Source organism: Arvicola amphibius, chromosome 9 (genome assembly GCF_903992535.2).
Source record: "Arvicola amphibius chromosome 9, mArvAmp1.2, whole genome shotgun sequence".
Lineage (NCBI taxonomy): Eukaryota > Metazoa > Chordata > Mammalia > Rodentia > Cricetidae > Arvicola > Arvicola amphibius.
In genome coordinates, this window is record NC_052055.2 from 112,981,001 (window position 1) to 113,053,089 (window position 72,089).

At 39.9% G+C, this 72,089-nt stretch overlaps 2 protein-coding genes across 2 annotated transcripts; both read left to right on the forward strand.

Moving 5' to 3' along the window:
* The first annotated feature begins 5,077 nt into the window (after positions 1 to 5,077).
* On the forward strand, positions 5,078 to 24,682 carry Zwint (ZW10 interacting kinetochore protein). Its single transcript, XM_038342678.1, has 8 exons — positions 5,078 to 5,224; positions 6,100 to 6,190; positions 6,307 to 6,430; positions 6,595 to 6,761; positions 6,884 to 6,940; positions 7,229 to 7,368; positions 7,462 to 7,577; positions 24,340 to 24,682. Exons 1-7 carry the CDS (start codon positions 5,187 to 5,189, stop codon positions 7,574 to 7,576), a joined length of 732 nt encoding a protein of 243 aa, XP_038198606.1. The 5' UTR covers positions 5,078 to 5,186; the 3' UTR covers position 7,577; positions 24,340 to 24,682.
* A 12,008-nt stretch (positions 24,683 to 36,690) lies between these two features.
* LOC119823286 (peptidyl-prolyl cis-trans isomerase A-like) lies at positions 36,691 to 37,377 on the forward strand. The gene has a single exon (XM_038343209.1). The coding sequence runs from the start codon at positions 36,711 to 36,713 to the stop codon at positions 37,203 to 37,205; it is 495 nt and encodes a 164-aa protein (XP_038199137.1). The 5' UTR covers positions 36,691 to 36,710; the 3' UTR covers positions 37,206 to 37,377.
* The last annotated feature ends 34,712 nt before the right edge of the window (positions 37,378 to 72,089 follow it).

Consider the following 72,089-nt stretch of genomic DNA (forward strand, 5'->3'; position numbering starts at 1 on the left):
GAAGTTGAAGGGCAAATTTTCATCAAATGGTCCTGAACCACTTGAAGAACAGTTTGTGCAAGGCTGAACCTCAATGCTTACCTCACGCGCACACTCAAAACCTTACTTACTAAGTCAGCGCTCTAAGTCCAGGTATAAGAAATGTGAACTTTCTGCTTCTCAACAGGAGAGAAAAATCTTTGTGTCCTGCTTGTATTGTTACAGTAAAATTAAGTATGTGAACATAGGAATCATAAATATAACTGTGATATACTGGGCTAAGATCAATTTCTCATTTAATTTTCTTGGAGTAATACCACTGGTAAAATGAAAATGAGCCTTATGTAGTGGCATAAACCTGCAGGGAAGACATCAGGGAGGTCAAAGCGGAAGGATTGCTTGAGCTCAAATTTGTGGTAAGCTTACGCAACACTGTGAGACATAGTTTTAAATACTATGTAAATTAAAGCTACACAAACAACTAATAGTAATACCCAGTAATTCATTATTTTATGCTATCCCAGTATATTATCATAATGAAATAATGAACACCAATATTATCACCATGCTTTTTCTTTGAGTTAGAATTGCCTGGAAAACTAGCACAACTGTCTAAACCAAATTGTTTTGGTAAACAGAGAAAAAGAAAGGGGTGAATCCTAACAAAAGACATTGCATTTTTTCTAAACTTTTAAATTAAATGGAACTATTACCTTACCCCCATTACTCACTGATTGTTTCTATTATGATGAAATAAAACTTCCCCAGGGGTATTAGCTACCTCTATAGGAATATTGCAATGCCATAGCAGAGAAAGACATGGATAAGATAGCTCAGGGGAACTGTGGATGGTCTTCTTGTTCTTTCTGTCTCTCCAGGGACACCTGTTTATGGGTCTCTTTTGATGACTGTGGAATGAGGTCAATCCACTTGGCATTTGCCTTGACTATGGAGATTAAGATAGGTCTTTTCCAAGTGATTGTGAGGATCTGTGGTGACAAGGCAGCACTAAATCCCTTTAAAAATAGATGGAAAACAACCAGAACAACCTCAACGTGATAGTAAGTATAACATGCATAACACTGAGTTTGGGGCCTAAAAGGAATTCCTCTGACTTTCACACTCTCCTGATGGTGTTTTGGCTCGTTTCTGCCAGACAACAGAGGAAGAAGCTGGAGGGCTAAACTGATTAGGAAGGATTCAGTGGGTTTGACAAAAGGATTTGCTTTTGGTAAATCATTCCTTTCTCACCAGGGCTTGCAGTTCAGGTCAGGTGGTCCGTGTCCAAATTGCATAGATGCTGAGCATAGCAAGAAGAATGATGGACTAAACAGGATATTGAACAGCGTGTGAGGCAGAATCTATTCATCTGGAACTAGCAACCCAAGACAAAAATTGCCTTAGGAACTGCAATTTAGATGCTAAGCATGAAGATCCTTTCGAAAACACGATGGAATATCTTGTTTTGGAAATTCCAGAAAACCATAGTTGTGGTTAATGTTACACCCACACTGACTTTCTGAGTAGTGGTTCTAGGCAGGACAGTGATATCATTTCTGAGACAAATATTTAGCATTTCGGCAGCTATTTCTTAATTGTGGTTTCAGTGAAACTCAAAATTAGAGCTCTAAGTATATGGCTCGACTTGACAACTGAAAAACTAGTGGCAGCAAACCCTAAAAGGGAAATGTTGTGAATCATCGCAAACTGGAAAACGATCTAATTCGTGTCTTACCTCCTTAAACATCTCCTAAGTTGTTATGTCAAAGATTCTTCCCAAGAAATTTAAGCAGTTTTTCATGTTCTGCTTCCATTGGCACACGACTGCTACAGGGAGCCGACAGGAGCAGAAACCAAAGTGTTAATTAACACTCTACGCTACTACTCGGCGTCAAAAGTGACAGAAACTTTTAAAAAGTACCTTTTATGGGTTTTCCAAAAGAAAATTTCTCCTAATTATTAAAAGAAACATTCTTATCCTTATTCTCCTTAATAAGTGACAAAATTAAATTCTCGATTAAGTAATTTATTCAAGGTCATCGATGTACTAGATGGTTGAACTCAGAATGAATTTAAATTCCTTTTATTTCAGAGTGTGTGCTTTGCATTGCCATGAATTGTGCAGCAAGGAAGCTAATTGAAGTCTTCTGTAATAGGGAAACCACACTCTCTGATGAGATATGCCTCTCTTAGCTAATATTGGGCTTTGAGGATGGGACATACATGGGGAATGTTAAGATCTAAAGTGCTGGTCATTTGGATGTTAAGATTAGAGCATATTTTAAAAATCTCTGTGTACGATGACATCCATTCTTTGTCTGAAATTATCAATACATATTTCATAAAAATTTAAATATTAAGAAGAGACATAGTTCCTCATATAGTTACCATGTCTGGTGCTTTCTACTCGTCTGTACATATTCATATCTTAATATGTCACTTTTTCATATGGCCAGTGCATTTTACCTCCCTTATATAGTGTGATCCGAAAAACCGCTTCCACTTCCACACTAAAAATACCTTTCATTAACCATCATTTTTTTTTTTTTTGAGACAGGGTTTCTCTGTAGTTTTGGAGCCTGTCCTGGAACTAGCTCTTGTAGACCAGGCTGGCCTTGAACTCACAGAGATCCGCCTGCCTCTGCCTCCGGAGTGCTGGGATTAAAGGCGTGCGCCACCACCGCCCGGCCTAACTATCATTTTGAAGGCTGTTTGCGGCTTCTAGAACTCAAGGCTGGCTCGCCTTCTTAAAGGGGACTTAACAGTTGTTGTCCCACTGCCTTTTCATTGCACTATATCTAACAAAAAATCCAAGTACTCATTATCTTTGCTTCTCTACATGTAACATTCTTCCTTCTTTGGTTGCTTGCTTATGACATTTTTCTTTTTATTAATGGTCTTGGATAAAGTGCAGTAATTATGGCATGCAATGGCAGTTTTATTCATGTTTCTTGTGTTTGGGCAGTAATTCTTAACCTACAGGGAGTCAAATGACCCTTTCACAGGGGCTGCCTAAGTCCATTGGAAAACACAGATATTAACATTAAGATTCATAACAGTAGCAAAATTATTGTTAGGAAATAGCAACAAAAATAATCTTCTGGTTGGGGGTCAGCACAGCGTGAGGAACTGTATTAAAGGTCACAGCGTTAGAACGGCTGAGAACCACTGAGTTGGGAGCTTTGGACGTGTTTGGATTTATAATAAAATTTCAATATGGGGGTTTTTGACAGTACTCATTTGTTTGCTTTTTTCTTTATTTCATTATCTCTCATTCAGGAACTCTATTTACAATTATATCAAGTTGGAAGAACTCGTGTCTCAGCTGACTGTTCTGCCTGTGTTATTTTATCTTTTTAATAAGATACTCAGCAGCTCGTTTTGGATGGTTTCTTTGTTTTGAAGTGTACTGATTTAATTTTCAGGTTTACTCTGCCATTGAGGCCATCTAAGTTCACATAGTACAATGCAGTACGCCCATCTCCACAAGGCTGGCTGGCCTTCCTTTTGTTCCACATCCCTAAATAATGACTTTGTGGATATTTGTTTATAGCATAAAAACGGCTTTTTGTATATGTTGTTCAACTTTCACCATAACCTAATTTTAGAACTTTTTAAAAATTACCCCCCCCCCATTTAAAAGAAACTCTTTTTTCCTTTCCAGTTCCTCTCATTAATTTATCTGTACCCCACTTCTGGTCCCCTCTCCCACCCCTTGGTCAAGTATTAATCTACCTTCAAAGATTTACCTTGTTTGGATATCTCATGTAAAAGAAATGATAAAATCTGTGGAAGTTTTCGGATACCTGGATACCTGGTTCCTTTTACTCCATTGTTTTCAAGGTTCTTTGCTAGTTTACCATTCGAGGGCCCCAGTCCTTGTTATTACCAATTTGTATTACCTGGGCGATATGTGCATTTCTTTTCATTCCCTATATCAGGGTGGTTTTGTTCTACTTTTGGTTCTTACAGACTTTGTGTATTGTAGGCATGTTGGGTTTATATCTTGATTTCTTTTGTAGTTATGCTTGGGAAATTCTGGCTCATTCCATAAGCCTATGTTTAGCACTCTGAGGAAATGCTTCATTGTTTTCAAAAGCACTGGCATTTTACATTCCCAACAGCAACGAGAACGAAGGAAGGAAGGAACAGACGGACGGACGGACGGACGTTCCCCCCTCCCACATTTCCACCACACCTTGTTTTCTGTTAACTCTGCTCAACCTTTTGGAACATAAAGATATGTTTTCTCACAAGCAAAGAGAGATTTCCTTGCTTGTCTACTGTCTTAAGATCCATTTCATTTCTCATCCTTGACTTATTTTTTTCTAGCCATGAATTTTGTTTTAGTCATGCCTGGTAATAATTAAGTGAAGCTCAGGTATTATAAAGGGAACAGAGTGCTTGGTAACTTGCTTCATAGTCAATGTTGCAGCTTAGTTGGTCACATACTTCAGTGATTGCTAAATCTCCTTCTTTTAATCTGCTAGGTGGCACTACACCCGTGCTCAGTCTAGGGTTAATTATCATTGCCCCTCGCAGGGCAACACTTCTTAGGAGTCTATCATCTTACCATAGACCATGCATCTTTCCATCCCAATTTGTGAAAACGGTAACCAATAGCGACTGCTTCATCTCCAAGCACCTTTAACAATCCCTTAGGAAATTTCCTTAGATGTTGCTCAGGATTTCTGAAGATTCCGGGTTCTCTAGGAGCAGCCTTCTCCCTCCCCTTCTGTACTCTGTTATTTCAGCTGTATCTTGTCAACACAGGAGAACCTGCTGGTTCTGCAGGGATCTGTGATAACATCTTTCAAAGCACAATATTTTGGACTCTTAGAATTTACATATAAGGCCAATATTCTTCAGGGTCCTGGAGGACAGCCACACCTCCTTTCTTTGGAAGTAGTAAGTTTTAAAAAGAAAATGTAAAAAAATAAATAAATAAATAAAATAAAATAAAAATAGCAGCCATTGCCGGAAAAGATACTCGTCGGCAGTACTGCCTATCGCGCAGGCGCAGAACCTGCAGCCCGCCCACAAGCTCCAGACACATCTGCGTGTGCGTCAAGGGCGGGTTCGGAGTCGGCCTATGGCCAATGAAAACGATCTTCCCTTCCCTAAAATCCCGCCCACCAACCCAGAAGCCAATCGCTTGCCTCGGCGCGCAGTTTAGGAGCATCCCAAGGTGCTGACCGCAGAGAGCTATGGCGGCTCCTGAGAAGCAGGCGGAGGCTACCGAAGAGTGAGTGGGGGGGCGTGGGGGGGGCGGTCGGGCGGCTGGGGACGGTGGCGGCGACCGAAGAGTGAGGGCTGGGGGCGGGGGCGATCGAAGAGTGACTGCGGGGAGGGGAGGGAACGGGAGACTGGGCTGACAGGGGCGCCCGAAGAGTGAGCGCGGGGGGCCGGGCGACTAGGCCAGAGGCTGGGGCCCTCCAGGGCGACCAAAGAGTGAGCGCGGGGGGGGGGGCAATTTTGCTGGCTGTTGCGACTGAAGAGTGTGTGCCGGGGGTGGGGGCGACTGGGCCGGCAGCTGGGGGGGGGGGCGGTGTCACTCTAACTCGGGAGTGCGGCCTTTAAGCGATGGTGTCACCCTGTTCCAGGAGTTCGACCTCTGAGGGATGTTGTTTATCTGTAGCCCTGACTGTCCTAGAATTCGCTCTGTAGACCAGGCTGGCCTCGAACTCACAGAGATCCGCCTGCCTCTGCCTCCGGAGTGCTGGGATTAAAAAAGGCGTGCGCCACCTCCGCCCAACAACAGTGGAATTTCTAGTCTCGTCTCTGCTTCAAAGTGCTAAGAGACCCTTTCTGTCAGCTAGTCTGAACCCTGACCCCTTTCTGTCAGAATCTGCGCCCTGTCTAAGCAGGGGACAAGGGGGCGTGGCATCAGGATAGCTGCTGTGAGGAGTCACACCTTCACCCTCACCCCCCCCCTCAGAAGGGAGTCTGAGCCCTGCAGCTCTTTCTAAGCAGGGGACTTGGGGGTGTGGCTTCAGGGGGTGTGTCATGATTTGGGAGCTACTTAAGGACTCAGAAGAAAGCCTGATGCGGTCCTTGACGTACGTGCTTGTGCGCGTGTCCTTTAGAGCTACTGTGCATGCCCTCACTTGTTCTCTACAGGGTCCTTGCTGAGGTGGAAGGCATTCTAGAACCCGTAGGCTTGCAGGAAGAAACAGAGCTGCCAGCCCGGATCATGGAGGAATTCGTGAGGGTATGTATTAAGGTGGGACCCAGCATTTCAGACAGTAGAGGCTGGTCCTAGGATTGCCTGTTGAGATAGTGGCCAAAGGTAAGGCTAGTCCCTGCTTCTCTCCCCGCTCTGAACAGAACTCCCGGAAGAAAGACAAGCTGCTTTGCAGCCAGCTTCAGGTAGTGAACTTCCTACAGAATTTTCTGGCTCAGGAAGATACCGCCCAGAGCCCAGACAATTTGCTTTCTGAAGATACAAGTCGTGAGTAGGCTCGGATTTGTGGTGGGGTCTGAGCTGAATGGTTGGAGAGGGAAGACGTGAGTTATGTCTGTGTCTAGCTCGTGGGAGGACTGTGGCCCAGGGTTATAGAAGGCCAGCTGCAGGCCATCCTCCCTCATGCGCTTGTTCTTTGTGGCCCATCTTAGGCCAGAAGGCCACTGAAGCAAAAGAGCAATGGAAGGAACTGAAGGCCGTGTACCAGGATCACGTGGAAGCCATAAAATGTGCCCTGACCCAGGCCTTGCCCCAGGCAGAAGAGGCTCAAAGGAAGTACACAGAGCTCCAGGAGGCGTACAAGCAACTCCAGGCTAAGGTACGCCTAGAACACCTACAAGACTTGAGAAGGAAAGACAGGAGGGAGGAAGGGGTAAGCTGGGCTGGACTTAGCACTGTCTCCAAACTCAAACATAAGAAGTCATCATTTTCTCCCCGCAGAAGCAAGTACTTGAGGAAAAAATGGAAACAGCTCAGAAGCAGTGGCAGCTGCACCAGGTGGATTCCTTTTTCCCGGGTCATCTCTGCCTCAGAGCAATAAGGGACCTTTTCTGTCAGCGAGTCTGAACCCTGACCCCTTTGTGTCAGGGAGTCTGAGCCCTGAACTTAGTCTAAGCAGGGGACATGGAGGGTATGGCTCCAGGATAGTAGCTGTGATGAGTCACCTACACCCTCACCCCCCCCTGTGAAGCGAGTCTGAGCCCTGTAGCTCTTTCTAAGCAGGGGACAAGGGGGTGTGGTGTCAGGACAGCAGCCTGAGTTACCTGTGCTCTCTCACCCCCTCAGAAGCGTATCCAGAGGCTGGCAGAGATTTCTGCAGAGGCCAAGGAACGTCAGGCGGGAACTCAGCAGAAGCTTGACCAATCGAATCAGGAACTTGAAACCTTGAAGCAGCAGGAGAGACAGGAAGAGGATAAGCTGGGCAGGTGGGATCAGGACCCAGGGCTGAAGCCTCAGGCAGTGTCCCCTCCCCCGCCCCCCCCACACTCCTGTCACTGCCCGCAAACTCTGTCCCTTAGGAACCAGACCTACCTCCAGCTGCTGTGTACCCTGCAGAACCAGCCGCAGGTCCCCGAGGCGAAGCCCGAGGACAAAGATGTCAAGGGAAGTGCCCTTCCACCTGAGTCTCTATAAGGTAAGCCATCAGCTGACCCGGAGCAGGACAGTCCTTTAAAGGGAATTCGAGAAAAGCCAGGGGACTTGATCTGACTCCTCACCCAGAATTTACATCAAGGCCTAAGGCCCACACCCTCCAGCGGGGGCTTTCTGGTTGATGGCAGTAAACACAAAGAAGCGGACTCAGAATTTGATGTCCTTTAACTCCAAAACTGAAAGGAAATCCTCAACATCAGAATTTTAAATGTGAGAGAACAGGAAGTGGGAGGGTAGGGAAAACATGATTGTCAAGATTTTTCTCTCGCGTTTATGAAAAGGTAATGTTAAGTGTAGTTTAATTGTTTTAGAGAATGCTATTCGTGATAAATGCCATTTTGTTTTATTGTGCCGGGAAAACAGCTGTAGCCTGAATATAGTCTTTGTTTAATGTTTCCTATGGGTTTGGAATTCTTTATTTTAGCATTGTGTAATGTTTTTTTTTCTACTGGATTATGTTTGTTTTTTTTTTTTTTCCATTTATGTGTTCTTGGTTTTCTGAGGTCTGAGAGAAGTGTGTTCAAGCTTTCAACTATGATTACTAATTTAGTTATTTTTCTTCATAGTTCTGTTGAGCTTGCTGGTGCATTAACACTCACATGTTTATACTTAGGTTTGTTTGTGCTCATCTTTTACCATTATGTATTTGCCCTTTTTATCACTGCACAAATACCGTTAAACGTGAAATACAGATTTTTTTTAATATTGATGTGACCTTGCCACTTCTCTTTGTTAACCTTTGTCTGGATCTCAGTTTTGAGTTTCAGTCTTTCTTAATCCTTTTTATTTGTCACTTGTATGCAACAGTTTTGTTAGAAAAAAATAATGAGAGGGGCGGCTCCGCCGGGGCAGAGACATCCAAACCGAATTAAAATGCCCATTGTTTCATTAAATACGGCTCCCTCGGGTGGCTGAGCGCATGGCAGGGACACTAGAAAGTGGGGAGCACATGCAAACCCTAACCATGTGTTTCTCCTCTGGGAGCCTACTTAAATACCCTGTGGGAGTGGTTCTGTCCCCTCCCTGGGGCATGCTGGGATTTGGACTCCAGACTAATATACTCCCAGGCCAGGGGGGCCAGTGGCTGGGCCTACACTCCAGACTTAACAAGTTTTAGAGTTACTTTAAACAATTTTGTTCATGGTTTAAAAGGTCATAATTCTCAGTTTTATAAAAAAGGATTTCACATGTTAGGGAATATTATTTTAAGGTATGTGACCTTTGTTTATGCAGCATTTGTTTAACTCAGAAACTGATGCTTTGCCTGTTTAAAACACGTGATGTCCTAATAAAGAGCTGAATGGCCAGTAATGAGGCGGGAGAAAGGATATGTGGGGCTGGCAAATAGGATATGTAGAAGGAGGAATCTGAAGAGGGGAAGGAGCAGTGAGAGAACAAGGGGAGGAGGACGTTGATGGCCACCAGCCAGCCATGGAGTAAGAGTGAATGTAGGCTATACGCAAAGGTAAGTAAAGAAAAAGCCCAGAGACAAAAGGTAGTCGGGATAATTTAAGTTAAGGAAAGTTGGCTAGAAACAAGCCGAGCTTAGGCTGGGTGTTTGTAAGTAAGAATAAGCCTCTGTGTGTGTTTATTTGGGAGCTGGGTAGTGGGTCCCCCCCAAACAACCAAAGAATAAAACATTACACAACATTCACGTTTGCCATTTTTACTGTAATTTCTATTACTTTAATTTTCCTGTGCCTTGGTTTTAATGTATTGTTTTATTTATTCCTCTTGTTCTTTTTCTTGCCTAGAAGCTCTTCTCTGTAAGATTAGCTATCATTAGCCTAAGGTAATGTGTAAGGAATATTGATTTTTTTCTTAAACACAGAAAGAATCCTGGGAGGCATTACTATTGATATATCATCTCACCTTTAATTAATAAAATACTATTGTTAATCATATTACTTCTAGCCTATTTGTGTTTTCACATATTAGAATTTTAGTTATTCAGTGCTATACTCATATCTATATATCTTGATTTTACATTTTGTTCCTTTCGTAGAATAACTTCATTAAATAGGAATATCTCATAATTTCCTTTAAAGTTGGTCTTATTACTTTTCTATTGCTGTGAAGAGGCACTGTGACCAAAGCAACTTAAAATGGAAAGCATTTTAGCCTAGGGCTTCCTTATGGTTTCAGAGGGTGAGTTCATGGCCATCCGTGCAGGGAGCACTGGAGCAGGCAATCAGGAATGGCACTGGGACTGCAGCTGAGCACTTTTGTCAATAAGCAATAGGCAGAAAGGAGAGACTGGGTCCATTGGCTTGGGCTTTTGAAACCTCACAGCCTACTCCCAGTGATACATCTCCAAAAGGTGACACCTAATCCATCTCTAAACAGTTGTGCCAACTAGGAATCAAACATTCAGATCTATGAGCCAATGGATCCATTCTCACTCAAGCTCCCACAAAGTACAAAGACTGTGACTTGAACATTTTGTTTCATCCTCAAGGTATTGCCTCATACTTTCCACTGTTTCCTATGAGAAATCAGCTGCACATTTCAAAGTTCTTTCAGTATATTTTTCTTCTGAATTTCTTTTTTTAACTTTATCAAGGTAAAATAGAAAAGCAGTACATAGTATTAAGGTATATAATGTGTTTTGATATATGTATATGCTGTGAAATGACCAAATCAAACCCAATATTTATTTTATTTTATTTTATTTTATTTTATTTGGTTTTTCGAGACAGGGTTTCCCTGTAGTTTCTAGAGCCTGCCCTGGAACTAGCTCTTGTAGACCAGGCTGGCCTCGAACTCAGAGATCCGCCTGCCTCTGCCTCCCGAGTGCTGGGACTAAAGGTGTGCACCACCACCACCCGGCCAAACCCAATATTTATTCACATTTCTGCAACAAGAGTACCGAAGATCCACTTTGTTAGCAATTTTTAAGAGTACAATAAATCAACCTGCTACTTTGTTACACACAGTAGGTTGCCAGAACTCATTCATGGGCTCTTACTTTTACTGGCTGCCCACAGAATCCTGTGTTTTCTACTTTGTCATTTTATTGGGTTGTGAATATTTTTTGGGATTTTGCTGTTAATTGAGAAAATACCAGTCTTTTTACAGTTCTAGAATAGGCTCAGCCTTCTGTTATTCTAAAGGAGCATTTTTTTTTTTAAAAATGTCATTGTAATCGTATGTTGCTATCCATTATTCAATCATGTTTTTGAATTTTCATTTCAAGATATTATATTAGAGCCCAGTATACTTTAATTTTATGTCTTAAGAATGATGGGCACAGAAATAATTGTTGATTAGGTTACTAGTTTACAATTTTCATACATTGCCAACATTGCATGCTACCATTTGTTTATGCTTGAGTAATCTTACTGTGAGCCCTCCATAACCTGACCTTTGTCTTTGACAACACTTTGTGCCTCGTACACAGTTGAAAGGATTCTGCCAGCAGCTAATGGGAATTACCAGTGTGTTGGGGAAGGGTGCCACTTGTTTGTCCTGGCCACCCAGCCACGAAATAACCACTCAGAAAACCATATATTTTGCAATACTGTTTGGCCAATAGCTTAAGCATATTTCTAGCTAAATTCATATCCTAAACTAACCCATCTCTATTATTCTGTATATTGCCACATGGCTGTGGCTTACCAGCTAAAGTTCCCAGCATCTGTCTCAGGCAGCAGATCCATGGCTTCTCCTAACTTCGCCTTCCTCCTCCCATGCTATAGGCCAAGCCAGTTTTCTTTATTTATTAAACAATAAAATCAACACATAGACAGAAGGACCATTTCCCCTTTTCTGTTTGAACAAAAAGGAAGGCTTTAACTTTAACATAAAATTACATATAACAAAACAGGTATCAAACAAGAATTACAGTTATAACATTTATATCTATGTTATCTTTTATTATAACTAAAGAAAGCTACAACTATAAATTCTTAACTCCATCAAAGATTCCAGAAGGATATAATATTACCTAAGTAAATAGGAAGTACATTGGAAGCAACTTCCAAAACTCTAGAATTGATGGAGACATCTTACTGCCTGGACAGTCACCCAGAGTTCTTTTGTACCATTGGGGCATCCATCTTCAGCCTACAGGCCCATAGTATTTGGCAGACTTTTCCATGAAGAAGGAAATTTCAAAGACAGTTCTGTCTATATTGGCAATTTGTCAGTCAGTTTCTTCTATGTCCTGCAGAATTTCTGGCAGACTCTTTCATGAAGCAGGAACAGTAAAGGATGGTCTCACCTTCAGGCAAGCTCAGCAGTCATTTCTCAGTTCAGGCAAGAGCAGTTTCTTTCCCAAATGGCTTACCAACTCCATGAGGAGCCTCTTCAATGCCCATCTTCCTCTTAAAGTAATCGGTGAAGATGTGTCTCACTGCCATGATAAGCCCTAAGTTTTTAAAACATTTTAAATGCCATATTCTGGTTTCTGAAAGATTTGAAGAATACCTATTTACCGAAATACATCTTTGTACATATAGAAAATCTATCATGACTATAAGCTTGACTATTATAGATGATTATCTATTAACCTATATTTCTCAATTATACATTACATTTTTAAATGAACTGCACAATCAATACTTTAATCAAGAGCAGATATATATATATACATATATATATATATGTATATATATATATACACACAGTATAACAAAATTGACCTTAAATTGTATCAAGGAACCAAAATCCATACCAATGCAAATCTCTATAGCATTTTTAAAGTACATACTTTTGCTATTCTTTACATCTGCATCCTACCCTAGGTTATATTCCTGGTCCCCGGATGGGTTTTTCTCTTTCTCAGTATTTTCTAAGGAGCTTTTATTTCTATTGTTTATTTTTCTAAACTCTAGATTTAGACTGAGGCTCTCATTCAGTATGCACAAGGCTCTACATTTAATCCATAGCTCTACAAAACAAGGGATATGACAGGACATTTCAAACCTTGGCCTTTTTACTGCCTTTTTTTTCTTTTAATGCAATCTTTTTTAAAAAAAATGTTATTCACTTTCTTATGGCATATATTTTTATTATTTGCATAATTTAAACAATATTTGGTAAATGAAGGACAAATGTCCTTATTTTTCTTTTCTTTCCTGTAGAGGGTTGTATGTCTTATTGAGGCATTATCATTTTATAAATTTGTTCTTCCAAACTTAGTTATCCAAAAGTATACCAAATTATATGCCATTGGAAATTCCTGCTAACTTTGAAAATGGAAATTTTTTGTTAACACACTGTTAGTCCTCTCCCATTGTATGACCTTTCTGAGATGAATATATTTCGTCCCTATCTTACAGAATCTATGTAACTTGCATTAAGCTGTCTCCTCTTTGAGTCTCTTCATGTCTTTGTTATGCTAAGTTTTGAAATACTAGTGGAGTGTGAAATTGAATACATTGATTTAATCATTACTCCTGGCCGAGTCTTTGAGTCACCCATTTGATAGGTAGATTGTTGGGCTCTGAAAACCTTGCTGTTTGGATTCACAGTCTATTAACTAACATACATGCTCCACTGAAACACTCCGCACTAGAATCAACATCGCTTATGTGTTTTGAAGTCTTTGCTAGATTTCTTTTGAGAAACAAATTATTTTACTTTGGTTGAATTAATAAAAAAAAAAAAGAGTCCTGAAAGAGTTTTTTTTTCTTTGTGATACATTGTCTCTCACTTTGTAGTACAAAATGGCCTTGAATTTGTATCCTTCCTCCGCAGGGCTAGGATTATAGCTGCTTGCCAACACATCTGGCTAAAAGACTTCTTCATGGAGTCTATAATATATTTAAAGATTGGTGCCATATTTTTATGCCTCTGTCAAATTATGTCAGAATTTAACTAGTCTAAAATATTTTTATGCCAAAATTTTTGTGTCACTGTGGGCCTCAGCCATAGATTATGTTTGCATGTATGTTGAGAGAAAGTGATATCTTGAGGCAGAGCATGGTCTTCATATATGTGAATCCTGTTTTAACCTGATCAGACACTGTAGTAGTAAATGGTTAATTTAGAACAGTCCGTTTAACGAAGCTTAGTATTATATCTTAGTGAAGCATGATTAATAAAAACTCAGGGTCAGAAATTGGGGTTCAACCTGAAGATCTGAAAAGCAAAACAGCCAGCCACTGGCTGATATTTTGACCTCATTTGAAATGGCAATCCTGCCTCCAGGAATCTCAGAATGAGACTGTGTTTCTGAGAATGGTCTCCCTCCATCTTATATTCCTCTCTATGGCTGGGATTAAAGGTGTGCACCACTGGGATTAAAGATTCATGTCAATGTGCCTACTGGGATTAAAGGTGTGTGTTACCACTATCTGGTCTGTAAGGCTGACCAGTGAGACTGTTTTACTCTCAGATCTTCAGGTGGTCTTTATTGATTAAAATACAATAGAAATGCTACTACATCTTAGTTTTTGTTTTAGTAACCCCGTAATTGTTAGAAATAGATGTGCTTTTTCTAACTTGAAAACCTTTATTCATAATAATAGCTGCATTGCCTATTTCAATGTACCATGTACAGCCTGAGAGAAAATAAGTAGAAACACTAAGCTCAGTTTGTGAATTCAACTACAGAGACACATAATACATGTACATAAATGGTATATGTTCATGCATACATGCTTTGGGCGGGGAACCAGATTAAGGCGGGCCAAGGATGTGACTCCTTTCTTAATGTTAGGTTTCTCTTTTCAGATACAAATCCATTCAGCAGGCATTTATCTCCATATTCCTCTGTTCAAGACTGTACACAATTTTGTCATCACAAATCAATATATGCTATGTTTTGTGGTGTATTCTTACTTGAAATGTATTTGGCAGATATTTACTGTATACTACTATTGAGGGGAGAATAACTAGAGAACTGGGGGAGGGGGGCAGTGTTAGCTCAGTTTCACACACGTAATTACCCAGAACAAATATCAAATATTTATGGAAGGTACTGTATGCTGAACTTAAGTCCTGAGCATTGAGACAGTGGTCCTGTACTCTCCAGGTTAGAAATAGGGGAAAAAAAATCAGAAAAGCAAATTCTATCCAAAAACGATAATACCTCATACCATTTAAGACTAAGAAACAGAACGTTTTGGCCACATGCAGGATCATTACATTTGTCAGGTTGAAAAAACATCAGGAATGGAATAAAGGAGTGAGAGACGAGTGCAATCAGGAATACTAGGAGCCAAGCAGAGCTTGGAGCAGAGGTTCTAATACAGATAGTACGGCAACGGAAGTAGTGAGTCTCTAAGAGCTTGTGCCATCTTGGCTCCATAGAGTCAGAGCCTAAACCCAGAATGTAGAGAACCGAACCTATTTAAGAAAGTTCCTACTTTGGCAAAATATCCTCAATTGCATTTTTTTTTTTTTTTTTTTTGGTTTTTTGAGACAGGGTTTCCCTGTAGTTTCTAGAGCCTGTCCTGGAGCTAGCTCTTGTAGACCAGGCTGGCCTCGAACTCAGAGATCCGCCTGCCTCTGTCTCCCGAGTGCTGGGATTAAAGGCGTGCGCCACCACCGCCCGGCCCCTCAATTGCATTTTAATTTGTGGAAGTCATGCCATCAGTGTTTCAGTTGTTGGCAAAATGGGCATCAGTAAAGAAAAACACTAATGCTTCCATCTGAATAGCTTTGGGGTACTTTGGGTACGATGTCATGACATAGTACCATTGAAATCCACTTCAGGCAATTAGATACTAAATGAAAGCAGCATTGGAGTGGAATCAGAATGGGGCCTCTTATTTTGCAATGTTGCTACGTTGAAAACCTGCTCTTAAAGAATACCGTGTAGCTTTGAGCTACAACATATTATTCTCAGGGATAATGACTAAGGCAGTTGAATGGTGAGCTGGTGATAGTTACCAGTTTAAAAAAAGGTATCTATGGCAAACCACCTACTTTTGCAGTTGATTGATACTTCATGAAAATAGTTACTATGGGCTCATGAATGTTGGGAAATATTTTGAGCAATGCAGAATTACTCATTGAGTTTAGGTAATGATAATCTACCTATCAGAGATAGGTAGATAAATTGGATATATGAAGGGAACAGAACCACCATCTGTATATAAACATTAAGTAAGAGCTGTGCTTACATATTATTTAGACAGTAGGTATGGTTTGTCGGGGTGTCTAACATCTTTAATACTTAGATTTGGCAATATTCTTAGATTTTTTTTAAATTTAAAGCCAAGAAGAAATTTCAAGTGTCTCTGTCACTCTTGGTACTTAGAGATAAGTTTTGTTTTTTTTTTAAATTATTTTGTGAAATGAATTAAATATTGTTGGCGGCATCAAGCAGATGGCTCAGTTGGTAGTGTGCTTCCTGTGTAAAGCATAAGGACCAGAGTTCAGTCCCTTGAATCTGCTTTAAGTACACTAATCATGGTGACAGAAGTCATTTCTAATCCCAGTTTTACAGAGGTGAAGGCAGGTATTCCTGGGGCTCTGAATCAGCAAGCTACAGGTTTATTGAGTAACTGTCTCCCCTAAACAAGGTAGACATCAGCTGAGGAGGAATAACACTGAAGACTGTCCTTTGAAATCCACACACATGCATGCACGCTGACGCACAAACACATTCACATGCATAGAAATTATTTAAGGGAATACTTGGTACCATTATGGGAATTTTTCTTACCTTCATCTCTTTTTTACAGTTTCAGAGATACTTAGTAACTAGTCCACTACCTCAGTTAAGCCACATTGGTAAGCTGGGTGGTTTTTAGAAGAGGAAGAGTTACTGGAAAAATGTGTCACAGCCAGAAAAAGGAAGGACAGTAAACAGGTCATTTACTAAGCCTCCTTGTCAGTGCTTTGTTGCTGTGGTGTCTGTGATAAATAGGCTGAAGGAGCCCAAATCTGGGCTCGTGATTTCACACTGCAGTCCTTTATTCATGCTTCTGGAGATGTCAAGGGGTTCTGGGACTGCTGGTGCTGTGGGTATCATTGCAGAAGGGTGTGATGGAAGAGAGTGAGTGCCTCACTTCATAGCAACTAGGAGAGGGAGGGCGCATGTATGTCTAGGTGTGCACACTCCTAAGTGCAAGCACAGCTATACCCTTTAAGGCACCCAGTGGCCCACTTCCTCCTATTAGGCCCCTCCCAATCCATTCAGCTTGATTGGTCCAGGGGTGAATGTTAAGCCCTTGTGATCCACTCACCTCTCCACCAGTCAGGTCCTAGGACTTCAGCATCCAAGTCGTTTTGTGTTCTATTTCATATTTATTGTACACTGATAACTATAGATTGTGTATCCTTTGAGGAAAGTTAAACAGATATTTCATATGTCCAAAGCATAACTTTTGTATCTAATTAAATATATCTTTGAAAATTGTATTCACCAAAAGTACAATGTGATTTAAGGTAAATATTTGTACCAAATTACCTTTCTATAAAATACAAACATGTTTAGTATTTTTTATTTAATATTACTTTGTAAATTTAGTTATGAAGCTGATGCATTATGTTTTACTAGGTCTAGTCTAATATAGAAGAATTTTATATATGTATAAAATTGTGTATAGCAGTATACATATGTAGTGACTGTGTGAACTCTCAGGCATCTTCCTTCTTAATGTATTCTGCTTTATTTTGTAAACATTCATTTCAGTCGTGAAGATACCCGGAAACTACAGGAATCTTGTCTAACTTCATTGCAGTCTAGGTTACTATCAGAAGTTTACTCTATTTCTTTTGTACTGGAGTTTCTATTCATTTGTTTATGAAGAAGCTAAATGATTATTTGGTTCAATTTTTAATTTGTGTCAGGACACGTGTTTACATTCTATGTTATGGTATATTTCAAGAGATGTTTGCTGCTTTGGAAAATTTTCTGAATTTAACATCGTTAAAGTTTTGTGAGAATATGTATTTTATTCAGTCATTTGAAGTATATGTAATGCTTCCCACGCGGCTAATGGATCGTATAAACAAAAGCTTTAAATATGATGAATTTTCTTCAGGTATGACTATCTCCACAGCCTGAGCTTTGCAGGAACTGTGGATAAAGTGTCTTTATCCTTATAGCAAATCCTCCTAAGCTTTTCTCCTTTATTCCTGTCTGTGCTTAAATAGTGGATGCTGAAGACTGGGAGGGGAGGCTCCCCAGATGGAGAGAGTCTAGGTTCTCCAGTCTTGCAAGAAATAGCACTGGTACGGACAGTTGTGCTGGGCTGCCCAGGAAAAGGAAGAGGCAGGGTGTACACGATACGCTGCCTCCAGAAGAGTTATATCACATGCAAACATTCTGATATCTCCAAGCAAATATTTTGAAAAAAATCCCATTTCTGTTGGTGCTAATACTTTTTTTCTTCAATATGAGAAGCTACTTCAAGGATTATTCCTGTCTGGTTTTAAAATAACTTAGGATTCAAGTGGATTCTGTGTGCATTAAATTCTGTCCTCCCAAAAATGATGTGAAATGGTATTGCCACATTGTCTGCTCTATTGTTTCCTTCAAGTGGCCTTTATGGTAAAACACAGCCCTATGTGCTTTGAAGAAATCATTACTGAACTGCTTGTATCCTTAAATATCTCATAAGTACTAAACACCACTGTGTTCTCAGAACTGAATGCCATATTGAATCAGTTGCATCATACTTGGGAAGATGTCTTAAATTCCTAATCCCCTTACACACTGGGAGTTTTAGTGTGCCAGTGAACGCTGCTGCTGCTCCCTGACCTGTTTTGTTAGTTTGTAAAGGAGGGAAACAGCGGACATGCTCCTTTTGAGTGTGATGTCTTCCTTGAGAAGACTGTTGACTCGATTGCTCTGTCTTTGAGTCACTTCGCATGGGCTTCCACCCTCTACCTCCATGCAGTGTCTGCTCTCCTTTACGTTCCGTGTCACTCCTAATCATGAGTTACGTGACACGTACTCTTTTCTATTCTCCTCTTGAAGACATCATACTTAAATGGAAAGTTTCTTTTTTTAAAGATCTTTTATTGTGTATGGATATTTTTGTTCGTTTATATGCCTGTGTAAAATGTGTGTACTATACCCAAGGAAACTAGAAGAGGGTGTTGAAGCCCTGAGAACTGTAGTTACAGAAGACTAAGCGGCCGTGCTGGTGTTAGGAATTGAACTTGAGTCCTCTGGAAGGCGAACCAATCCCCCTAACTGCCGTGCCATCTATCTTCCTAGCCCTTCAGTGCAACATTTTTGAGGTTGCAATGATTTCCTTTTGTCTACTTTTAATACTTGCTTTTTAAATTGTTCTTAAATAATTATTTATTTTGATTTTATGTGTATGAATGTTTGCTTGCTTGTATGTATGTGTTTTTTTTTTTTTTTTTTTTTTTTTTTTTTTTTTTTTTTATGCTTCTGGCTCCAGAAGGAATCATTGAGTCTCTTGGAACTGGAGTAAGAGACACTTGCGACCTCCCAAATGGGTGCTGAGAAATAACTGAACTTGGGTCTTCTGTAAGGCAGCCAATACTCCTGCTTGCTGATCCGTCTGTCTCTCCAGACCCTTAGTGTTTGCTTTGTAATGATTCTCTGCTTCAGTCCCGTTTGTCATCTCTCTCCCTTCTCCTTGCCTCCCCCTAAACATAAAAGTGTGTCAGATGCTTGCAGAAAGTTTTCTGTAAACTTTACTTTTGACCCTGAACTAATTGATCTAGGAGATTTTATTTACCTATAAACATCCCAAGTGTAATGCCTGTGATTAATAATTGAAGATGTTGATTTTTTTTCAATGTCTTTTCTGAATATCTCAAGATAATTGAGTTGCCATAAAATACCATAGAAGTGCAAATGCATGGAAATCTTTGGTAAGAGATGTCTTCTCTCTCTCTCTCTCTCTCTCTCTCTCTCTCTCTGTGTGTGTGTGTGTGTGTGTGTGTGTGTGTGTGTGTGTGTGTGTAGCTAATCAACTCTTAAGACTTGAATTAGGTAGGTGCGTAGCACAGGTACAGTGATATATGAAAATAGACCAGGGCAGAATGTGGTAGAAACTGAAGCCGTTGGTGCTAGGATAGCTTCCAGAAAGGTGGAGGAAACCTGAAAGCAATAGCGTTGAGAAAACTGAGAGCTTTGTAGCTTTGCGGAATGGCCAGGAAGCTGAGAGTGAGAGCAGAGTAAGGAAGTAAGGAGCTTGTAGTGATGTCTGAAGAGCTCAGAGCCAGGTCATATGGGCGCTTGTGGACTGTGGTTGGTAGTTTAGATTTTATTCTGAGTTAAGTTAGCAAGAATTTTGAACAAGACTATTGGGTGTATGTAATTTAAAAGAATTTAAAGCTGCTCTGTGCATAAATGTAAGATGAGGCAAAAAGGTGATGGCTGATTCATCATCCCTCTGGAAGAGTGATAAACAGTGAGATGTGGATGCATCTAGAAGAGCTAAGAACTGTGCACCTTCTGGATTGCTGAAGAAAAGACAGTGATGTTAATATCATACGGCAAATTGAAACCTGGCAATGGCCTTGTCTTATTTGACAGAATTTATCTCTAGGCAGGGTCTTGTTGGCCTTCTCACTCTTCTGAAGATACTGGTTCTTGTATCTAAAGAGAAACTATGATAGAATAATAAAAGCTAACAGCGGGAACCAGCATGGAATCTCCTAAATAAGATGTCATTCTAGCCCTAGCCCAGCACAACCTCAGGTTGCTGCTGTCAAGCTGCCTTTCTTCCTTTTCTGGCTTGTCTTGGCTGACAAAAGAGGACTTGGATGGGGTCAGTGATACTGCTTGTCTTTGCTTGACCTTGGTGTTCAAGTTTGCTATGGGAAGTTAGTGGGAAATGCAACAGACAAGCATGTAGATGGGGCTCTGTTGGGGAGAGGCCCTGCTGAACCTCCAGATGGAGGTCATCTCCCCACATCTGCACTTCTCAGTATGAAGCCAGTTGCTTTCTAATTCTTTAGACTCCTCAAGGGATGTTTGTCCTTGATACTCCATGGTTCTGTTGTTTAGAATCAGAAAGTTCTATGATTTAGGCGCAGATAAATAGTTTAAAGATTATTTTTTTTTAGCAAAAAAAGAATGTGTGTGTAACTCTCAAAGGTAGTCCTTTGCAGTAATTAAGAGGCATCTGGTACCCTTTCACACCTTCAGAGCATTGGTTGTCCTATTGTTGCAAATTTAGGATGATTCAGTGAAGCAGGATTTTAGATAAAGAACCTTGAACATTGAATTCCACCTTTTTAAAACATATTTTTCGAATTGTGTGTGTATGTGTGTGACTGTGCGTGCATCTGTCTCTGCGGGTCTGTGCACATGAATTGCAGGTATCTGTAGAGGCTGGAAGAATGTGCAGCGTTTTTTAGATCTGGAATTAAAGAACATTAGTGAAGGTCTGCAGTCCTTCAGTCCCTCTGCATTGTAGCACATGTTGAAATTTTGTCGTTATCCACTTTGGTACCAACAACCTCCCTGATGGTTGAGGTTTTGAAAATAGTTCTACACTTCATTTTTTCCTTTCATACACACATAAAGCTAGCTGTGTATGAGTGACATGTAAATATCTTTAGCACAATTATAATGCTGTTTCAGGGTTAGTTTCAGATATCACACCATGTTTCCGGGACATTGGCAGGAAGAAATCACACCTATCCTAAGTCATCTGGGGGGATGTATGAGATGGTGTACCTATGTAGAATCAGAATGTGAAGGGCACGTAGGCACCAGCGATACTGGATAGCATAGTTTTCAAGTTCATCTTTGGTTAGCCTACTCAGCGACGTGAAAGGAATGTTTGCACAGGTACAATTTCCAAAAACTATGAAAAGCATTTGTATCCTGGCTGTGATTTGTAAGTTCTGATTGGAACACCCCAGAGTCTGCGTTTTCTAAGTGTTCGCAGAGGAAGCTCTGTGCTGGGGTTTCTTCATCTTTTAAGCATTGTATTTCCTGCTTACTCACTAGTTGAGCTGCTGTGTAGCTTCTTGGTGTCCTGTCATGACTAACTCGAGACTTTCAGTTGTGCAACCAATAGCAATACATGTTTTCTTGTTTTTTATCTGCAGTTAAGCTTTTGGGAAAATTAATGGCAAAAATAACATTCTTACAAATAAGGAAAATAACTAGTCCTTTGGTAAAAGGTACGTGGAAATGCTGACACAGATGCTAGAAGACGTGGGGATAAGGTCGTGGTGATTTGTAAAGTAAAGATCCATGCCCATGCAGAAGCTGCCAGGTAGCTTCCTGTTCCGTCTTATCCTAAGACACAGATCCGTAAAGTAGCATGAACCTCGGCTGCATGCTGTTTTGATTTTTAACACAAGTTATATTGGGAACCTTTAGTGTCATTAACGTGTACAGTAGCTTTCTCAGACACCTATTTCTATGAAATATTGTATCCAGTACATGGCATTCATTTTTATCTACTACTAAGTCAAAACTTAGTGTAGTTTACATTAAAACCAGCTGAACTGGCGCTCAGATATTGAGTAATCTCTTTAAAATGACTGGGTGAGTAACGATGCCGAAATTTGAATGCAAATTCTAACTCCAGCTCCCTGTGTAAATTGACTACAGTGAAAGAGGATGCTGTTGTAAAGCTGATTATGTGGAGGTTGTATAATGTAGTGAGCTGGCTGAGAGTACTACAGTGCCTTCCCCAAAGGTCTCCCTGTATCCTGTTTTGTGAAGCATCTCATTCTCTTCTTCTCACATTGACCTCAGCACTCGTCCTTTGCGTTAGGAGAAACACGAGCTCACTCTTGAGTGTGCCTTGACTTCTCTCTTTGAGAAACAATAGATGTGATGGTGTGTACCCATAATCTTTCTTTATCCTTGGAAGGCTGAGACAGAAGACTCGCTATTAGTTTAAGGTTTCCCTGAGCTGTGTAGTAAGTACCAGGTTAGCCTGAGACGCACAGTAAGACCCTTTCTTAAAGACAAGTGTACACACACACACACAAAAGCAAAAGCTCCTGGGATACCCTCCACAGTAAAGGCTGGCTCAGAGACGCTGGCTTGACTGCAGGTAGTTTCTTGAATTGCTCCTAGAGTTCCAAAAATCTGAAGTCTGTAAGGTCTGATAAGGAAGTACCTGAAATGGTTCCTCTCTGGTGTGTGATCTGTGAGGGAATTTGCTATCACAATTTAAAAATATTTTTCTCTATAAGGTGGAAAACAATAAGACGTGGGTGAAGTTTGCCTATTACACTGCACTTATGCATCATCTTGAAGAAAGAAATCGGTGCTGCCAAGCCACTCAGAGATGAAGAAAATGAAGCTGTTATAAAGCCCAAAGTTAAATCCACCCACTCTGCAACTGTCCTGTGACTGACTTGGCCAGCCACATCCTGCTGGGGAGCATCAAGCTTGTTAACAAAGGCTAGGCCTGTGGGATTGCGAGGTCTTACCAGCAAGCTATTGGCTGGTTGTTCTGCATGAATGAAGGCCATTTCTGCTCTTCATACCAAACTTGCCCAGTAGTACAGAGTCTAAGGATGTGCTTGCTTGATAGTCACATAGAGGATGACACATAATAGCAAATGCTTTTCCAATTAGAAATTTGTAAAATGATACAGGTGAAAATAGAGTTACTGAAATGCTACTCAAGTCATAAAAATATTTTCCCTAAACTCATTTTCTTTTTATAATACTTAAAATCCTCCTCTAAAATAAATACTGAAAAATGGGAGTAAAACTTATTAAACTCTTAAATATTAGTACAGTGTAGTCATGGTTTGCAGGCTCTTTTCCAACTTTTGTTTATAATTTATAACTTAAAAGAATTCAAGAAGACAAATCTTGGCCAAAATAACATTTCAAAATATGCTTTTCATCTTTATTACCATGGTCTCTGGCCCAGCTCTCTCCTGTTTCATCTCCTAATTCTAGGAGCACAACTTGCTATGTAGTAATCATGCATTTCAAAATTTTCACCTTCAGCAGCACACAGTTGACACTCTAGCACAGATAGTGAAGTAAATATAGCAACAAAGTAATGAGTGAAATCTGACAGGGAGGGAACAGTATTCCATGGGGAGGAGAGTTCCCATAGATGGTGCTTGTTGTGAAAGTACATTAAGTAGAGGAAGATAATCTGCACTAATGATAAAAAAAAAAAAAAAAAAAGCCACAGGGTGAGGACTGAGCCATGTGAGTTACAAGGGATCTGTCTGACTAGATTCTGTCAAGAAATCCATGGAGCAGGTTTCTTCAGGAAATAAAATGAGAGTTATGTGAAGAAAGAAACACAGAGAGAGACAATAGATGGACCTTGATGACAAAGCGTACCGGACACTGGGTTTGAGCGACTTTGAGAGAAGCATACTAGTGGAAAGCTTTGACTTGGTGTTTCCTATACAGATTAGAATAGGGATGATATGTTTGAAATACAGTTATTTAGAATTTATGAATGCATTTAACAAGGTTGAAAAATGACTAAGATCTAGTCCAGGTACTGTTGGCAGAAAGGTATTATTATGGATAGTTTGAGGGTCTGTTTTATCCCATTGATTGGATATTAAATGTTAGGACTATATGTCAGGGGAACTCCAACGTGTTTTTGTTCCGAACTGGTAGGATCCAGTTTCATGCTGAGATGAAGAATAGACAGGCCTTGACCTTGGCCAGGAAACAGACAAATGGTGGTTTACAGTGTGCACCCATCCAAGTGGCACACTAGACCATTGCATTCATGTGTCTAGGGACCATAGGTCCGACTGGAATCATGGGGCTTTGGTGCTTCTACTTGTGTATCTCTTAAGGCTGGAGTGGCTAATAACACAAGTAGTGTGGAAACAACTAAAGGTAGGATTGACATCATCAGGTCTTTAACATTGTTGTATCATGCATGTTCATATTTTACAAGGAACAAAGAGAAGTACTGGTTTTGCATCGAACATCGTATCCATTGAGAATGAGAAGTCATGTGATAAAGCTGCGCCTTGAGAAGTGAGATGGTGTAATGATATCCTCGAGAGCTACAGTCTGGATTGAAGGAAGTCTAGTTAAGACTGACGGTTGCGAAGCCCATTAGCAGATCTCCAGGACAGGCATAATGAAATACAGCAAAAGAAGAACCTTCAACAAGACTCAGTGACGTGGATGTCAACCCACTCCATGAAGATAAACTTTCTGGGAGACCTTATAATGTTAGATGCATTTGTGGAAGTGTAATCTTTCATTAAATTGTTCATTTTTTTTCCCTCACAGTGCAGTCTACCTTATTCTGCCTTATTTGAAATAAAAAAGATCATACAAACAATCTTTGAGATGAGAGGAACATGAAGATAAGAATTTGTTAGAGAAATGTTGCCTCATGAGATTTAAATTACCAATAATTGCTTATTTTAGTTTTTTTTAAAAAGAAAACAAACTGTCTTTTTTCATTTTACATACCAATCTCAGTTTACACTTCCTCCCCTCTTCCCATTCCTTCCACCTTCCTTCCCACCCCACCTCCCATCCACTTCTCAGAGAGGGTAAGGCACATTGTTAAGGGGAAGGTCCAAGACCCTTCCCACTATATCCAGTCTGAGCAAGGTATCCACCAAAGAGAACGGATTCTAAAAAGCCAGTACAAGTAGCAGGGTCAAATTCTGATGCCACTGCCAGTGACCCCACAGTCTGCCTCAGTTGTACAACTGTCACCCACATTCAGAGAGTCTAATTTGGTCCTATGCTGGTTCCTTCCCTGGAAGTTGGTGAGCTCCCATTAGCTCCAGTAAACTGTCTCGGTGTGTGTCTCCATCATGGTATTGACTTCTTTGCTCATATTCTCACTACTCCCACTCTTCAACTGGACTTTGAGAGCTCAGCCCAGTGCTCTGATGTGGGTCTCTGCCCCGTCACCATTAGTTGCTGGATGAAGGTTCTATGGTGACATTTAAGATAGTCATCAATCTGACTACAGGACAAGGCCAGTTCAGGCGCCCTCTCCACTACTGCTTAGGGTCTTAGCTGGAGTCACCTTTGTGGATTCCTGGGAATTTCTCTAGTGCCAGGTTTCTTGCTAGCCACAAGATCTCTCTTTCCTTGCTCTCATCTCTGTCCTTTTCCCATCTCAACTATCCTGTTAATTACTAGTAATTGTGAGGGATAGGTAGAGAAAATGGAATTGAGCCAGGAGACACATATTGATCACAAAATAGATGACAGAAATTGTAGATAATTGCTGAAATATGCCAGTTTTTTTAAATTTTATTTAGACAAATACAAGCCTTTATTCCATTTATCTTTGAATTAAGACCCCAAACTCATCTCTAAATATTCTATTTTTAAAAATAGAATTGTTTTTACATTTATCTGAAGGCATGTACACTACATTTCTAATTTGAAAATTCTCATAGTAAACCTTGGGATAGGTTAGTTATGCATGCTAAAACTTTGCGACTAAATTAACATGTCTGAAGTGTGGCCCAGACATGAACTGATTATGAAGAGAGCATGGTTTTCCATGCACCTACATGTCCAGCTTGTATGGATTCTTGGGGAAGAGCTTTTACAGGTTTAAGTATAGTCAGCTGTGTGTGTTCAAGGTTTGAGCTATTCACTTTTTTGTTTTTAATATTTACTCTTACAATTAAGTATTTTTTATTATTGTTTGATTTTTTTTATGTATAGTTCTGGCAGTGTGTACTAGCCCAATTTGTCCAAAAGGAGGTCATACCTTGGAAGAGGTAAGGAAGGAGCTAGAGTTGGGGTAGCAGGGGTCGGGATTCACAAGAAGTAATGAATGCTTTCATTGTCTTCATGGTGTGGTTCCTGGCAGTCCACATTGGTTGGTCTATGATGTGTAGCCAAACTCCACCCATTTGCCTGCACTTCCTCTGTGTCTCTATCATCTGCTCTCAGTGTGGTAGTATCTCTAATTTTTTGTCTAAAGACACCAGTAATACTTAATTGGGACTCAACCTAATGACCTTATTTTAATTTGATTACTGCTATAAAGCCCCATCCACTTCCAAATCAAGTCACAGAGTCACTGAAGGCTAGATTAGAACAAATTCTCTTTTTGTAGAATATAACCAGTAAACAGAAAAAGTATACTACATGTTCAAGAGGTAGTATAGATACTTATTAACAAAGAAAATTATCTAAGAATATTCTGAATCTTACCTGTTTAGTTACTGTTCTATTGCTGTGAGTAGGTACCATGACCAAGACAATTTATAAAAGAACGCCTTTCATGGGGGCTTGGTAACAGTTTCAGAGGGGTAGTCCATGATTGTGCAGGAAGCAGGCAGGGATGGTGCTGGAGTAGTAGCTGACAGCTTTTTATACTGCTAGCCAGGCAGCGGGCAGGGAGATTGGGCCTGGTGAAACCTCAAAGCTCACCCAGTGACACACCTCAGACAAGGCCACACCTCCTAATATTTCTCAAGAAGTTCCACAAATGGGGGTACAGACGTTTAACCATGGGCCTGTGGACACACAACCACTACCTTTACCCTCTGACATTGCCCAGAGCACTATGTATTGTGTCTTAATTAGGTGGGTACCACAGATGTAACAATGCCAGTATAACTTACAGTTTGATTCTCATGGCCAGAATCCATTAATTGGTGTGACATGTCATCATGCAATTAGGAAAAAAAAATCATGCTGTAGCAAATTAGTTCTATTGGTATAAATACAAGTGCCCTGTGTGTCTCTATAACTGAGTGGATTTGTGTCACGCTTCAGCGTAGGTGATCCCCATTGATCAATATAGCCTTGAATCCTTTCTGTATGGACACTAGCTCATAAGGTAGCTGAGCTTTAATATGATCTTGCTTAGTGCTGTAGGTAAATAATTCCCTAGCTTTTAAGTTTTTAATTTGAAACTTACCTGTGTGTGGGGAGGGGGGGGGGGATATGTGAGAACATACCTTAGATAGTTGCCTTCCTCACTTTGCACACCTTTGGGTGGAAGTTGTGTTATTGTTTCATTCTCTGCCTGTAATCCTAGATTGATAACCCAATTGGGGCACGAGCAACACAGTTATAAAAACATGGACCTTGGACTTAACATAGTGAAGGGAACCCTGATGGCTCTTTGGCTTGGAGAGGGGCGGAGTTGGGGTATGGGTGGAAGGGAGGGGAGGGAAGGGGGAGGAGGAGGGGAGGAAAAAAAATAAAAAAGAAAAAAAAATGTCCTCCAGCAGGAACAAGTGAACTACTCTGCATTTAATTTCAAATTCTTCCTTGTCAGTAGAGCTTGGATTTGGAAGAACACTTGACACCATATGATCAATGATCCCGATCAAGCATCCTGTCAGAGAGAGGCAGAAAATTGATTAAAGGATGTCCCATTTCTTGCAGAATTCAAGCAGTTGTAGGGAAATGCTAAAGTGATTCAGATATTTTACTGTAATCCTGATCAAAGAACCACATTTATGGAGGGTATCACTTCTCGACATTTTTCAGAATAACTTTAGGAACTTCAGGTTTTGAGTTCAGTCAGCTAAAAAAGTACAGAACATTTAAAGTGTGGAGGTGAATGATTAAGAATTGATTGACAGCATATCCCAAAGCTTTTGTGTAATTCAAACTTAAAATAAAGTGTAGCTTCTTGATGATACCAATAGACATGCTAATTTGGGTAGGGCAAAGCTCAGGAGGCCACAACCCTAGACAATGTGGGAATACTGAGGCTTAGAGAAATATTATCTTCCCCATAGAAGAGCATACAAATTGGTTATCCAAAACCAAATTGTCAGTCCTGAGATCAAACATACATGTAACATGGACAAAACATGTTGCATTATGTATTTATGTACAAGTACACCTGCACACCTACAATTAAATTTTTAAAAGCCATGAATTTGGATAAAAGCAAGGGCAGTGAAATACACACAAGCATTGGAGGGAGGGAAAGTCGGGGGAAATGATGTAACTGCAATCTCAAAAATTAAATGGAAAGTTTTCAAAAGAATGAGTCAATTTGTTGTGGGCCCTAATGCAGGGTTTAGAACTATGTGGCTTGAATGCATTCAGATCACTCTAGGCCTGCTCTGTGTTCTGTGAGTCATCTACCGGGGCACTGGCATTGCTACGTGCTCCTGGATGTGCAGGTCTATGGCTTAATTGAGATAAATGACCGCTGGGGGTTCTGGAAGTTCTGCAAATAAGTATGCGTAAAATGAAGTAAGACGTAAGACTAAGTACAGCAATAGCCTAAGGAAAACTAGACATTGTTGCTAAGTCGCAGAGGGCTCAGGGAAACTAGGAATATGAGGAGTCTGAACTTGATTTAGGAATTGTTCAATATTCAAAATAACATAATAAAATTATGTGTAATCATAATTTTTTTTGGTTTTTTCGAGACAGGGTTTCCCCATAGTTTCTAGAGCCTGTCCTGGAACTAGCTCTTGTAGACCAGGCTCGCCTCGAACTCAGAGATCCGCCTGCCTCTGCCTCCGGAGTGCTGGGATTAAAGGCGTGCGCCACCACCGCCCGGCCCGTGTAATCATAATTTTACACTCAGTATCTAGTAGACATTGTGGTAAAGGTTTGGGTGGTAGATCTTTACTTGAAACAATCCATGGAGTTTGTGAGTGTTTCTTGTGTTCAAATGAGGAAGAGTAAGACTGATTCTTTACTACGCTGCAAAAGCTGAGGTTTCATTTTAACACTGCTATAGGAATGGCAGTCGTGGTCTTAGTACGTGGTTTACACCATAATGATAGGGGATTGTGGGGTATGTGGGAACCAGAATCCAGCCAGCCACACAATTAGTGTGAGAATAAAGAGGAGATGTCAGCTCATTGTGGTGATGGTTTAGGCAGGGACTGTGTCCGTACAAACGGAGTTAACGTGGTAGTGAGAGTATCAGCGCCAAGGGTTTTGAATGCGCCCGAGAAGCAGCTGTGCCACGTAGCCTGTTGCCCAGGCTGCTCTAATCCCAACCAACTCCTTTTCTCGGTACACATGTAGTGACTGTCTCAACTGGGACTTCCAAGACTACTGAATGTCCGTCGTGTGTTGTAAATGTGCTGTAATGATAATAGCAGCCGTGAGGTACAAGGCCACCCAGGGCTCACCCAAATTCTGATGGAAGTGCTAAATAGTATCCAGAAGCTCAGTCAGTGTGGGGATTACCTCACCAAGCACTCATCAGGGTGAAAGGAAAGGCGCTGCTCTGAGAAAGAACCATTCCAACAGGAAAACAAATCTTAAATAAAATAAGTAAGTATATTCTGATTTGGTCAACAGTCATTTTCAAATGTAAATTTTTCTTGAGACAACATCTCATAAATCTCAAACTGGGACTCTACAGCATGTGACTAGAGCTAACCATGGAATCCTAATCCTCCTACCTCCCAGCCTGACTGAAGTACTGGGATTTAGGTGTGAATCACTGTGCCAGTTTCCCATGTAGAATGTTTATTTCAATAATTTCAAACACGAATATGTTACCATTTAATTTTCCCTTTTGTTGTTATGGTACACGGACAGGCTGCTCCCGGCTAACATTGCTCCTTATATTCTAGTGTAGGAGAGAACAGTAGGTGTGAGATTTAGCCAAGTGTATTGGACAAGACCCAAACTCTCTGGCATGTATTTTCATTACCAGTTGTATGGTAATGGCAATCAATGCTACTATAAATTATGTTTTGATTTTCTAATTTGATTAATTTCTTTCTAATCATACCTGTTTCTAGATGTGAAGTGACTTTTATTCTCTTCTGGGTCACAGTTTATACCAAATGCCCAGTCCACTTCAAAATAAAATTTCTGGTACCTCCAAAACTCACTGGGGAACCTGCTAATGAATCAAGGAAGGATTTAATTTATCATACAGCAACTCTTGACATGTGTAATTAATCCCTTCTTGGGCAGCTTCCGCAGAGTGCAGGAGTTCAACATTCCCATTTCCTATTAAGGTCTGTGATCCCTGAGGATCTGATGGCAGGCTCCTCAAGTAAATACTTGGTAATAGTAAAAAAAAAAAATCAAAATTGAAATAACAAACATGGCTGTCAGATAACCTGATGTCCTTGTATATGCAGTATTCTTTTTTTTTCATTTCTATTAGCAGATTTTTTATTTTTGCTATTTTTAGATTTTAAATACAAAACATCTTGTTTTAGGTAATCTGTACATTGTCATTCGTGTTTTCATTCCTGAATCTCTAACTTTTCTTTTGGGCATTTCCTCCCTGCCAATAAGAACTTCCTTTAGATGTCCGGCAGTGGTGGCACACGCCTTTATTTTTATTTTTTTTCTCATGGTTTATTTTTTTATATTTAAAAATTTCCATCTCCTTCCCTCCTCCTCCCCCCTCCCTCCCCTCCTCCTCCCCCTTCCCTCCCCTCCTTCTCCCCCTTCCCTCCCCTCCCCTCCACCCATACCTCCCCTTCCTCCCTCTCAAGGCCAAGGAGCCATCAGGGTTCCCCACTCTATGCTAAGACCAAGGTCCTCCCAACTCCCCCCAGGTCCAGGAAGGTGATCGACCAAGCTGAGAAGGCTCCCACAGAGCCAGTATTCTTTAGAGTGTATTTAAAATACTGTCTTCAGAGACAGCTGACCCAAGCTAGTGGGAGGTCATGAACTTGTCGGGGACCAACCTCGACAAAAATACCTCTTGCCAGGGTAGGGATGTTGGGATTTAGAAATATAGTAAAGAATACAAAGATGCGCTTAAAAATAATAAGACAGAAACATAGAGGATAGTATCAGGAGGGAGTTCCAATGAGTACTGGAATTCACCTGTGTTTAATATCCAATTGCTTAAAATACCCTGACCCCAAAAGGTAGGAGTAAAACAAAAACCTGCATTAACATGATATAAGGAAATGAACATACCAATTGAAGGTCGCAGGCTACATCCATAGTTCAACATTCTGTTGCTAGAACAAAACAAGTCACCAAGTCGTGCTCATACCCTAGACCAAAACACTTTGTAGGCAAACCACTCCCTGGGTGGAATCTAGTGTTGTCTCCATAAAGGAAATGAACCCTTAGTTGGATCCTTAGACTTTTGTTTGTGATAGAAACATATCTGCTTCTCTATTCCTGAAATACAAGGTCTGGCTATTAGTCACACCTGTTGACAATAACCCTGAGAGAGCAGAACTCCTTAGTCTGAATCTAGGTGGGATCTTTACTTGAGGTAGAAAGACAATAGCCTTGAAGAACAGAGGTAAGTTCCACCACTGGTCAATGTGGAAACAGCTTCACATTTCTGGACCTCCACACAAACTGTGGACTGACAGCTGGGGATCCTGCATGGAACCAAACAAGACCCTCTGAATGCGGGTGACAGTTGTGTGGTTTAATCTGTTAGGGGCGGGGCTGGCAGTGGGACCAGGATTTATTCCTGGTACATGAACCAGCTTATGGAGCCCATTCCCAATGGTGGAATACCTTGCTCAGCTGTGCTACTGGGTTGGTGGTGGTAGAGTGGGGAGCTTGGACCTGCCTCAAGTAGGTATGCCAGACTTTGTTGACTGTTGGGAAATACTATTTTCAGCTGTTTGACTTCTGCTTATGCTGAATTTTTTTTATCTCTGTGAAACTGTGTTATTGTGCCTGTCTAGAACACCTGATGGTCCTAATAAAGAGATAAACAGCCAATAGCAAGACAAGAGCAAGGATAGGTGGGACTAGTAGGCAGAGAGTATAAAGAGAAGGCGAAATCTGAGAGGAGAATGAGAAGCAATGCAGAACAAGGAGAGAAGGACATACCAGCCAACCATGGAGTAAGAAGGAAAGTAGAAAGAAAGAAAGAGGAAGAAAGAGGAAAAAAGAAAGAAAGAAAGAAAGAAAGAAAGAAAGAAAGAAAGAAAGAAAGAAAGAGAGAAAGAGAGAGAAAGGAAGGAAGGAAGAAACAGAAAAAAGAAAAGATAGAAGCACAGAGGCTAAAGGTAGTTGGGATAATTTAAGTTAAGAAAAGTTTACAAGAAACAAGCCAAGCTCTGGGTGGGCATTCATAACTAAGAATGAGCCTCCATGTGTGATTTATCTAGGAACTGGGTAGTGGACCCCTCAAAGAACCAAGAGAGAAAAATATCCTACAACAGTTGACTCCCCAAGGAAGTCTTTACCCCCTCTGAGAAGTACATGGGAGGTGGGAAGTGGGGAGGCAGAGGGAGCAGGAGAAGGGGAGGGAGGGAGAACTGGGATTGGTATGTAAAATGAAAAGTAAATTTTTCTGAAAATAAAATTCTGTGCTGTGCCTCTCCTCTTCAACCCGTTAGCTGTACTGGAAAGGTCAGTCTGCAGCAGTAAAAGGTTTGTTCTTGTCACTGCAGACCTCTGGAAAGTGAACAAGTTGAGAAGAATCTAGGCACAGCCAGAGTAATTGTTTTACATTTGTGGAGCTAAGTTTGGAAATCAATACTGTGTGATGATTTAGCATTTTTGCTGAAACACACATTGTAAGCAGGATGAGTGTGGAAAGGAGAGGCGGTGAAGGGAGTGAGGTTGGGTGAGCTCACAGCCACAGATGACCATACACTTTTAGAAAATTGTTATTTATAGAATTATGATTCAGAGCATATATTAATATTTTATCATGCTGTTGCATAGATGGTGAGCAAAAAGCGCAGTTTGCAAGTGGTAAGATCTAGTTTTTGAAAACATTAAGGATCTATAGTAATAGATTCTCCATTCAAAGCAAAATTAAATGTGTTATAATAGAGATTATATACTTTATTGTAAATTCAGTACAAATCATAACTGCCAATGAAGTCATTACCTTCAAAATGAAAGACTGTGACTAACTGCCATTAATTAATTATAATTAATATACCATTGCTGGAGACTGAACCCAGGATCTTCCACATTAGCTAAGAACCCTGCATTCTTAGTCCCTTCATGCCTACTTTTAGGTAACGATTCAGATACAAAAGTCTCTATTTAAACTCCAATAACTCTTCTATAGGATTAAATATGAATATGTTTTGTTACAGAAGGATGATTTAAAATGAAACAGGGATCCACATATGTGTATACACATATATAGAAAATATTCATCTGAACACATAAAGTCGTAAGTTACTTTAAAACACTGCCGCAGCTAAAGCTGAATGGATCCATGTCCTTTCTCAGAGGATATGATCGATGTATATAAAAAACGAAGAAATCTGGTGTCCAGATGTAAGCCTCCTGTGGTTAGATGCAAAGCCTTCCTTGGCAGCTGAAGCCACAAATGAAGTTTGGAAGCAGATGAGGGCAATCAGTTAACCCAGGACAGAACCTCCGGACAACCAGCTCCTCCAGCTCTTCTAGTCACACTGTCACCCACTGGGCTTCTAACCATGACAGTAAACTTCCTTCGGGAAGTTCCGTTTTACAAAGCTCCAAGTGAACGCCACACAGACTCCAGACTTCTCCAAAGCATATCATTATGGATGCTAGATGGCCGGGGCACCCATGGACAAGAGCCCCACATTCCACATTCCTCAGTTCGTGCTGCTTTTCTCAGTAGCCGTTCAGTCACCGAGGCACGCTGGGTAGTTTTAGGTCAACCTGACACACGTTAGAATCATTTTGGAAGGAAAACCCCAGATGAGACGCCTTCTGGTTTTTGCTTGTTTGTGTTGTTGATTTGCTCTTCTTATTGTTTGTTTGGTTTTGACTGAAGACTGAAGTGGCAGGGCACCACTCACAGTGGTTTATACCACCACGTTGGTTCTCGGTGTTTTAAGAAATCAAGCTGAACAAACTATATGGAACAAGTTAATAAGCGACACTCCTAGTGGTCTCTACATCAGTTCCTGCCCAGAGTTCCTGCCTTTGCTCACCGGGATGAGGAACTACAAGCTGTGAGATTTTCCTCCCCAAGGTGTTTTATTACTACAGTAGAAAGTCTAACTAACACAAAAAAAAGTGGTAGCGGAGGTGATAGTGTTTTTCTAATATGCCTGACCAGGTTTTGGGCAGGATTCTGGAAGGATTTGGGGGCACTGGACTGGAAAAGCGATTGGGTGCTCAGAGCTCAGTGGACTATTATTATTATTATTATTATTATTATTATTATTGCTGTGGAAGTTTGGAAGAGAAGATTGCTGAGATTGTTGCAGACAGTGTTGGCTTGGGGAGCTTCAGAAGGAAATTTTTAGAGTCTCTGTAAGACTCCTGGGCCATTGTGTGATGTTTTGTGTTAATCTGTGGTGTCTGGTCAGTCAGAGCTGAAGAATCCGCTGTGATAGAGAAGACCCTAGTGCTACTAAAGTAAATCTTTTACTTGGCAGAGACAGTGGATGATATTCACCAGAGACTAGAGAATCAGACTAGAGATTAAGAAGAGTCCAGCATCAAAGAGGTGAAATTTGGGAAGTGCTTCCTCAGAGTCAGAACATGGAGACTGTGAGCCAAAGGTCAGAAACTCTGTACCTTGTGTTGGCAGCCAAACCTGGTAGTTTAAGAGTCACCCACGTGCTGCTGGTTTTGAAGGCATGAAGGTTTCATTGAGAGCGGCTGGGACAGACCATTGGGTAATATGCAGCCCCAGTTATGGTAAAAGACCTTTAAAGGGGCTGTGGAGAGAGACTGTGGCTTTGCATCATGTTGCAGGGTTCAAGTCCCTAGAGAGAGCCTAGAAAAAATTACTGTTGAACGCACAGCCTGACTACTTTGGAAACCAAAGCATTATGGAGATACCAATACAATCAGACTACTCCCAGGCCTGCAGCACATATGGGGTGGAGCTGGCCGGAGCCACGGAGACCACACTGTGTGGGCTGAGGAGGGTGGGGCCAGGGAATTGGCCCCAAGTCCTTTGGAGGAGCCCAGAAGATCATGAATGAATCTGAGAAGTCTGATACTGATCTTCAATTTGTTGGATTTTGGTTCTTCTTTAATTTTATTGTGACCATACCCTGGCTCTTCCCTACTAAAATTAGAAAGGATTTAACCAATTTTCATTTTACAGGAGCCCAAAGTTAAGAGAATTTGAACTTTGAACAAGATGTTGAATTTTTAGAGAGACTAGGATATTTAGAGACTTTGGATATTTTGAAGAGACTGAACTTTTAAGTTGAGTTTCTACTGACTGGACTTTCAATTTCATAATATGTCTTATTTTGTGATATTTAATAATATATCATCTTAAAAACAACAAGAAAGAAAAGGTCTGTGTTTGCGTGCAAAATTGACAAGGGACCAGTTCTGCTGGCTACTTTCATGTCAACAAGCTAGAGTCATTTTGGAAGAGGGAACCTTGTGTGAGAAAATGTTTCCAATAGATTGGCTTGTGGACAAGCCTATAGTGCATTTTCTTTATTGAAGATTGACATAGGAAGGCACGGGTCTCTGTGGGAGGTACCACCCCACGGGCAGGTGGCCCATTGTGTTATTTCTTATACTGAACAAGCCATGAAGAAGCAGCTCTCCTCTGTGGCTACTGCATCAGTTCCTGCCTCCAGGTTCCTGCTTTGACTTCTTCCCTTACTTCCGTTGAAGATAGACTACAACCCATAAGGTTAAATAAACACTTGGCATCTCAAATGGTTTTGACTCACAATGTTTTATTGCAGCGATTAAAATTCTAAGGCACAAGTTGACTTTGATTTTCCTGGAGTTCTTTCCTTTTGAGTTGGCCAAGGAGTTCGTGGGGTCAGAGGGATGAATGTAAGTGTCTTTTTCAGCCTTAGCTTGCCTGATCTCCAATGTATTCTATCTGGGTATGTTGAACTGTGGGCATTCACTGCCTCTGATTTCTTTCATTCTTACACTTAGTAGACACAGCATATGGAAAGACAACAGAGATCTAGTTTCCAGGCAGCTAGTTTAATGTCTAAGGAGTCTGCACTTAGCTCTTAGCTAAGCTCCCATTTTTCCCCTCTCGTCTGAGGGACTGTTGTATTTTCTATGAAATGGAGAGACTGGGTCAAAAGGCACATAGTTGAAGTAGGTAATGCTTTAACTCAAGTAAGAGCTCTGCTCTAGTTCCGAAAAGTAAGGAGTAAAAGTCAGATTAAGAGCAGACACCTTGAGGGCAAAAATGACTTTATCTACTTTTATTGTGTTCTCCCTGGCCTGGCTATTTCTCTGCATATCATATTTCCTTAGATTTCTTAATACAGTGCTGAAGAAATAATGGATAATAGACATAGTAATAAAATGTCTACTAGGGAACTTTCTTTTCTACTTCATTTCTATAAGAATGCAAACTGAGTTCTCAATATCCAGGCTTTCATCAGAGAAAATGTGAAGCTGGAAAACAAAACAAAATCAAAGAAACAAAAAAAAAAAAAACTTTACAGGCCGCTTTGCAGACGCCGCTGTCCCTTCTCGCCGCTTGCTGCAGCCATGGTCAACCCCACCGTGTTCTTCGACATCGTGGCCGATGGCGAGCCCTTGGGCCGCGTCTCCTTCGAGCTGTTTGCAGACAAAGTTTCAAAGACAGCAGAAAACTTTCGTGCTCTGAGCACTGGAGAGAAAGGATTTGGATATAAGGGTTCTTCCTTTCACATGATTATTCCAGGATTCATGTGCCAGGGTGGTGACTTCACACGCCATAATGACACTGGCGGCAGATCCATCTACGGAGAAAAATTTGAGGATGAGAACTTCATCCTGAAGCATACAGGTCCTGGCATCTTGTCCATGGCAAATGCTGGACCAAACACAAACGGTTCCCAGGTTTTTATCTGCACCACCAAGACTGAGTGGCTGGATGGCAAACATGTGGTCTTTGGGAAGGTGAAAGAAGGCATGAACATTGTGGAGGCCATGGAGCGTTTTGGGTCCAGGAATGGAAAGACCAGCAAGAAGATCACCATTTCCGACTGTGGACAACTCTAATTCTTTTGACTTGCGGGCTTCTTACCCACCAGACCATTCCTTCTGTAGCTCAGGAGAGCACCCCAGCCCCATCTGCTCGCAGTACCCTGTAATCTCTGCTCTCACTGAAGTTCTTTGGGTTCCATATTTTCCTCATTTCCCTTCAAGTCTAGCTGGATTGCAGAGTTAAGTTTATGATTATGAATACAAACTAAGTAAGAAAAAAAAACTTTACAAACAGAATATTGATCATTTGAAAATGGTACTCAGTTATGATAATAACAGAGTAGCTATATCTACATTTTAATTTCTTTTTTAAAAAACTGCATTTTATAGAGTAAAACTGCTCAAGAAATTTTTGTTTTTATAAATTTAATTAGGTGCTAACAACTCTTACGTTAATGAAGGAAGTTGATGAGGCAGCACTTGGGCAATTACATTCAAGTACATAATCCTTCTCAGTGTTTAGAGTTAGGCTTTATTTGAAGTATCACGGGGATGCATTTGACCTGGTGCTGTGGAGATGTTCCTGGTGCTCCCAGTCTTGTATCACACAGGACAGAAATTTTGGGAAAGCAGCAATGATTACTTTATGTGAAAGGCAGAAACAATTACTTGCCTGCATTGTTTTCACCCGTGAACTTATTTTTCTGGCCCACAACAGGATCAGCTCCCAAAGGAAGATACAGCACAAAGAATCTCTGTAGGTGCTAGAGAAATAGCAGTGTAGGAATGGTTTCCTAAATTCCATGCAAACTGACACAGTGAATAGAAAACGCTTGGGTGAGTGTATAAGAGTCTTAAGTAGACTGAAAGTGCCGTACAGCGGGGGAATCAGAATGGGTGTGCAGTAAGCCTAGACTAGATTCTCAGTGTGCACTTTTGTTAGCACTCCATGTGGCAAGAAGTGAAGACGGGGAGATCAGGCTCCTGACCATAAAATGTTTATCGAATTCTGTAGAGGGATGACTGACCTCTGTAATTATTACCCAGATGGCTACAGACCTGAAGGAACTATGTAAAACTTAAAGGAGCAAAGGGCCACGGAATGATGAGCTGTTTTCAGAGTTAGGTGAGCGCTGCTGAATGCCAGGATTTTGAGAGCTATCCAACTACAGAGTCTACTTCGTATAGTTAACACTTCTGGATATATTCTTTAAGAAATCATTCTAGGTGATTTTGGACAAAGGTAATAGACTTTCCAAGATGCTTGTAATTTATTATGAGGCTAACAGGGCATATGAAGTTTTTAAATTTACATAATAGACAATTTGAGATACTTTTACTGGGAGGTACATTTGGAAGGTTAGATATTGTGAAGTCTAATTTCTGGGTGATGAAAAAATTATGTTCCTAAACAGAGATTTAATTAGACCTCAAAAATATGCAAAGTAATTTTCGCTGGCTCCTTACTTCTCTCAGAATTAATTATAGATTCCCCTACTTCTTCCAAAAAGCATTATATATCATGACCCAAATTCACCTAATTTCTACCCTTATCTCCTAAGACTGCCTGTGTACATGCCCAATAAAACAGAATTTATGTTTCTGTTCCCGAACTAGTCTGCTTTCTTGACACAGTGCCTTGCCTAGGTACTGAGATGTCATTAACTTTATTAAACTTTGGTCTCTTTCAAGGTGTGAGTCAGTGCCTCCAATCCTTGTGGGTTTTCATTTATCTCTGAGAGTTTGGCTGCTTTTCTTGACTTCATGTTGTTCAAAGGGAAAATATTTAGAACAATATAAAGCCCAGTGCCCTCCCTCCCTCCCTCCCTTCCTCCTTTTCTCCCTCCCTCCCTTCCACCCTCCCCTCTCCTTCCCTCCCTCCTCCCCCTTTTCTTCTTTGTCACATCAGCCTCCAATTTTTTGTTTTCTTTGTTTGTTCCTTTGTTTTGGTGGTAGATGTCCTCACATCTGGCTTGGAAATCACATTATTTGGAGTGATTACATGGATGCTGAAGGCCAAAGGTAAAAAAAAAAAAAAAAAGCTGACTTGTTCCATATAAGAATTCAAATATTTAGCTGGGGATCTTTAGGAAGCAGTTAAATACAGAAGTCTGAAATTAAACTATTCTATAAAGCCGCCTGGAGATGGACGAAGGCTCAGACTGCACTCCAGCTCTAATTCTAAGCCACTTGTGCCAGCTGAGGGTGATCTGTCCAAAGAAAGGACGATTTCCTCTTTATGTTTCTTATTTTCTTCCTATTTCAATGACAAAAACCTGTAACTTTCTAAAACATCCATAAAGTGGGTTTATTGACTGGGAGTAGCTTTGGGGCATGGGAAGCGATGACGATGTCTTAAGAAGAACAATTCTGAAAGCTTCATGATCCTTTGTTCAAATCATTGACACATTTTCGCCTGCTTTATTTTTTAACTTAAGTTAGGAAGACACATCATTTAAACCGTGATAGCTAAGCTGCTCATTATTAAGACAGTAATTGATTTTTTAGCTCTCTGTGATACAGTGAAGAATAAAATCCAAATGCGCACAGTCTGCTTATCAGGTTCTGGTCCATCAAAGGAGCTAGTAAGGTGAATGGTGTATATTTGTTGCTGCTGTTGCTTCCTCTCCTGCTCCTCAAGCACCAGCAGCCCCTCCCTATCATCAGGATCATTGTGCTGGGCTCTTAGAACATCCAAGAGAAATGGGATGACAATAGGAGAAAGGTATTCTAACAGAGAGACTTCTAGCCTTCTCTAGTAAATAGTGTATGTGTCTCTTGAATATGCCTATTACTAAAAATGGATTTCTGTTTCAAATACGGGTAATTACAGATCTGTTTGTCCTCTAAGCAACTAATAATATGTAAAATTCTAAAAGTGAGGAGCAAAACTGGCTCTGCCCCTCTGTATTTAATCTCAGTGTTTTGTGCTACAGTGAACTTCTAGCAGGATTCTCTCTCATGCACTTTGAAGATAGGCTTTAAGTCACACTTATCTGACATGCATGTTCATCCTCGATTCCAGAAGATTCTTTTTCAGAAGACTCTCCAGTCAAAACAATAGCATTAAAGCATTAAAGAAGTAGTAGTGATAAACGTATAAACTAGTGTTCATTAAAGGGCATGATAAAATGCATTCTGAATTATGAAAAACTGTCTGGTAATTGTAATTGTAAATGAAATACAGTTGTCATGCTTGGAAAACACAGGAGGCTCTACTTTAACAGAATGGCTGTATGGGAAAGACAGAAGCTCCTTTCATGGTGCTTTTCATCGTTGACTTTTCAGAGATCATTATGGTTCCTATGACTCTCTGAGAAAATGGAAGGATAGGTGGAATAAAGATGGATGGTTTTCCTGATGCTGATTTACACACACACACACACACACACACACACACGCACACATGCACACACACACAGTCACACACAATCTATTTGTAGCAGTGCATTTAAGGGAGGATACAGGGAGCTTGAGAAACAGGTACTCATGTACGTTGCATTGGTTATGAGACTATTTTTCTCATTTATTTGAGAAGCAGAAAATTTCTATAATCATGAGCAAGAATGGCAATTACTATGACTGCAAATTGAAACAGGCAGAGAAGTATTGTTGTATAGCAAATAGGAAAATAAGATCCATATTAGAAAATGTTTTAGAGAGGTTTAATTTAGAAGTATATACAAATTCATCACACTGACCAAAGATTGGCTATCCCTTAACTCTAAAATCATCGTCTCAAAATTTAAGAATTTCTAATAATCATCATCCAAACCTAATTCACCACTCGACAGTGACTGAGTCTTATAGATTAAGAGGAAATTAACTTTTAAAAACTATATATGTATATATATATTATATATATGTATATATCTTATGTGTATTCTTAGAAGACATCTTCAAATAAAATCTGGAACTTAGTTTTTCTGGAAAGGGAAGCAACCTGTAAAGCTTTTGATTTTCTTATAGACTTAGAAGGGAAAGAAAACAAGGTAACTATCACATAGCACTCTTGAGAATAAAAGGGCGTCCATGGAACACATGTGTGGCACCGTAGAAGTATCGCAGCCCAGGCTAGACGGACTCTAAACACACTTTCCCCATCTACATAAATGGGTATTAAAGGGCTGCTTTGGTATTTGAACGTTATAACTGATGCAATCTTTCATGTGGGACGATCGTACTGAAAAAGACGTCACAGTTCTTTAGGTTGACAAAGCTGCTTGCAACCATGGTGGGCTGATTCTATTTTTGTTCGAAAAGGAAGATAGTCATACCAGCTAAAGATTTTCATAGCTCCAAATTAATACTGTATTTTCCATTTCCTTAGCATTAGGGTTGCGGACAGATGTTCAGTCACACAAATTTCTTATTTAGAAATGACCACCACACTTAAACGGTGAATCCACCGACATGGGTTCAGATAGAGCCCACCTTTCTGACTTTCGGGCAGACAATTCCATGAGAGATGGGAGGCCTGAAGAGGGCAAAGGTTAACCATTTGTATGGCGCACCCTGGGTTTTCACATCACATTTTCACCTTCTTTCCAAACATGTTGCATTGAAGTGATTCATTCTGATCTTAACATCTGTGTGTGTTCACTTTCCCAAATTCCCTTAGTCTTCAATTCTATTTTGTAAGCAGCTTGCTGATCCTTACTGCATTTCCAATATAAGAAACATCAATACAAAGAACGGTATGTGGCTTTGTCCTATTCACAATTAGAATGGTAGGTTTGAAAAAACTTGATGTATAGATCTTTAAGTAGAAGCTCAAGTGCTTCAGATGCATGATTTGTTCATGAGGCAAGCCTGCTGTTACAAGCAACAAAAACACAATACCTTAGATATTTAAGGCATCGCTGCGTGCAAAGCTATCACTATGGAAACCGAGTTAAGAGTTACTCCATGTTGAGTGCTAGTCTGCTCAAGTGAGCTCTGGTGGCCAATAGATTTAAAACCAACTTCAAAGTAGACTTTACAATTGAACACTTGACAGCCTTACTAAGTAAGATAATTTTGTTTGTCATTTGTGGCTACACTACATCAAAAGATTTAAATTTACCTTAAAATGTTCCATCTTGAAGAGGGTGAAGATTCGATTCTTGGCACTCACAGGGCTGCTCAAAACCATTTGTTGCTCTGGCTGCAAAGGTTCCAGTGGCGTCTTCTGACTCTGCAGGTGCTAGCCCTGCAGGCAGCGCACGTACATGCACACACAAGGCTCATACAAATGAAATAAAATAAATGAAATTTTTTCATTTTTGTTTATTTTTGAGACAGGGTATCTCTGTGTAACAGTCCTAGCTGTCCTGGAACTAGCTCTTGTAGACCAGGATGGCCTCGAACTCACAGAGATCCACCTGCCTCTGCTTTCCAAAAGCTGGGATTGAAGGCGTGTGCCACCACTTGCCTAGAATGAAATATTTTTTTTACAAAAGCATTGCATTAACGTCAATAGAAATAAATATCAGTTAATAAGTAACTGATTTCGTAATGTTCCAGTGTTATTTGCCATGTGGCTCAATGTGCATGTTGAAGCCACCGCTGCAGCATTTTGATAATGGCATCATGACTTAAAGCACTAGGGGATTATGGCAGGTGTGACTTCTGTGTTACTTTGTCCCTTTATTTTTTTTCATGCCCAATACTGATGACTTTTTTCAAAGTTGAGCTGAATCTATCATCAAGATTAATTTTTAGTTGTCAATAACATTTGATCCTTTATTTGTGAACTATGTTTATATGTATATGTATGTGTGTAAACACTTGAATGTCAGAGGACACACCTGGTATCCTCCCTAGGAAGACTGTCTACTTCTTTTGGGATCAGATCTTTAATTGGCTCTAGCTTACTAGCTAGGCTGAGCTGAGCACCAGAAATCCCCATTTCTGCCCATTCAGCTCTGGGATTATTAGCATGTACCACCCCATATAGCCTTCCATCATGGAGCATATTATATTTAAATACGCTCATATAGTATATAGTCATCAAACTGTACTAATTAGTATTGGTTTCTCCTTAAGTGTTATTTTTTTTTGACGTAGTCTATAAAGGTCAATTATACATTTAAAAATAGCTAGAGTATTAGCTACTTTGAAATCTTTCCATGACCTTACACCTGTCTTGTAGAGATACGACTTTCTTTCTAGCACATCTTAATGAAGAAAGGAAGGGGTGAAGATCCTTCATTATTGTGTTTGAGCTGATGCTCAGCTGGGACTAGCAAGGTATTCCATCAACTACTGCAGTGAACTTTCTGAGCTCTCTCTGTGGACTCATATTATACAGAGGCCAGCTGTAACATGTTTCCTGTGCACTAGGAAATTATGTTCCATGAGTATCACACTCATTCTTCAATGAGACTAGTTGGAATCTTGGCATTAGTAGATCAAGTAACACCCAGTGTGCTACACATTTTCTCAGTCATTGCCTAGCTCACCTTAATGTAATTACATAGTACCTCAACACTGACATGTGTACACACATATAGACAGGCACACATACACACAAACACAAGTTCAATACCTATAAAGAGTTCTTAATATGATCTCTAGTCATCATTTATTAGAAAAACGATACAGTTTCACCCTTCTTTATGGCTGGATAAAAATCCCATTGCATGGGCATGGAATATTTTTTTCTATACAATCAATCACTTACTGATAGACACCCAAGCTTATTATTGTGAACAATGCTGCAATAAACATGAATGAGTGGGTATCTCTGTGGTATGGTGACTCAAAGTCTTTGAGCATATGCTCAGAAATGGTACAGCTGGGTATATATATATATATATATATATATATATATATATATATATATATGGTAGATAGATATACTTTTAGATTTTTAAGGAAAATTCATACTGATTTGCATTGTGGCTGGACAGACTTGCTTTCTCATTACCATGTGCAGAAGTTTCCTCTCACCCACATCCTTGCCAGCATCTGTTGTCCGATAAATGACTTTTTGAAATGTAATACATGAGTAAGAACCCATCGCCAAAGATGTAAAAGAAATGTTAGAAAATCATGTCTGAATAAGATTTGTTTAAATGTAAAATAAATGATGACAGAAACTGATCAAAAATAAAAGGTAACCAATTGAAGGAGATAATTAACTGATATTGTATGAATGCTGAATTCCTTAAAGAAACATGAATTGAGGCCGGGCGGTGGTGGTGCACGCCTTTAATCCCAGCACTCGGGAGGCAGAGGCAGGCGGATCTCTGAGTTCGAGGCCAGCCTGGTCTACAAGAGCTAGTTCCAGGACAGGCTCTAGAAACTACAGGGAAACCCTGTCTCGAAAAACCAAAAAAAAAAAAAAAAAAGAAAGAAACATGAATTGATTATAATGATCATTCATTACATTGAGTATTTATAAGAATCACTAATATGAAAAGGAAAATGGTACTTACATGATCCTAGGCATAAAGCTGTGTGCCAGTTCCTGACTTCCCCATAAACTAGTTATGTCGTGAATACCTTGTTTACCACGTGCAAGATAGTGAGGTACAAGTATCTCTAAAGTTGGGAAAGGTCCACCCTGATTCTTTAAATAGGCTGTACATAAAGCTGGGTGGTTGCTGTCAGTTGCTTCAGATTTTGATCAAAAGAATTTAAATTATTTTAGCTTGTAATCAATCCTGTGTTATCTTTAGTGACTGGTCCTTTCGGCAGCTGCTCTACTTCTATGTTCTATTGCTATCTGCACTACACAAAGTGCCAAGAAAGCCCATTTTCCCCCAGGCTCTTCGCTAACTAGGGTACAAATCAGCAGATCCTTCTGTTTAGAGATGGTGTGATGTTCACAGTGCTCACAAACGATAAAGACGAAGCAGAGCTCCAGTCTGACTCGTTAGTCACTGGGACACTAGAGAAAGAGCCTGGTGATTTAGGATATGAGTCTCCCAGGGCCTTCGACATAAATGTCGCTTCTTCATTGTGCTGAAGTCCTGTCTCTTCCTAAGACAAACTGGTGTTTTAATTGCCACTAACCACTTCTTTCACCAGGGTGCATTTTTTGTTGTTGTTTTATTTTGTTCTGGATACATGAGTTTTCAAGTCCTATTTGGCTCAAGCTGGCCTTGAATCTGCAGGTATCCTGAGACCATAACCTCCTGAGTGCTGGGATCATATGCACACACCATGTTTCTGGTTAAGACACAACTTTTAAGGATTCTATTTAGTGACACATACACAATGCGTGCCAACCACGCTTTCCTTTCTGACATCCCTGTCTGCCTCTCTCTTCCCACAAACCTTTCTCTCTCGTTCGCACATACTTATTTAGTTTGCCCTGCTTATCCAAAAGTAAGCGTTGCATTTGATTCTTAAAAATTACTTTCCCATTGATGTAATCTCTAACATTTTTCAAAACGGAAAGACAGTCATCAATCACTCTTAAGTTTTGCATTACTTCACGTTCAAGCAGTGAGGAAGCACAAATACTTTTAAAAAGCTGCATCTGTACTCTGGATGCAGAGAACATTTTTTTTTTTTTGGTCGGTGTTCTCTCAGCAACATTGTGCAGACTATTTCACAATATCATTGATCGTGTTTTATATGAAAGCAGATGAGTAGGCAATGATTACCGGAGTGTTTGCAGGCAATGTGCAGACACCACACCGTCCTTCTCAGGAACTTGATAACGGTAGCTTTTCTAGGCCCGGGCTTCTGGATGGCTAATGTGACAGGCATTAGAGATTAGATATTATTCAACCTTTACAACAAAGATGGCATCTCCAAAAATGTACAGTGATATTCCTGGAATGTCATGCAAATGTTTACTGATAATTATTTTAATTCTCTGTTTAACTTTAATTAACCTTGTGTAACTCTTAATTAACTTTATATAACAGCTATGATGGAAAGTCATTGTGCTTCAGGGTAACGCAGTGTCTGAGAAGAACTTGAGAAAGGAATGAGAAAGGAAAGATCGAATTTGGAGCTTGCTTTCTGAGGGCTTCCGTCCATCCTGGCGAGACAGGCATGGGGGGTGTGAGACAAATGCACCTCGTATTACCACAAGCTATAAGGCAGTGGCTAGAATTGGAAGCCAGGTCATCACCTTCAGAAGCGTGTCCCAGTGAGCCGCCTCCACCACAGCCCCTAACCATCCGACAGCCTCCCCACAGCAGCACCAGCTGGGAGCATGCACTCCAAACAGGAGCCTGTCAGGGACATTTTATACTCAGACTATCACAGTTATAGGAAGATCTGTGTAGGCTATCACAATTTAGATCTTTCAGGGATACAAATGGTTGCTTTACTTTTGGTATTGCATGAAAGTCCAGTTTTGAAATTTATAATTTTATTCTGGTAAACAGTGAACACGTTGAAATGATGCTTGTGATAGAAACTTAGAAATAATGTAATTCATTTATGGTATTCACGGGAGGAATCTGAGAAGATGTAAGGAGAAATGCTGAGTGGTCAGAAGGAGCCGATGTCTTGTTTCCTGGACTTACATTGGTGTTCCTAAGCAACACTCACAAAGCTGCTCAAAGGCAGCAGGTGCTACCTCTGAGCATCTAATTTTTAATGCTTTTAGCATTCACTTTCTATTCCTATGTCTCCCTCTCTCTGTTTCCTCATCTTTCTCTGTCTATCTTTCTGTCGCTTTGTCCCTCTCTGTTTCTGTCTCTCTTTGTCTTTCAGTTTCCCCTGAATGTATGTCAGTCACTACGTGGGTACCTGTGCCTTGACTATCTTAGGGAACACATTCACATATTTTGGGGAAAGGATATTCTCACCCCCAGAGTCACTGTATCATCCACTCCACACGGGGTACGCCTTGAGGGAAGCATTCATCTTTGTGAGGTAGAAGCATGCTGAAGGTGGCATCGTAGTGACCTCTGCTGAGATAATACCAGGAAGAAGAGCAAGCATTGAATAACTCATCATGGGGTCATCGCCAGGCCTCGCTGCAGTCACTGAGAAGGAAACTTTGATTAAGACATTTGCTTGTATTTCAGAGTTAATATTCATAAAATCTGACACTCATTGAGCTTGGTCGCATGTACCTTTAATCCCAGCACTTTAGATATAGAGGTGAATTTGAGGCCAGCCTGGTGTATGTATTGATGTCGAAAAAGCTAAGGCTATATGGAAGACCTTGTTTAAAAAACAAACAAATGAACAAAAACCTGACACTCATTAGTTTATGCTCTCTACTAATGTGTGTGTGTGTGTGTGTGTGTGTGTGTGCACAACTGCATGTATGTGTGTGTGCAGTGTGTTTGGGTGTATATGTGTGTGGTTCCAAGGGCTGTCTGCATTATTTCTGTCTTGCTGAGAACAGGGTTGAGAAATTGCTATTCCTCTCTGACTTGAATCTATTTTCTTTGCAAATACGCTTGACTAACTTATTCACTGCTGATGAGACTGATGGACAGGCAAGGCTAAAAAAGGTGTGCTGTGAGTGGGCTTTCTCCTCAATCTGTGCATCCACTCCTTTCCTAGCATGTTACCCTTACCTAGTATGGAACTGAACCTTCGTGGTTTACTTTCTGCGTCAAAGATCTAGCACTCAAGGTCAAGAGCCTGATTTGTGGATTGTGGGTATAGCAAACCCTGGAAGTTCTCCAGATCATGTCTACATAATCATGACCGGCCCCATCTGCCATTGAAGGCTTTGCAGTAGTGTCCGTTGGGATTGCATCTGGTTTGGAAGATGAGAGCAGAGTGCAGAGGTGAACCACAGCACAGATCAGCTAATGAGAGCTTCAGGAACGTGAAGAAGTGAGGGTCAGGAATGGAAGCAAGGACAGAATTATTCCACCCTTCATCTAATGTCTATTCAGTCTGCCCCAAATGTAGTATATTTTGAGTCCACAGCTTTTTGAACCTGTCATAATTAATGGTGTACTGCCATGTGGTATAGAAAATAAGGTCTGAGATGCTGAGCACCGATGCTTATAAAGTACAGGATTAAGTGGTGTTCGCTTGCTAGGAAACCAATGACAAGGTGCAGTGCATTGGCTGAGGACTAAGTGTTTCTTACAGCGACAGTTAGTAATGAGTCTACTGAAGAACTTCCAAGAGTCAGGAGAATGGCATGGGTGAGAGAAGAGATGGGCATGTGTCGATCTGCCACAGTGAGCCATCTCATGGTTCAACTGTTAGATTAAGAAGTGAGAGCAAGTAGCTGGAGCAGGCTGGACCTTCTCAGCAGATCCTCCACGTGAATCCTGGGATCTTGTGACTATTTGAAGGAAGAGTATTAAATATGAGATATATTTTTAATTGAGATTGAAGAATAGAATGAATGATTTTTCCTCAGTGTGATAAGAAAGGATCTATAAATGTTATCTATATTTTTTTCTGTACTGCTGGTAAATTTGAAAAAATCTGGAAAAGTAGATTATTTGAACACAACGTTCAGCATTGTTCTTCCATTTTGCTTGATGAGACCTCATGCCTAGTTTGTGGAATTTATGAAATTTGTACTATGTAAACCCACAGCCCATGTATGACCTGTGGTATTATTTGATATTTTCATGCATTTCCATGACATAATTAGTAATTTAATAATCACTTTACTAAGAAAGCTATGGGAATAGCATGGGATATAGCTCATCTGTGTATGGACACTGGTACCGGTGTCTAGCTTTTCCTTTTTTAAACTTTGTCCTTCATAACAACAAATAAATAGACTTCTATTTTTCTGGAACACCTGTATGATGTCACACAGGTAAATGCCTTTGCTTGTGCCAGATGGTCATAGGAACCTTTCTAAAACAGTTATGGTCTTTTAAGGAGACTAACAGGGCAATTAGTGTCTCAACATCTTGATGATTATTTTTATGGGCAATTGTCATGTGCATACAGGCTTTTTAGCAGCCTTTTATAACAGTAATAAATAAGTCATATCTTCAATTAGATGGGTACAGTTTTTTTTTTTAAATCACTGTTACTCTAAACAGGTTTGGACCACACAGAATCCTTCTTAGAGCTGGGCAGAGTTGACGTTTCCTTTTGCCTTAACAAATCTCACTGTACTTTCTCTCACTTTGAAGAGGCCACTTTGCTTTAATTTAGTGAAACCCCGGGAAAGAGATGTTGAAGTTTTTTTGTTTGTTTGTTTGTTTGTTTTTGTTTTTTAACATGCTACTAAAAGTCAGCATCCTATAAAACCTTTGTTTTATTTAAAAAGCAAAAACAAACCCCACCTTTTCCATGAGTGTTGTCTTATAGGGTCAAAAGTCTTTTGCGAAGAATATGTCTTGGTTTTTGCAGCTGGTTTTCCTCTTAGAGTGCCAATGGCATAACTTTTTTTGGCTGTCCTAAATACATGTCTGTTGATACCACTACCACAGTGCTTTAAGTTCAAGTCTAGTGAGATCAGAGTTTTGGTTCTGAGAAGCATGACTGAACAGGCCAGTTCCATGCCTATCTCCTTACCAAGTTCAGCCTCCTGGAAGTAACTCCCAAGACGGCTGGTGATGACAGCCAGTGCCCAGAGTATCAGGACTGTGGAGGAGCTGACTACTCAGTCACAAGTCCAGACTCGTTTAATGCTTCTGCCTCTGTCCGGCTCATCAATGACCTCCAGGAACCACTAAGAGGACACAGTCAACGGAAAAACATCCATTTGAGAAGACGCATCCCTCCTGGTGGGATTATACATCCCTATGGGCATCAGACCTTGGATGAAAAACTCCCTGGAGCTCTTAAAGAAATCCCAGGGACTCCACTGGAATTGCAAGTCCTCTCCACAAGTAGGCTGGTGAGCTTGAATACTGCAGACAGTTATTTACGAAAGGATCCGCTTGGGCCCGTAGCTAAGTGCTGGTCCACAGAAGTTTGTGAGTGAAGTCCCAGTGTGAGGCAGAGGACATGAGAAGGGAAGACACAGAACGATGCACAGACCTGCTGGCAGCACAGTGGCTAGAGCACCTAGACCCTGCTGGTAGTTGTGGCCACATCACCCAGACCACCAGCCCGTGGATTAGCTGCAATATGCTTTGCAAATATATGTTCAGGCCACGACCTCTGGCACTTGTGAATGTGACACATTTAGGCAATTGAGACTCTGTAGATGTGCTTGAATTACATTGCAAGGTGAGGGTTTAAAAAAGGACAGGGATTCATCGCATTGATGGAAAAGCCTACCCATTGTCAAGGGGATGGGCTGTGTGACAGCTGCTTTTTTCTCTTTTTTTTCTCCATAACTGAAAGAGAATGGATTTTCTGTTGTGATCCTTTCAGGGTGTGTTGTTTGTTATGCTGACATGGTTGGAACAGACACAGACTAATAGAGTCCTCAGGAAAGGGAGACAATTACGCATAGATTAAAGGCTGTCCAAAGCTCACGGTGATCATGTTAAAGGGGCTTTTGAAAAACAGAATCAAACTAACTCTATGCATGATAATTGTTTCCTAGAAAATAGCCAAAAGCAAATTTAAACAGATCAAGAAAAAAACCTTAAATTTCAAAATACCTGTTATAGTACTAAATATTTCCAAAGCCAGGAAATTGGCCTCAAAAATTAGGAGGAAGAAGAATCAGGACTACAAGGATTCAGATGATAGATAACATTGGACAACTACGTCATAAAAAGTATATAGATGCATTACAAGTGTTCAAGAAGCTAAAAAATATGACTATGAGCAGGGAATGGTAAGGAATAAAACAAATTCAAAATGAAGAAGTCACTGTTTTTATGAGCATACATTATATAGAATCAAGAAAAAATTTAAAAGCTATTAGGGAACTTAAAATTATGTTTAGAAATTATTCAAGAGACGAATATAAAAAATTACCATACAAATGAGTAGAGGGGCCAAGGAATTTTAGGAGACATCTGGTGGTCTTTTAGTCTCTATAATTGTGTTCCTAGGAATACAGCAACAGAAGGATGAACACTCACTTGAGTATGTCATAGCCAGACCTTTATACAATTAGGAGAACTATGTACTCCAAATCCAAAGTTCTCAGGAACCCAGGATCAGGGAAACATGAAAAAAAAATAACTAAACCAGGGCATAATGTCATCTAATTGTTGAGACTCACCAGGGACCCCTGAGAGTTTATCCAGTCCCAAGTGGTCAGCTCAAAACACATGTATGTAACAGCATCATTAAGTGGGATCACTAGGTTACGAACAGATATACAAGTGCTTGCATGTGTGCACACACAAATATACACAGAGGAAGAGAGGGAGAGAGAAGGGGGAACATGATGGGAATAGGGAAGGATGGAAATTATTAAATTATAGAACTCATGTAGGAAGTTCTTGAGCATTTTGCAATTTAAGAAGATTCCTAAAGGGATCTTTTCTGGAGATAAACCAAAGAGTCCCACCAGACTTCCTCTCAGAGGCTGGGAAGTCACAAGACAATGGGCTAGGGTGAAAGAAAAAGGTAGATTTTAGCTGACTTTTCCAAGACAAAGATGAAATGGATTCTTTCTCAAAAGTAGAAGGTGGGAAGATAGACTCTTACATAAACTGCCACAGTGATGGGAATCCTACACAAAATGTTTCAAAAGACAGAGATAAAACTGATGTACACAAAATGATGGCTTGAAAAAGATAGAATCATCTTTCATTAGAGATGACTGCCCCCCAATAATGCTAACCATCTTTTAAAAAAACTAATAATAGAGATATATCAAAGGGAGAGAGGACTGGCAAAAACTCTGCTCCCGTCAATAATCAAATGGAAGATTGGTAGGGCATATTAACATTAGACAAGCCCCACTTCAAATCAAGAAAAATAAGGGTCACTTTATAGAAATAAATGGTTTGGTGCTATAATATGGCAGCATAAATTAATATGCAGTTTATTAAACATATTGAATTTCATATATGGTACAAAAATTAACCAAAATAGACAGCCAAATCCCAAAATATACTTACAAAATTTGTCAACTATAAGAGGAATTGATCAAAAATAGTAAACAGAGGGGGTTTGAGAACTTTTCAGGCAAAGCTGTAATATATTAAGATACTAAATAAAGGAGGTTTGAGAAATTTTCAGGCAAAAATAACAGTAATGTCAAGCAACACAGAAGTAAGAAACAGAATGTTCACAATGATCTTATTCAGTATTCCACACCCATGTCCATAATAAAAATGCTTAATTCCTTAAGATGACATTATCTGGCTTGATGTGGGATTCCCCTCTGTATGCTATGAATATCTTTTATTACCATTGGTTATTAAATAAGCTATTTTAGCTAATGGTTTAGTAGAGTAAAAGCAGGGGGGAAATCTGAACAGGGATATATATTCAGAGTAGGCAGAGTCAGAGAGGCGCCATGTCGCTGCTGAAGGAGAAAGAGGCCAGCTTCCAGAGAGAATTTTAGCAGTATACCACAGCCTCATGGTGATTCACAGATTAATAGAATTGGGTTCATTTAAGATGTAAGAGTTAGCTAGAAATATGCATAAGCTATTGGCCAAACAGTGTTATAATTAATATAAGTTTCTGTGTTATTATTTGTCCGCGTAGCTGGGAAATGAACAAGCAGCCTCTGACTACATGCTTGCATTTGTATAGTGTTGTAAATCTGGATATTAAATATAATGTCTCCAGCTTTGTGTTTTTGCTACAGATTTCTTGTAATCATATGAGTCTTAGACTTGTTTTTCCTTTCTCCTTGGAAAAAATGGTTTTGGAGTTTTGGTAGATATGACACTGAATCTAGATACTGCTTTAATCAGGAGTGGAATTTTAACATCAGTTCATAAGCAATAAGATTTCATTGTACTGTTTGTGTTCTCCTTATTTCATAAATGTTTGTTATTTTCGGTGACATGAAAATAGCTATGCTCAGAATCTCCTGAAACACTGATCACAAAGCAAATGCAACTAAGATCACAATGACGTGTCAACTCAAATGTGTTTGCAAAGATAGTATCAAAAAATCAAGATGTAACAAAAATTGCTGATGGGGAGCAAGGAGACTTCTGTGTACTATTGTGGTGGAATGCATGCCCGTCATGGAAACAGCATGCAGATTTAGCTTGCCTGCCTTTGAGTAAGGGATGTTCTTTTTATAGGCTAACTAGAGGGAAGAAATACAAGTCTGTCTGTAGATGCATTGGGGATAGCAATTTGAGTGTTTTCAACTTGGTTATTGTTAGAGAGAGAACACACACACATGTGTGCGCGCCGAGAGAGAGAGAGAGAGAGAGAGAGAGAGAGAGAGAGAGAGAGAGAGAGAGAGAGAGAGAGAGACTTCTTTGGACTGACATATACTACTGTGCCTTGGTGGTGGTTGGGGCCCCCAAAGAGCTACCGAAATCCAAAGGAGTTCAAACTCTAAAGAAGGTAATATCCTGTAACTCAAACCCTAGCATATTTCTCTGAAGAAATGATGCACAAAGAAAAATGAGAAGAGCACTATAAATTATGTGAACGTTTGCCAAGAGAATGAAGGAAGCCAAAGAAAAATCCTGGGAACACTTTTCTGAGAGACATCAGCTGTCTTCACTAAGAGCTTCTACTTCGAAGTCTAAGCCCACTTAAAAGTAAATAATCAGCCCTTGGGAAGAAAAAGAGAAAAGGAAAGCATGTGCCTTGTACTATTGGGAGTAAAGTCTTAGCCTCCTGCAAACTGGATCTCATTCACCAGTTCTTTAATGCTTTAATATGGCAAAAATTACAAAAGACGTTACTACCCAAATCCCAATTGCCAAGATAAAATAGTTAAGATGAATCTTGGGAGAATCTGAAAGAAGTGGGAGATTTGCAAAACTCAAGGATTGCCAAGGAGTAATCAAAAGCAAAAAAAATATTCATAACACTATTTAAAAGTGAAGCCTGTTATTTAAGCTGAAAACATTATGAGAATTGGCCAGTTAGCTATTTTCCAGATGGGCTAGAGTCTTTTGAGAAAGATAAAAGCCCCAACCTTCTTTATTACAGGAGACAACAAGTTTAATTTCTTCCCTTAAGTGTTCTGGCAGTTTGGTTTGCTCCGATTTTCCTTCCAGTCTTCCTTAACGCTCCTTTGAGATTCTGAGTGAAGCCAACAGAACACACTCCACAATGTTTAAAACAGGGAGACATGCAAGAAAACAATAATCCTAATAAATTCAAGAACCAAATGGAGTGATGGGATCCTAGCATTCCAGTGGTACTGTGGGGAGCCTGGATTGGAAGCAGAGTTGGGAGGAAAGGTAACTGGCTCAGGACTCATGCCTCACTTGCTGAGGATTTTGATCTGTATGCTTTAATGGCAAGTGACAGGATTATACCTGGTGAAGAATTCTTGGGAATAAGCATACATTTTAGTGCTCGATCTAATTTTAGTTGACATATAATGATACAATTACAAGAAATATTTTATGTTGGTCACCAGGAAGACTGCGATGAGATGAGAAAGGAAATCTATAAACTCAATTACTGTAATATAACACCATTGTTAACACTGGATAGCCTGAAAGTCTCTGAAGACACAAGAAACACGGAGAGCTTTTTATGTCTTATGCTAGGTGACTGCTCCTCTTCTGCCTTGAAGGTCGTATATTGAAAAAGCTGCTCTTTTCTGCAAATAAAACACAATTTAATAGCTATGGTGATGAGAAACTGCCAAATGAATCAATTGTACTCTACAGATTACATTCTGTCTTTTTACCAGAATGTCCATTTCCACAGAAAACTGAAATGACATTTTGAGTGTTAAGTCATAACCTAAATGAATGTGGAAAACTTTAGTCACCCTCATATAAGATCCTGCATTACTTTTCTAGGAATGGAAAATTAAATATTCCAAACTGGGCAGCCTAAAATTTGAGGCACTTATTTTCTCATAGTTTTGTAAGTACTTAACTCTGAAGTCCAAACGTCAGCCATGCCTGGGTCACCTAAATCCTTCCTCTCCCTTTTCAATCCTGCCCTTGATGCATCAGTGAAGAAGTTGGCATTTCTGAACCATAGCGTTTTAACTTCTGAATCTTTGACATGTGCTATTTTCCTCTATGTGCTGCAATCCTGTGTTTCTTTGTCTCATGAGAAAATATATTGGATTTCCCCAGTGACCTCCTTCTAACTGAATCAAATCTACATATAGCCCTAAGAGTGAGCTAGGAATATGCATAAGCTAGTTGACCAAACAGTGTTGCAAATAGTATAGTTTCTGTGAGTTTATTATGGGACCAGGCAGGATGAACCTCCCACCAACAGATTTGCGCTCCAACATGTGATAGCTAAATCCACATAAAACATGAGAGGGCTTGATAAGGAATTCTAGACCCTAAAAAACAAAGTTTAGCCACATTTGGGAGGGTGGGCTCTGCTTGCTGCAGCTCCTTTAAGAGAGGTCTTCCTAATTCTGTGGTAGCAAAACACACACACACACACACACACAGAGAGAGAGAGAGAGAGAGAGAGAGAGAGAGAGAGAGAGAGAGAGATCTAGAGGAGAGGGAGTGGATGGAGGAGGGTATGTGGAGCCACGATAGAAGAAGCACGCGAGCTCGAGGATCTCTAGCAGAGAGAGGATGAGAGAGAGAGAATAAAAAACATGGCTTTCTGGGTCGTGCTGCTAGCATGAACTCTGACTCTTTGGAAGGTCTGGCTATTGAGCATTTAAATAGGCTTTGTGAACAGAGTGTTACATCTTGCTTAATGGCCTGCTGTGACCCAACCCTGGATCTGGGGTGGGGAGTATGGCTCTCAGAAGCTATGAATGTAGCTCCAGTATCTCCAACATGTTGGCCTGGGCAGAGCCAAAAGGCAAAGCCGCCTTAGTTCTAGTAATGTTGCTTAGTGTTTTAAGAAGCACTCCTGGACAGAAAAGGATTTCAAATATATAACAGGACAGATTCAGACATAAAGGACCTCTAAATGAGGCATAGTATGTTTTAAAAATGTACATAGGAGAGAAGAAAAAGATTATAGTGACAGTAAATGCAATATAAAAGAGTACAGACAGTCATAAATTGAGGAATAAAAATAACAATATAAATATTAATCTTGTAGAAAAATTAATAGAGTAAGAAAAATAAGCCATGTAAGGATGGAGTATGCACAGAGAGTCTGGATTATGTATATTATTGTGTTTTCTTTATGTTCTTTGACTATGAAGGAGCTTAGTATAGAGAAACATTTCATTGTATGAGCTGCTAAACTAAACCAGCATAGATATTTTAAAACCACCATGTCTTCAGAATTTGGGTCCAAGGATTTGTTGCTTTGGAAAAGACATTCTTCTTTTGTTTCCACAGAAGGTGAGAACCTGTGGAATCCTTCCAGACAAATGTATTTTGATGGACCAAGACCTTCTGAAAGGTCACCATGATCACTCCCCAAAATTATTTAGCCCAACAAAAAGCTGGAAGCAGTTTGGAGAGAACTATGCCCAAATTCCATAAATGATTGTTTATAAATGTTTGTTTATATTTAAAGGGGGTTTTAATATAGATATGGATACTTTGCATTGGTATGGATCTTGGTCGACTGATAAAAATTTAAGGTCAATTTATATATGGATACACACATACACACACACACATATGCTCTTGATTAAGGTATTGTTTTTGTGCAGCTCACTTAAAAATGTAATGTATAATTAAGAAACACGGGTTAATAGATAGTCATCTATAGTAGTCAAGCTTGCAGTCAGTTAGTTAGGTTTTCTAAATGTACAGAGATCTATTTCAGATGGATAAGAATTTTTCACATCTTTCAGAGACCTTCAGAATATGACATTTAAAATTTTTTAAGAACTTAGGACTTTCTATGACAATAAGACACATCTGCTTCTGGCAGCACCAATCTACTTCTAGAGAATGATGGGTATCAAAGAGGCTCCTCATGGAATTTGTTAGCCATTTGGGCAAGAAGCTACTCTTGCCTGGATAGTCTGATGTATGCTGCATGAACTGAACATGCAGGACCCACAGAGAAATGACTGCTGAACTGCCTAAAAGTAAGATGATCCTTCAAGAATCCTGCTTCATGGAAGAGTCTGCTAGACATTCTGCGGGACACAGAAAAAAGTGACTGACAAACTGCCAATATAGGCAGAACTGTCTTTGAAATTTCCTGCTTTATGGAATAGTCTGCTGGATCCTATGGGCCTGTAGGCTGAAGATGGATGCCCCAATGGTACAGAAGAACTTTGGGTGACTGTCCAGACAGTGAGATGTCTCTGTCATTTCTAGAGTTTTGGAAGTTTCTTACAATGCACTTCCTGTTTACTTAGGTAATATTATATCCTTCTGGAGTCTTTGATGGTGTTGAAGAATAGTGATAATATAGTTTCCCTGACTTATGATAAAAGATAAAGTAGATATAAATATTGTAATTGTAATTCTTGATTGATACCTGTTTTGTCATATATAATTTTACTGTGCTAAAGTTAAAATCTTCCTTTTTATTTAAACAGAAAAGGGGATATGGTGTGGGAGTTCCTTCTGTCTGTCTTGCTTTATTAGTTAGTGAATAAAGAAGATAGTTTCACTTAATGGTTTAACAGAATATAGCCAGGCTGGAAGATATATATATATATATATATATATATATATATATATATATATATATATATATATGGAGAGAGAGAGAAGAGAGAGAAAGAGAGAGAGAAGAGAGAGAGAGAAGAGTGAGAGAGAAAGAGAGAGAGAGAAGAGAGAGAGAGAGAGAGAGAGAGAGAGAGAGAGAGAGAGAGAGCGAGCAAAGTCAAGGAGAAGCCATGGAGCCACCGGAGGAGAAAGACATGAGTTGCCAGCTGGAACCTTGCTGATAAGCCATGAGTTTCACGGTAAAATACAAAACAATAGAAATAAGTTAATTTAAGATATAAGAGTGAGCTAGAAATATGTATAAGACAATAGACCAAACAGTATTACAAATAATATAGTTTCTGTGTGTTTATTATGGGACCGGGTGGGAAAGAAACCTCCTGTCAACATATCCCATTCCCAGGTAAACTCCCATTGTGAGGTTCAGCACTTCGAATATCAACTTTTGATAGAGGAGTCAGGCAGGATTCGGTTCAACCTGTGATTTTGGGGTGCCTATTGTCATGGCAAGCATTTTATGAATGTCCTCAGCTACTCCTGCAGTGGCATGGCTTTTGTTCACCACAAGACAACTGTAATTACTTGTTCATCATTCTGTCATTAGTGTGCAGCATCCTGGAAGCTAAAGAATTCTGGAGGGGATCCAAGTGTAGGTCCTGCACTGGGAGACACTCTGGAGTCTAAATAGGATGGCATTTTGTTCCTTTGCTTAGAGTTCTTATTTTATTATACAAGGTACATTTTTATTAGTTCATATTACATGTTTTCCAAGATTCCCTGCACATAGTAAGCTTTCAGTATCCCAACTGTATGCAATATACATGACTCCAATGCTGATTGATGCTTTGGTACCCAACTTCAACGCCAACTTTTCCTGCTTCAGTTGCTCAGACTTAGTTTGTCTTCTATTGGCAGTGACCATTTCTCAGTATCTAGGGAGGGTGGGAGGTGAGACTAAGATGTGAAGGTGAAAGAAATGCTTTCCCAACATAACTAGTAAAAATAATAGCATAAAACAAAACAAAATCCCAATGAAGTATCTCCCTGAATGTTTCTCCATAAACTCAAACTTCCTCTTTCCTGTACTCATATAAAGTTCTAAGGGGGCACACCTCTGTGGTACTGTATATGACAGAAATCAGCATAAAAATAAAAGGGGCACTGGGAAAATCAGGCGATTCGAAAGTAGGAATAAAAACTAGATTGTCTTAGGATAACAGCTCTCAGTGAACATTTAAAATCCAGGAGTTAAGACATTTGCTCTAGGACAAAATCATGGTGATATCAGAATCAATCGCACAGTTAGAACATCATTGAGGAACACAGGGCAGCAAAGATTCTGGTGAAGGGTAAACAGAATGAGGGTGTGCTGCTGCTGCCCCTGTTCCTGCTGCTGCTTCTCTGCTGCTGCTGCTCCTGCTCCTGCTTCTATCGCTGCTGCTCCTGCTCCTCTGCTGCTGCTCCTCTGCTGCTCCTGCTCCTCTGCTGCTGCTCTGCTGTTCCTGCTTCTCTGCTGCTGCTGCTCTTGTTCCTGCTGCTGCTTCTCTGCTGCTGCTGCTGCTGCTGCTGCTGCTGCTGCTCCTGTTTCTATTGCTGCTGCTCCTGCTCCTCTGCTGCTCCTGCTTCTATTGCTGCTGCTTCTGCTCCTCTGCTGCTGCTCCTCTGCTGCTGCTCCTGCTTCTATTGCTGCTGCTCCTCTGCTGCTGCTTCTCTGCTGCTGCTCCTGCTTCTATTGCTGCTGCTCCTGCTGCTGCTCCTGCTGCTGCTTATTCTACTGCTTTTCCTCCTGCTGCTGCTACTTGGGGCTCTGCTATAGTGATATCACGTGTTTATACAGAGATTTCTTAGCAGGCCTCCAAGGCTCCAGGATGGGATCTGAGTTTGCATAGATTACTGAGATTTGATTTTAGTTTGAGCTCCAGTGACAGCTCTGCAGCAATACAAATAGGGCAGGACTACATAGCAGGAGTGGACATGAACCCCAGATGGCAGGAGCTGGAGCAGTGTTCTAGGTGGTGCCATTAGAAGACAATATGTGCATGTGTGACTCCTTAAAGATGAAAGGAAATCGCTAAACTTGTTCTGTCCATCATTTCCCATGTTTATCCTAGTTACAAGGCTTGATATGGTATATATATATATATATGTATGCATATTATATATATATGGTGTGTGTGTGTGTAATATGTAGTGTATAGTTTACTGTGAACATACTCTGAGTTGACAAGAAAAACAAAAAGCTTTTGATGTAATTGGATTCTATTAGCTGCCAACTCTACAGAATTAAAACTAATATGATTAAACAAAGCAATAACACTGTAAATGTGTATTTGTCTTTGGAAATCTTTCAACTTTAAAATAAAGTAACATATTTGAAAATAGTTGTCAACTGCAACATCAAAATTAATTGACTAATGTTTCTATAAAAGTACCAAATCATATAACTAGCATATTCAAGGATTACTGTGGAAAATATCATAGCATCTTCAAGTTTATTGAGATTTGGCATTGACTAGCACAAGCTAATTTCCCCATACAGTTTACTTTAATAACGTTGATAGATTTTTTTTCTTGTAAAGAGATAACTCCCTAAGAATCCTCTGCCTGAAATTCAAACTAATTTAAACATGTGAATTATTGATTTTGAAAAATTAGCTGTCATGTTGTGATGGCAGCTGAACACTTAGCTACCAGGTTTGGTTTGAATTTGTTGCAGTGATGACATTTAAGAGATATGCTGAAAAACTGGAGTTGCTAGAAGAATAGATGCCCCCCATACTCTCTGGCACTTGAATCCTTGGTTCCCAACTGGTGACCCCTTTTATGACCCTTTGGATTTGTAACCTTGCTGGAGGAAGTGTGTCATTGGGGGTGGGCTTTGAGAGCTTAAAGACTCGTGCTAGTTTCTGTCTTTACTTCTTGCTTGAAGTTGAAGGTGTGAGTTCTCAGCTACCAGCTTCAGCTACCATGTCTTCTGCCTTCTTCCATGTTGTCCTTAGTATTATGGATTCTCCCTCTAGAACCATAAGCCTAAATAACTTCTTGCTCTGTAAGATACCTTGGTCATTGGGTTTTATCTCAGCAACAGTAGCTATCACAGAAACTCTACTACACACAAAAAAAACACTCTTTGTATCTGGAAGCATCCCTTGTCCTTTGCCATCTGGATGATTCAGATTATAGGGCTTTGTGCAAAACTGAAGTTTATTCAGATTTCCATAGTGCTATTCAGAGTCGAGTCTAGCACAGGTAAAGCACTCTGATTTTGTTTCTGTAATGTTGGCCATCCTGGGACAGGCACACTTCTTTTCTCTTCCTGACCAGATCTTTATCAAAAGTCACATAAAGTTTCCTTTCTTTTTAAAATTCTCCATGAATTCTGCAATTTGTACTCATTTGGAAGTGAAATCTGCAGTTTCTTGCTTTATAGTCTATGCGTGGGTAACCAGTAGCTATTCTTTGTCATTATCATGAGAAAACCATGTAATACATGGAACAAATTCATCAGAGGAAACATAGGATGCTCATCTTAGAGTGTTCTCTGTTCACATAAGTCTTCAACACATGTATTTTATTAAATTACTCTCTTAAGCTTTAACAGAATTTTGAAACACGATTCAAAAAATTTCAGAGTCAGGTATTGGGGTTCAAGCTGTCTTTTATATTTTTGTTACCCACAACAGCTACTTGTTTTTGTGTGGTGTTGTACCAATGGCACACCATTGGTGAATGGCACCCCACTCCCTGAAACCTTTGACTGTAGATGGAATGGAGTCTACATCCATCAGCATTCCAACATATAAGACTATATATTTGATCCCAGTAGCATTGAGATTGTCTTAGGGTTTCTACTGCTGCAACAAGACACCATGACTAAAAGCCACATTTGGGGAGGAAAGGATTTATTTGGCTTACACTGCAGTGATGCTGTTCATCACTGAAGGAAGTCAGGACAGAAACTCACATAGGGCAAGATCCTGGAGCCAGGAGTTGATGCTGAGGCCATGGAGGTGAGAGGCTTACTGATTTCCCTAACAGCTTCAGAGATTCAGTCCATTATCATCATGACAGTGAGCTTTGCAGTATGCAGGAAGACATGGGGCTTACTGGGGCTGAGAGCGTTACATCTTGCAGGCAACAAGAAATTAAGTCAAAGTCTGCTCCCACAGTGACACACTCCAAATAGTGCCACATCTTTTGGGCACTATTTTCTTTCAAACTACCATAAAGATATTCAAAGAATTTGGGTAAATTTTATGCAAACCAAATATATTACAGTATTATTTTCGGGTGAAAATTTAAGAACATAGTAGCTGGAAATAGATGATATTTGCAAAATAACCACAATTAACATAGATAAATTTCCAACTTCATATCATATAAACAAATGTGAACAATACATAAGTCATTTAGGATTTTCATTTCCAGTTAAGATATTTTATTTATAAATTTTCCAACTCTTTATAGTATTTTATCATTTTTAAGTAGTGCTACTTAAAATAGAAAGTTTAAATCTATGCCTTAAGTCTCATTAAGTTCATTTAAGTACCAATGAAAATATTAAAAATTTGTATCCTAAAATGAAAACATTTCCAGAAACTATATATATTCAGACACTGTATCTGTCAGATCATCACATGTAATATTCAGATGTTCAAAATGGATGCGTTTACTCATTCACAAGCAGAAATTAATATAACTCAATAGGAAGAATTATATCTCCTATTGAAATTGAAACCTTTAAGTAAAATTGAGCTTGGCTCTGTGTGGCGATTTTGCATGTCAGCATGAGGTTGAGGTTGAAAATCTTAGAGGAATAGCAGATTGTCACTTAACTAGTGAGATGGCTCTGGTCTCGATTTGAACATTTAGTATAAAGTATTGCCGCGCACCGCGCCCCCGTGTCTGCACTCTGTGTGCTATTACCCAGTTACCGAGCTTCGGGCAAGGGGCTGGAGGTTAAAAATCAGACAGAGACAGCGACAGGGGTCATCCTTGAATTCCCCAAGAATGCACCCTTTATTGTGTTCAGGGGCAGATTATATAGAGATAGCCACGCCCCAGCCAAACCCACCAGAAACCACTCTCCTGCCATCAGGATCTCCTGAAGGTCTCATGTTCAGAGCAGCTGTAGGCACTCAGATCAGGGGATTACAAGAAATTCAGGATCTGGGGTCTCACTGCTCCTAACAAGTATCATAGTTTATAGGTTCCTCAAGAGAGGGAGGAGCTAGAGCAGGTATGTGGAGGTGGGGTGGGACACCACTGGTCAGCACCTTCAAGTTCTTGGAAACAGATCTGTAAGAAACAATGGGTCCTGATGGTTCACTCAGTTAAATGCTTGCCTCCCAAGCAGGTGGTTGTGAATTTGATCCCAGAGCCATGTTTAAATAAAAGGGAGTAAAGAGGTCATAGGGTATTCATTTAGAATCCTAGTGTTGGGGAGGTAGAGGCTACAGAGCCCTCGAATCTTCCAGCCAGATAATCTAGCCTGCTTGGTTAGTTCTAGACTAGTCAGAGACCCTGTCCCTATCCAAGGAGAAGAAGGACCGAAGAGAAGGAGGATGTGGAAGAGGCAACGGCAGTACATCTGGTCATCTCCTAATGAACGGCACCAGGGTGTCCACAAAAACACATGCACACGTATCATCCTCACTCCCACCCCAATCCACAGCACAGGTTTTTGTTTTCATAAATGTGGTTTAGGCCAGAGGATTGTAGCTCTTCTTCACATAAAGGTTTCAGAACTATCCCCCACTTAAATTTTCAATTAAAAATCAAATTATTTTCCTTCAAATTAAAATCATATTGTGACTGGTAGAGAGAAGGGTAAAACATGGAATAAGAAACTCTCTTAAATGTGGGGGTTCCTTTCCTTTTACAGTTGTGTTTACTATTTAAGTCCCCTTGCTTGCCACTGGACTTGTAGTAATGATTTCCAAAGTGCATAATACTTTCTGGGTCCAGAAATATATGGAATGGATATAACACTGATTATATTCTTTTATTTTTTATAGAAGTTTTTCTGGGTGATAATTTCTAGAGATACCTTTTCCTGTGTTAATGGACTCATTGTAGTGTCATTCTTATAAAAATAAACCGACCTAGTGAACAATGGGAAGGAAAAAGAAATCAATACATTGCATCATTGCGACAGGGGCTTAAAATCAAAGCCCTCCTGTTGAAAGATGTGAGGCTCCATAAATGCCTTAGAAACATCAGCATGGCTCTGCTTGATATAGCTATTGATTTTCTAAAAAAAAGAGCTTTGGAAGCCCACATTTCTGGAAGTATATTTCTCTGATTTCTGTAAGCTTATGAAAAATTCTTTGTGTGTCCTTTAAACAAAACTTAGAATTATTACTTATTGACCTTCTATATTTATAGAGTCTATACCTGTGAAAGCTCTCAAGTTAAGGGGACTCAACACCTTTGTCCAAAGCAAGAATTAGACACAATGTAAGCAATACTCTCCAGTGTTTTCTATGTTTCTTTGACGATTTGAAGTAGCCAATAATTTCCACGTTTATTATACCATATTCCTTTCCACATATTAAGACAGGTACAAAAATTAAATTGGGTTGAGAGCAACCCAAACCATTGTTTGTTTTTGTCTTGGTAGAACTAGCACCACACTTTTATTGCAGTCAAGGACTCAAGAAGGAGGGCCAGAATGGTTTTTGTTTAGAAGGGTGTTCATCACCCTCATAATTGCGTTTCTTGTTTCAATTTCTTCTTGGGCTTCTTTCTAAACATGGAATGAAGAACAAGCTTGCCAATGAATTCATGTGTTCTCTTCTATAAGATTTATGGCATGTGGTCTTGTGTTTAGTCCTTGATCTACTTGGTGTTGAGTTTTGAGCAGGATGATACATATGGATTTATTTGTATTCTTCTCGATGCAGGTATCCAGTTTCAGCAGTACCATTTGTTGAAGACTCTTTTTTTATTTCAAATTCTTGGCCCCTTTGTAAAACATCAAATGTCTCTGGGTGTGTGGAATTATGTTCAGGTGATTCTATTCCTTTGGTCATTATGTCTGTTTATATGCCAATGCAATACTGTTTTTATTTTTATAACTCTGTAATGTAACTTGAAATCTGACAGTGATACCCCAACTAGTTCTTTTATTATTCAAGATTGTTTTAGCTATTTTTGTATGTGTGTCTTCCCATATTAAATTTAAGATTATTTTTTCACTTTCTGTGAGGAATTGTGAAAGAATTTGATGAAGATTTTATTGAATCTGTAGATGGCTTATGGCAGAATGGTCATTGTCACAATATTAATTCTACTGATCCACTGCTCATCTGTTGGATTTCTCAGTTTTGTAATTGTCTTAATGTTTTATTATTTACGTTTTCTAATTGCTTGATTAGAAACATTCTAAGGTATTTCATTTTTTTTGATTCCATTGAGAAAAGTACTCTTTCCCTGCTTTCTTTCTCAGTATGTGTTTCATTTATATATTGGATAGGTATTAATTTTTGTTTGTTGCAGTGTCCGGCTGCTTTGTTGAAAGTATTTGTCTGCTGTGGGAGTTTCTTGGTGGAGCCTTTAGGGTCTTTTAGGTGTAAAGTTGTCTCATTCTTACAGGACCAAACCTTCATCTACTGGTCACAGTAACTGCTAGAGGAGCATACTTGTGGGCTATGGTTTTGTTCTCCCTGTGCTACTTTCATCCTGTCACTATGTCTTAACTTTTGAGGGGAAAATCCTTATCCCATCTTGTGAGAACAACCTTATTGATTAGAGAACCTGGAAGTCATTCTGGACCCTTAGGCCTTCATCTTTAAATAGGTATAGAACTGTTTAAAGGCGAAATGAAATAACTTCCCTAAGCCAGGGTCATTGCATCCCTCCTGGCCCAAGAGTGTTTGGATCTGGAGAAGAAAGTATGAAATGCTGCCTGATGGTCTTGTCCTTCATATCTGAGTCAGGTTGCTCTTGGCAACTATTACCCTTTATGTTTCCCACTGAGAAAAGATCCCATGATATGTGAGGAGCATCAAGGAAATGTCTATTTCATAAGTATTCCTCTGCATTGTTCAAAGGACAACAAAGTCTTGTTGGATAAAGAAATTCTGGAATGACAAGAAAAAGCTTTTCTCTTCATTGTGTTTCTGCCAGTTGATTACTGCAGGCTAGAGAAACACTAGGATCTACTTTCCACACTGCTGATTTTCTTTTTCCGTTCTCTGACTTTGACTACAGGTCCCTAAAGTGTATCATTTAGTTTGAAGTAAAACACATTGGATTCCATAAATCTTAATTGCGTACAAATTATGCTTTGGTAAAATAAAACCAACCTGAAAATGGGTTTCCACATTTTAGTGGAATGGGGAAAGTGACAAACGCTACATTCTATTGACCTTGAGGTATCCCACCAGAGGACTAATTAAAAGTATTGATAATTGCTTAGCCAAAATAATAACTGTTTAGTAAAAGTTCCACACAGATACATAAATAGAAACTATTAAATTGTTTACACGATGCAATTTGCTTGCAGGGTTCTAGCCTTACAAGGCGGGTGGGGCATCATGTTCAGAATCATTCTGTGTTGTTTATCAGAAGTGAATCTTGCAGACCCCGTGTTATTAATGGAGAGGCACTCTTTTCAATCTGATATTAGTATATCTCGATATCTTCCAGTATCTTTCCTTGTAAGTATTGCTATACTTGTATATATCATAGGGGCCTTTTGTTTACTTACTGAAAAATGACACAGACCTGAATCAAACAAACCAATGTCCTTTTCATTACTCTTTGCAGCAAAACTTCTATTTATACAATGTCTCCTTATATTTCCTTTCGCTGTTAAAAAAGTATGAGCTAAGATCTCACGATTCTTATGCTTCCTTGTATTTGTTCTCCAAGGTCCTAAAATACCATAGATTATATTTCAGCCAATACGTGAATAATATGTGTTGACATGCTGTTTCCCTTTGACTTCATTACACAAGTTCTCTCTTTGGAGAATCTCTCTCCCAAGATCTCTCATCATCACAGGCTTCTTGGCCCTATGTCTCGTCTGTCTTTCACTTCGTCTGAGTACAATACTTTAGTAAACTAAACACTTATTGAAGGAGCCACTCACAATGACTAGCATGTTTAGATGTAGTGTTGTCAGACTGTAAACTGATCACTTCTAAAGGTCTTCAGAACTCAGTGTCTACTGATGGAGGGTGGACAGAATAGTGGACCATATTAACATGGATAACTTATCCTGAAAAATATCATGTTTGATGGAGACTACAGACAGGAAAGAGGGCAATATTAACTAACATGGATAACTTATTCTGAAAGCTATAATGCTTTTGGCAAATATTTAGTGCAAAACAGGAAACTGAGAATCTGACCTAAGGAATAGGAAATAAAAATGGACTAGTAAAGTTTGAATCTTATCAAACTCATCACTAGCTCTTTAAAATAAAACCACTGTCCTGAAAGTTTCACTTCTAGGCCACAGAATGTTACAGAAAGCAGTTGACTTACACTTCTGAAAAACCCAGGATCCACCAACCTGTGCTAAAGCTATCTGTGTCGGGGCTAGTGTAGAAAGTTCTCGCTCTCTTTCTTTCCTGTGTGTATGTATGTGTGCATATATATTCATGTGTATCTGCCTTTTTGTGTATTCATGTAAATTTGTATTCATGTGTGTGTTTGTATATGTATTTGTGTGTTCATATGTGTGTGTTTGCATGTATTCATGCGTGTGTTTGCACGTGTATGTGCATATGTGTGTGTTTGCAAATGTGTGTACTTGTGTGTGTGTGTGTGTAAGTCTGCAAGATTTACCTGAAAGTTCATTCCATGATCTACATTTTTTGTCAAAGCTTGAAGTAGGATACATGAGAACTGTCCTTGAAAACAAACACTGTCCTATGTTGAATATAAGATGCTAAAGAGACTTTTAAATACCCGTTAGATCGGAAATCCCCCTGGCCTTTTTTTGAGGTTTATGGATGGCATATGTCAAGTTTCAGAGGGATAAAGTAAAGGTTGATGTTGCTTGTGGTAGATTTATAGAAAGAACGGGTGTGAGTGAAATATGTATAAAAATCCCATATAGGAACCCATTTCTGTATAAGCTAATTTAAAAATAAAATGTCCAGTCATGCTGATTCCAGCCAGTTCCCACAGTGGATTTTGAAGAGAGACTTGATTGAAGATGAAATCCCCGCACTGATAATGTCAAGGAAATTAAATGAAAACAAACTTAATCCGTAAATTTATATGTGAGACCTCTGAATATTCTCCTCTTATGTTAGAACATGGCTATGCACTCATTCTTGGTTTATTTAGATGTTTGGTGCAAATTGTATTTACAGAACATGTAGATGCAGTTTGTATAATATATTAGACACTTAAACAACACAACTTACATGTAGTTATCCCCTGTGAGGACTTCACCAGATTGTGACCTAGGTTTTGAGAGTTTACCCACAGCGCCCAGGTTTTGCCAAGCCAGCATCTCATGAGCCTGGGCTTTTTCCCCTCTTAGTAAGGCAGATATTATTGTCCTCTTAGTAAGGCAGATATTATTGTCCTCTTAGTAAAGCAGATATTATTGTCCGTCCAGGTTGCAATCTCTGCATTTTTCATGCTGCAGCCTTTTCTCTTCCACCTAAGTGCTATTTTAATGACACTTATATTAAAACCCTCTCCTTTCTTATTACTCCTTGGCTTTCTCCAAGTGAGGGCAGGAATTAAGTGAGAAGGAATGAGCTTCCGTTGCTTCTCCATCAGTAAAGCAAGAGCAGAATTGCCGTTCTGGCTGAGGGACTCCAGTAGCTGGAGGCATTCCCTTCAGTGCTTCTCGGGGCTTTCCTCTGGAGTCCTCTTGGATGCACTCGCCCAAGCTCACCACTCTAGCAAGGGTTCCTGTTATGCTGGAGAAGTGATGCCACCTGGAAGAAATAGCCGCCAGCAGCAGATAATGCATCCGGCCTTACTCTGCCCTCGCCTCTCTCAAGTGCTGCGCACTGCGCCCCCGTCTGCACTCTATGCACTACAATACAGTTCGCGAGCTTCAGGCAAGGGGCTGGGAGGTTGAAATACACAAACACACACAGAGACAGACAGACACACGGACGTCTAATCACTGGTAAGAAGCCCTTTATTCAATAGCACCATGGAGGCTTATGTACCCAACATTCAAGTGGGCCAACAGGTGAAAACCTTATCCTCTGATCCTCAAGGCAAGGCACAGCTTTTAGTAACTCTAATCAGAAGGCAATAGCAGGGAAGAGCAGCTGAAGGCTAGGACTCCAAATGGTCCCAACAAAATGCAACTTCAGTTTGTCCTCTTTCTTCGGGCTCTGGGCTGTCAAAGCAGGTGGTTCTTGGCAGAGGAATTGATTATAATCCAGCTCTTGGAAGGAGTCATTCCTGCTCTGCTTGTTACATACATGTGTGTAATATGCTGGGTTTTAAAGCAAGTGGACATTGATTTGTTTACGCAGCTCTCATCACCGCTAAAATTAGAAATATTCAGAAGAATGGATTAGAGAATTGAAGACAGAGAATGTTCTCAAGGACCGATAGTTTGAAAACTGACTAAAAGATCACCAAATCGCAAAATAACACTGGGCAAAATCTTCAAGCTGGAGCCAAGGAAATAGAATATTTATTTTACTCCTCACCATGCTAAATAAAATGCTATAAAATAATGAGGGACTTCCACGCTCAGTTCTTTCCTTGCTTTTCCTTGGTAAAACTACATTCGCTCTGATTAACAATTGCCAAAGACATGGCGAGAATCAGAACATGTATGAGATATGTCACAGCGCTGTGAACACAGCTATGGTCACTGGGCACTTGCTAAAAGGCTGCCTATGAAAGAAGCAAGCCTTTCTTCTGGATGCGTGCACGACAGTTGCTTCTCCACACTAAACAGACAATGCACAGGTGTGTATGTTTTCCACCACAATCTTAACGTGGCATGGTGCGCATTTTATATGTGAGAAGACCGAAGTAGCGCGGTGTTGAGGAATCGATCCCAGCTACAAGAGCTGTGTGCTTTTTAACTCTTCAATTTGTTTTTACCATTAGAGCTCACAGTTACCATCCTGCTCTGAGCTTGAAAATGGTGAGAAATAAATGGAGATACCGAGTGTTGTCCGGAAGGCAATAACAGAGGGAGCATGATGAGAGTTCCTAGTTAACCAGCTCAGTCTCTAGTTTTCTAGGCTCATGTTTGGCTGCTCCTGAGTGCCTTTGTTATATCATTGGCTGAGAGTCACTCTGCCATATTAATTAAAGACCTATTTAAATGATATCTGTAAATGAAACTATATTTTCTTCACTCACGAGGAAAAATTAAAAATGTTTTAATAATGTAGCTATTTCTTTCCCTTCAGTCAGGAACTGTACCCCTAAGGTGTAACTCTAATTTTTCATCTGTAATAACTTTCAATTATAAGTCAAATTCTTTTTTTTTTTTTTGTGCTGAGGCTTGAAGAAAGATTCTATTGTATAAACCCTGGAGAAAGGAAAAGAATGTTGTAGAAGTTTTGGTGAACATACTATTGAATATTGATCTGTGGAATGATTTTCCCAAGCATTTAAAGAATTATTTTAACATATAAGTTTTACCTTTTCCAAATAAATTAGAACTTCACCACCCACAATATGACATTTTAACTAAGTCACTGTCCTGCCCAGTCACAGGCAACATGGAACTTAATGTTTTGATTACCCTGGACTTAAGGTTTCTCCTAAGACTCTCAGATAGATTAAGCACCCTCTCCTCACTCTGCAGGTCACAGGCATGTGGGCATCTAAGACTGCAGGAGATTGCTTTCTACCCAACTGTTGCCTCATGTCTAATGAAGAATTTCCAGAGAGCTGGTTCTCAGCCTGTACTGCTTAGCCACTGAGAAAGCATCTGGAATCTGATGAATACATCAGTGGGCACCAAAAGGAGGTGGGGTACAGGGAACACTGGAATTCAGTGAGTGAGGGTTTGGGATGCGATTAAATGCATAATGCGCTGTACAGTCAGTCCATCAAAACACCTAACTATCTGACCTACAGCGTCAATAGTGTTGAGATTGATAGCAATGGTATACCCCAGCAATCCATGAACTTAGATTTAAAATTTATGATATTTAAACATCTTTATATACTGCTTAGACTGCTTCTGTCTGGGCTGCCAAAAATCCCAGGTATGATGTAGTAACAGTGTTCCTCAAGAGATATAATTTTCTGTTTTTGTCTGTCTGATTTTTGAGACAGAGGCCAGGCTGCTCTCACAGTCATGATTCTCTAGACCTCCCCTCTGCTTGATTGCTGAACTTGCACACGGGCATCAGCATGCCTAGCAGAGGAAATGTGAAGCTAAACATAGCTGGTGGCTTTAGCTGGACTCATGCACTTGTCCCACCAAGTGAATGTGTGGCAGTGTACCCTAAGTTCTGATTACCCTCTGGGGACTCCCTATCAAAATATGTTGGTTGGGCATGTGAGGAGGCAGTGTCCCTGCCATTCCTCATGTGTGGACTCTCTCTGGAGCTGTCCCCATTCTCCTCACCTTGCACTGGATTGAATTCTTTGCAGTATCTCCCAGAGTCCACTCTTTTCATTTATCTGTATTTTCCCCTCTTGTTCCTGCATGTTTCTTCCCAGTGTTAGATAAGTCGGTGAAATGTTCTCTCAGAGAGTAAATACACTGTATATAATGTTATCATCGCTGAATTGATTTTCAGAATTAATCATGTTTTCAGGGCCACCGTCTGTCCTTGAGAACAACTCGGAAGATCTACTGACCTGGAACCAAACAGATGTTCAGGAAATGACTCTGAATGATTGAACTGAGAAACAGATAGAAAATAAAGAGCATAGTCATGCCTAACCCTTTGGTGGGGCTCTGGAAACTAATGAGTACTACAAGAGAGGGCCCCACTTTTTTTGAAAGACACTGAGAATGTGTCCCAGTCATCATTCCTGGTCCAGACACAAATAGTACAAGAAGTGAACAGATAATTGACTGCATGAAATAAAATGTGGAAAAAGTTGTAAGCTACTAAAATAAAACACATTCAAACACATACAAAATTAGATGCATTATCATGATTATTAGACATTGTCTCATAGTAAACTACAACAATATACTTTTAAGTTTGACCATTTTGTATGGATAGCAATTGGTATGCTCTTCCTTAGAGAAGACATATTCCTTTCTCTCACAGTCCTTGATGATGTCTCAAACCTTATGTAAGATTGAGGCATTGTGCACTTTCCCCCATCCTTATTGCCATGTCTATTCTGGTGGTTCTTGTTCCGCTCAAGTTTAAACAGTCATGATCATAAGATTTTATGGGTACAGTTTCTGACATTACTGGGGGATATAATCTTACAGCAAACTTTCTGATCCTTTAACTTTTAGAATCTTTCCAATCCCTCTTCTTCAATGGTCCCTAAGGGCAGGAGTGGTAATAAATCCTGAAACATACATACAAGTCACATTATATAGACT

Excerpts from the sequence above, each read along its gene's own strand:
- Zwint (XM_038342678.1), top strand. The coding sequence starts at position 5,187 with ATGGCGGCTCCTGAGAAGCAGGCGGAGGCTACCGAAGA. Across the intron at positions 5,225-6,099 it reads CAGGCGGAGGCTACCGAAGA|GGTCCTTGCTGAGGTGGAAG; the intron begins GTGAGTGGGGGG and ends TGTTCTCTACAG. Across the intron at positions 6,191-6,306 it reads TCATGGAGGAATTCGTGAGG|AACTCCCGGAAGAAAGACAA; the intron begins GTATGTATTAAG and ends CGCTCTGAACAG.
- LOC119823286 (XM_038343209.1), top strand. The coding sequence starts at position 36,711 with ATGGTCAACCCCACCGTGTTCTTCGACATCGTGGCCGATGGCGAGCCC.